This window comes from Schistosoma mansoni, chromosome 1, assembly GCF_000237925.1.
Source record: "Schistosoma mansoni strain Puerto Rico chromosome 1, complete genome".
NCBI lineage: Eukaryota > Metazoa > Platyhelminthes > Trematoda > Strigeidida > Schistosomatidae > Schistosoma > Schistosoma mansoni.
The window spans coordinates 44,257,651-44,323,094 of record NC_031495.1 but is presented as its reverse complement, the minus strand read 5'-3'; the positions used below and the strand labels follow the sequence as shown (position 1 = coordinate 44,323,094).

Here is a 65,444-nt window from a genome sequence, read left to right as displayed (position 1 = left end):
TCAACATAAATAGTCATGTATACAGTTTATGAGGTCGAAAGAAAATGAGATGTGTGCTCTAACATTAATTCACAATTATAATACGATAATAAACAGCGGGGTTGAGATCCAGTATTAAACTGTTTATAAAGCTTATAATTTAGAAAGTAATTTCTATATTATAAATCTTTGTATTCATGTGGTAGTATAATAATTAGAGTCGTTTTAGATTCATTAAGAAAAGTCGATTACAAATGATGGAGTATGTATGTGATATCTGTTATAATACAAATGTCATGTAGTGTATTTAATTCACTTAGTATTACTTGTTTGAATCTTCACTGTTGATGTGTAGGACTGCAACTGGTCAGTCAGTGAATTAAAACTTCACCCTATCGCACAAGCAAGTGGCTATCAGGACTCAGTAGCTGAGTGGATAAAGTGATGGCGTTTGAAGAGAAAGGTATTGGGTTCGAGTCCCAGAGTGAACATCAACTCTAAGATGCAGGTACACCCAGCTGACGAGTCCCAAATAGGATGAAACGCGCGTTCTGGATTCCACTGCTGGCCACTATCCATCTTCCATTACAAGTGATTGTATTTTTCCACATAAACTGTTATTTAATTGATCATAAACACTGCCCAGGAGATTGAATTGTGATTCATTGTTACTTACAACATTCTTTTACAAACTTCCCCCCTCTGATCTATAATCACATGCTCACTAAAGACTGACTTCAAGAGATATTTCCTTGAGTTCTAGTGGGAAACAGTGGCCAGTGGAGTTCTATCAGGTCTGTGTAGAGATATCATCTCACTGAAGACAATTGGTGAACGGTCGCTCTAAATCGTGGATTGGTTGAAGTTAGACATTAACACCGTTGGATGCCGGCCGGCTCAAGTGGTCTATTCGGTTAAGGGCTTCGGCTCGAGACTGGTAGGTCCTGGGTTTGAATCTCGCGAGTGCGGGATCGTGGATGCGCACTGCTGAGGAGTACCATAATAGGACGAAACGGCCGTCCAATGCTTCCGGGTTTTCGATGGTGGTCTAGCTTCAATTGACTCATGATTTCAACTGTGGAAACTTTCTTAATCATCCACAGCAATATAATAACAACTCAATACCTGTAGATTGAATTTACATTTTAGAGAATGAAACAGTCTATCAAAGTAGTATTCATTCATGAGTAAATAAAATTTATTGTTGAATCAGTCTATTTTAATGTATCCAACATTAGTTCGTAGTTGATTCTGTATAAATTTCGAAATTAAGTGAATTGAATCATACTCTTGTTAAAATTGTAACTTCATTAATGAAATTGTAGTATGCGGTATCCAAGTGGAGTAATTCTTTACCTAAAGTAAATACCTCACTAGTTGGAACTATATTTTAGTTTAAAAAAAATTCTCCTCCCAATAAAAAGAATGATCTAATAATAATAATATATATATTCTGAAAATAATATTTACAGAATTCACACCAGTTTACAGGCATGATCAGATTGATATAAAAAGCAACATATAATGTAGAGAACAAACATGAAATATAAGAAAGTTTTATGTTTTCTGGTTTAGTAATTGATAAGTAGTTTATATATGGCGTATATCACGGCAAGCCAATGCAACATCAGGGAACTTGTCATTAATTCGTAAGTGGATAGCCTGATGAATAATCAACGTTGTTCTGTAAGGTTATTTCCAGTGCCAGAGCGAGTTATTGATAATTATCTACAACTGGAGAAAGTAAGATAAAAGCAAAGAGCACGGAACAACAAAACAATGATAGCAAGTAAGAGGTTAAACATTTGAAGTTCCGATAATCTCACTTGTGGAGTAAGATACACTTGCAGGCGCTAGAGCATTTAATGCATTTTCAGAGGAGCAATAGGCATTAATTGAGCGAACAAACAATGGGAGAGAGTTTAACATACGGATAGTTTGAGGTAAATTATTCCAGAGCCTAGAAAACTTACAGGCAAAGTAATTCATATAGAGAGAAGATCTAGAATATGTTTGTTTGGCTAAAGACAAGGAGTTACGAATGTCGTAATGTGAAGCTTTAGCATATTGAATCGCCTGGCTGGATGTGAAGGAGAGTTTGTTAAGTATTTTAAAAAAGAAGATAAGGTTAAGTTTGAGTCTCCTCTTCCATAAAGGGTCAAGCCCTAGTTTACTACACCTAGAATTATATGTCAAGACACTATCAGTTCCAAGAGTACGAAGTGTAAATCGTCTCTGTACTGATTCCAGTCTAAATTTATCCTTTATGCGCGTGGTACTAAGGAGAAACGCGCAGTATTCGAGGAGTGGTCGAACACAGACTTTGTACATTAGAATACGAGATTCGCTGTTATGAAGGTTTCAAGTTATGTAACCCATTAGGCGTTGAGACTTGGACGTTTGTTTCATTATCTGTTCAGTAAACGACAAGTCGTCGGAGTACCTAAGTCCTAGATCTACTACTGTGTGTAACCTAGATAACACTTCACCATTTATGGTAAGATCGAGGTTGAGTGATGTATCACCGAAGCATAACCATCCACATTTAGCTGTATTAAGCTCCAGTTGCCATTTCGAGCACCACTGTGCTACATTGTTAATCTCCGTGCTGATACAATTTTGAATATTGCTCAGCTCATGTGGAGAAAATGAATACACCACCTTAAGATCGTCTGCATACAAAAAGGACTTACCCTCACTAAAACACTCACAAATATCATTGATGAAAACTAAAAAGAGCAAAGGACCTAAGACACTACCCTGAATTACCCCACTTCTAACAGGGATGACATTCGACAATGAAGAGTTGATTTTACCTATTTGATGTCAATTGCTGAAGAAGGAATCAAACCAGGCTAGTAACGGGTTTTGGACCCCATAAGATGCAAGTTTACCTATGAAAAGTTGGTGGTTGACCATGTCGAAGGCCTTAGAAATGTCCAGGTATAGCACTAATACTAGATATCCTTGGCTACGAAGAGAATAGACTAAATTAAAGAAGTCAAAATGACATGTCATACAAGATCGATTTTTAAGGAATCCATGTTGCAAATCATCAATAAATTGTTCAGTCAATAAATAGTTGGATAGTTCGTCACTAATAATTTTTTCCATAATCCTAGAGATAACTGGAGTAATATTTATTGGCCGATAGTTGTTCATGTCAGTCTTACCTCCGGATTTGTAACGTGGTATGATGTACGCGGTTTTCCAACGGTCAGGATAAGAGCCTGATTCCATAGAGAGAGTAAACAGCTTAAGGAGAAGAAGTGGAATATCTGGACCACCATATTTGTAGAGAAATGATGAAATCCCGTCTGCTCCGTGACTTTTCGAAACCTTGAGCTTATTTATAACCTTACTAATTTTCAGACATGTGAAGGAGATAGATTTAATTGAGTTACCAGTCATGCATATAACTCTAGAAACAGAGCCATTTATGGATTGTTTGCCATTTGCAAAATTACCACTGAAAAGGTCTGCTATAGTTTTTGGGTCATATATAAAACTATTATTATGCAGGATGCATGGTATATCAACCTTTTGAGTTGATTTAGCACGTTTATTGTAAAGGTGGATTAGGTTTTGCACTTTTGAGTTAGTACTTAGTCCTAATAGCTCTTCATTGATGGCTTTTAACCTATGTTTCTCTTTAATTTGGTTAAAAATTATTGTTATTTGTGTGACTGCCGTGAAGTCGTTAGATTTAAAATAACGTTTCTTTAGGCGTCTTAGTTTATTACGATATTTAGCTGGTATATATAATTCGTAATGTTTACTAATCCTGTAAGTCTTAATTGGGGCACAGGAGTCTAGACAAGAGTTAACAATCAAATGGAATATGTTGATGGCATCTGTCAGACTATTACATGAGAAAAATTCATCCCAGTCTGACAGTTTGATCAGTGAGCGCAAGAGGTCCCAGTCTGCATGCTTATAGTCTCTATAATTGCAGGTTCTTTGAATTGGTCGGTTGTAGGAGGGATGGATGGGGAGAGCACAATCTACTATCTTATGATCACTGCTTACGAACTCGTTGTATACTTGTACAGATAGGGGAACGATATCTCTACTAAATATTAGATCAAGTGTATTATCACCCCTTGTTGGGGTACGAACCCACTGTGACCAGCAGTACAGATTAAGGATTGATAAAAATTCATCATTGCTTGACTGACAACTACCGGTACTCCAGTTAATCCCAGGATAATTAAAATCGCCAGTGATAATCTTAGCACTGAAGTTTAGAGTAGATGCGTGTATAAATGCATTGATAATAAGATCATTCAAATTATCAGTACTATCAGGAGCTCTATATATACAACCTAGGAGTAGACTATGATTTAGGGTATTGATTGCTATCCAGATCGATTCTGGTAAACTATTCAAGATACTATCTTCAACTTTGTTAGTTGTTAAGGTATCCAAAGCAAATATAAGACAACCGCCTCCTCGCTTAGTTTCTCTGTCGCAGCGATAGAGTCGATAGTTTTGGATATTTAATTCGGAATCGGCCACTGCTGGATTACACCACGTTTCAGTGATAAGTATAAAAGAAGGCTTGGCTAGAAAGGCTAAGGTTCTCAAGGCTGAAATTTTGTTCAGAAGTGAACGTGCGTTAATAAGTAATAAGTTTAAAAAGGGAGTGTGTAGTGCAAAAAACCCGAGAGCATCCTTATCGATGGTACGAGTTCTAGCTATGCCTGGACTATGGTTTAATGTGTTTGCCGGATCGCATGGGATATAGCATGAGCGAATTGTAGTGCTAGTGGAACAAGGGATCGCTGGAGGCCAAAAAAATCCTTATTTTTGTAAGGTTGAATAATTGTTGTACTTGTTTTGGTGGACAATTAAGACAGGTGCCTGCATGTTGGGGTTGCGTTGATGGTGCATAACCCAGTATACCATCTTCCCCATTGCGAGAGTGATGATAAGAGTTACATCTTGCAGGTTTATTATTTATAACATTTGGGGGAAACCATGGGGCACGTTGGTTCACTGCCGTCTGTCTAATAGTAGGCCTGCTTACATGATGGTTGTAGTGGCCGTCTCGTGTGACGTTTGAACGAAATGTGTCCTTATAACCTCCCTTACGATGAGTAGGGTTAAGCGTGGTTTCAGAAATTATACTTTTGTTTGGTAAAGCCGTTGAAATATTTTTGGTATTCGGTCTAGAATCAGGTTTTTTATTTACTTTCTTCTTAATTGGTATATTCTTTTTAGGTTTAGCAGTGTTTTTATGAGCCTTCACAATAGAATCAGGTGTTTGATTGTGGGCTTCCGATATTACACTGGAAAGAATGACATTAGTGTCTCCATCAGATATGTCCTGGTTATCTAGGGCCACTAGGGGTATGAGAGGCAAACTAGCACACTGCATTGGTATATCAGTACACTGACTATCATGAGACAGATTAGCTGCACCAGTGGGTTCAGCTGCTGGCGCGATCACATTTGTTGTGACGTCAATAATGTTATTTTCGTAGTTCTTATGTAGTTTAAATCCATATAATTTATTGTATTATGTGTAAAGATAAGAATATTGATTTGTTAATTGTCAGTTTTCCTGTTAGAAGAAACTAATATTGTTATAGAACAGTTATGGACCAAATATATCTTTAATTCACATCATATGAGATGTATTATAATATGTTGGTAAATATAGTAATTGAGTCAAAGATTTACATGAAACCAATATCCAAATCATATCACTGTACATACACCAACGAGCTAAATATTCGATTTCTTTTGAATCTACCAGTACTTGAATATGTTGTGAATTTGCGCTTCATGAAATATTTTATGAAATACTTAGTAATTCCTATTTTGAGTTATAATACATAATCCTTATATGTTACTATTATTGCTTTCCATCATCACAAATCATAATGAATGACAGTTGAGTCATATTGTTAATTGACTGGATTTAGATAGGTCGATTGGAGCATTCGAATAGTATCCTAGCTGACACACAAATTGAATGATAACTACCTTTTTTTGTGGCGCATATATATATATATATATATATATATATATATATATATATATATTACTACCCGATTGTATCAATTTTTATGTATCTAAATAAACAAATATAAGACATGTAGGTCATTGAATTCGAAATCAGCAGTTCAGGACCAATGAACGTATTGAGGGATCTGGAAGACTTAAACTCGATCCGGGGTAAGGCTATGAGTAGACAACACCAAGGCAGTATGAACTGGGATCAAAATATGTCTACTGTTTCTTAGTTTCCAATCGCCACCCTGCTGAAATTAGCCTTTGGTGAAACTCTATCTGGATTTAAATGAGTGAACTAAAGGTGCTGATCACATTTATTGGTTATGAGCTGCTACAGAACTAAATATTTAGGTGTAATTATGTGAATACAAATGTCTTACAAATTTCTAGGGTAGTATTGCTTGCTAAGGGTTCTTTTTGATTTCAAAACCTCAGTTTGTTTCTGTCATTCGCACCAGTTCATATAACACACTTTTGGATGGTCAGGTAATTGTAAATCTCAAAAACATAGTATTATAAAGTTCCTTATACATTCCATATTATTAAATCTAATAAATGCTATATACCAACTACGTAAATATCACTATCGAAGTTTTGAGTCTAAAATGGTTAATCCTTTTGACATATTCAAATACTGTAACTATCAGTTTTGTTTTCTCATTTCATTATCTAAATTTTTATCTTTGGTTTACAACACTAGTAATTAAAGTTGCTTTATTTTCAAATCAAGTTGTTACAGTTAACTTAAATCAAAGTTATCATAATTTAATTTGAAAAGAATAATTCATAGTGTGAGATATCATTTTGACAACAACATCCTTGAAAGTGTAATTGAATAGGAATCGCTTTTAAGACGACTTACGTTTTCAAAATCCAAATGTTACAGAATGTGTCAAAAACATATTATTCATTCACTCATTCTTCATTGATGAAAAAACAATCTGATACTATCAAGTTTAACCTTGGTATTATATTTTTTTATTCACCCATATTAGTGAATACAAAATTTCCTACATAGTAAATCATTAACTCGTTAACGCATTTTTCTTTTATAAAATATTACAGAAAGAATTGATACGAAGAAAGATAGCTTATAAATAAATGCAAAAAATATATTTATATGTGACAACATAAGCTACTTTTAGTTATTATAAAAAATTACTTAAAAATACCATTGACTTATTTGACTGTGTATATGTATGTCATTAGGGAAAGTTATCAAATCAGGGTTTTAAGATGACTTAATTGAGCCATACTGGAACTCTCAATGAGAAAACACAATTATTTTTCTGGGGACGATTATTTAGACGTATATATATTGAAATGATCTAATATGCACGGAATGAATGCTTGAAATAGCATAAATAAACGTTCTATTATCTTTATTGGAACGTAGTCGTCATGTCAAAAACATTTTGTTGAGATCTATTGTGTATTAGTAAAGAATTCTACTTTTGATGTAGGTTTGCTCTCTGAGCTGGATGGTTTGGTTGTGGAGCTTTCATCGTCCTTCTGAATGACATCATCAGCACAAACTTCGGGTAGTTTGTAGTAGTTTTGATTGTTTGGTTTTTCATGGTTAACGAAATTTATTGTTGTAGTGAACGAGAATACAAGAAGGAACAATTTAATGTAACCGAATACAAAATTACAGTAAATACTTCATTTGCAAAATATTAATCAATAATCTCAGATTTAATTGTTCCTTTGTTTCCTTAATAATCATTCTCTGTTCTCGTTCACTTTTTTTCGATCTTAACCTTCTGCCTCCAAGTACTTCACTTTCGATTGATGATACATACTAGTTATATCTGTCGACATCGGTAACATACACAACATCATTATAAAATGGAATTTTAGTTCATTTATATATAATGTCGAAAAAATTTTGTATAAAATATAAACACAATAAATGGATTATTGAAAAGTTTTTTAATTTCACTTCTTTCAAAGAAATTACTGTTTTATTCTGTAGAAGATTGTAAATACGCTTTTGATTACTGAAATAAGATTGAAAATTTCCCCCAAAAAATATAGTTTGCAAATTTCGAATTATTAAAATGGACATTTAATAGGAAAACGTAACATTAGTGTTAATAATATTAGTAGTAATATTCAGTAAATATAAACAACAGTCATAGATAAACTACTTATTTTAAACTGGCATTAGTAGTACAAACATATTTAAAATTATACAGACATACATTTTGTTAACAGTGACTTTATAATTCTATCAGTTGTTGCATCAATTCTAAAATTTCTCTTAGTGGTTAATTGTATTTTTCTAAGGACAGGTACAAAATCTATATAACCCTATGGAAATGATGAGTGTTTATCACCTTTATTGTGTATAAGTACCTATGAACATAGTTGTTAAATTACATAAATATATAAGTCTACATATAGGTTTTTGTATAAGTGTACTTGTGCAGATTTATGTTTGTATATATATCAGTGTATCTATACTACTGTTGTTTGTCTACAATGGGAAAATATTGAGACAGAGCACGGTCATGATATTCATTGATTAGATTATTATAATTGTGAATAAATGAAACCAAATTGTATGGTTTTATCGTTCAGACAATCATTATAATAAATAGAAATTAACAGTTTAACCTTAAATTAGCACTAACAATAAATAGAATGAATACAATATTCGGTTAAGATAATGTTATGGTCTAATAACAACTTCAGTATGTATATTTTATCATTAGGCAACTACTTAAATTGTTATTAGTATTATACATTAAAAGTAGTATTACTTGTGTAATTTTTTTCCTACAAAAGAAGATACAATCATCAAATCTATTTTTATATTGATTAATTTGTTTTATTATGCTTATAAACAAACAAACAAACAATGAATTTAAACGAAATATCCCCATCTATTGAATAATGAATAAGGATAATAATAATTATTATTATTGTTATTGGAACTATTGAATAATTTGGAAAAAAAAAGAAAATTATTAGTGTTAATAAAACAAGGTGAGAAAGTGAGGCGGAACAATCATTATCTTCAGTAATCCAAGGAAGGAAGATATATCTAAATTAACTTATAAGAATTTGTAGTTGTTTACATTATCTTATTCCATGTCAAGCAATAATAATAACAATAATACAAGACGTGATCCTGTAAAAATGACCAATTTAAATAAATCTAATAATCAAGATGGTGATGCATTAGATACTGTTATTATCCCATTGAATTCTTCAACAACATCAACAAAAGTTCATCAAACTAAAAGTGGAATTTCTAAAATATTACTAATTCTATTAATTCTACTACTTATTTTAATGTTATTATTTTTAATTATTGCTTCAATTATTGCAGTTTATTATTCAAATGCTTATTATAAATGTCAAACAGTTAAAGGTTAGTGTATTGTTTTAAATAGTGATTAAATTCTATATAACTTATATCATTACATAGTTTCAATTATCAATATTTGGTGTGTTTTTTTACTTTAATTTCAGTCATTTTTTGATTAATCAACGTAAAACTGTTTAATATTGGTGAGTTCTTATTTAGATGGAGAGTTTTGAATCAATTGTTTAAAGATGTTGTGGTCTATTGATATCAGTAGGAAGTTGTGGTAATCAATTCATATACAAATGGCTTTTGATTTAAAGTATTAAATTGATTAAATGAATTGTTATTCAACCTTTCTGAAAAGTCATAGGGGACAGAAAATATTGTGATGGAAAATTACAATTGTGTTTGAAGAAAGATATTCTTATATTGTTCTTCAAAAAGTGATGGGATTAAATATACTTAACAGTAGTAAACTGTAAATTATCAAAGTCCTCTTTCATTAATAAAATCACTAAAATATACCTAGATGAAGGATTAAAAATGGAATGAATGGTGATATCAATATATGTTTCTTTCTTCAACTGGTGTTTGTTTTAAACTCTGTTGATAAGTTTCACTGATATATATTTTGCTTCAATCTTACCATTACTAGATGTCTGATGGTAAATTGTAGGTTTCCAAGTTTCGTGCCGTATATATATATTGTCGTATATAGAGTCTCTACTATATCAGCTAATTCATGCATACCTGTAAACTAAAATAAACACTAACATGATGATATTTATATAACGGTCATAAGGATAAAATGAAAGCTACACTAATTTCTTTCACTATATTCTAACGTCTACTACGTGAATAATTTGATGCTAATGATAGACCTTTAAGGTACAGCCAGTAGAAATATCCTCTAAGCTTGAACGTATAATGAGTTATATTCTTCAGTTCATGGTTTAAAACTGTAAGCATTCAACATTTTCCATAAATCCAATATACTGATGATGCTGACAATGTGTTTTCAAGATGTACTCCTCAAATTTCAGAGAGAAGCCATTACCAGTGGAGTTTGACTCGTGTCGCGTGTGCGATAATTATCCTCTACAGACGATAGATAGAATTCATTCATTATTAATAATTGTTTGAAGTTAGACATAAATATCTTTGGTTACCAACCCGTTGGTATATTCACGCGCATAAATGGGGGTCCCAGATTCGAATCCCGTGTACATGTTGTAGATGCGTACAGCTGAGCAAGCCTATACTGGGATAAAATGTCTGTTCAGTCCTTTCAGGTTTTTACTAATGGTCTAATTAAGATCAATTAGTGATTTAAAGATGAAAATCTCCAGAAATCCTATTTAATTAATATATAAATACATACTATAAAAAATAGTTTAAATGCCTTTTGCTATCCCTTTTTCAAATAATTTGAATGAATACTTTAAAAGAACATTGAACTCTAACGCCGAAAAACTGACGTTTGTTATTCATCCCATCTGCCGGCATCGTTAACGTTAGTATTTTAGATCTTAAAATCTAAGTAATATCACCGAACAACAATGGTGAGATTTTTTTCAGTTAATGAAGTTGAAATCGTTCCGACAGTTTCTAAATGTTCACCAATGAAAGATTTTGCCGTTTAGTTTCCCAAGGGGACATATATAGATTTAACAATGTAGTAGGAATTTATCAGGGTGATTCAACATGTCGAACATCCTTTTATACTAAACCTAAATACTACTGGGTTAAAAGCTTCACGTAACTTTCACAACACTGTATAATTGACGAGCGTATATTATTGTAATTACATAGTAAGCTTACTTACTCACTTAATAACGCCTGTTACCCCTTGTTGAGAAGCAAAGGCTGATCACTAACATTCTCCAGTCGTGGAAAATCCTTTCCGGTTCTTCTCACTTGCTATTCATCTTTTTCATGTCTGCTTCCAATTATCGACGCAATGTGTACGCTGGCCTTCCTTTTTCCGTTTCCATTCAGGATTCCAAGGTAGTGCTTGTCTCGTGACTCAGTTTGATGATTTCCTCAATGTATGTTTCATCCACTTCCAACGTCCTGTCCTAATTCCCTCTTCAAATGGTAGCTGATTTGTTCTCTTCCACAGTAGGTTATTGCTGATGGTATCCGGTCAACGGACATTGAGTATCTTGCATAGACAATTGTTTAGAAATGCTTGTACATAATAAGCTTTCTTTGAAGTATTTCATTAATTGCAATTGTAATCACTTTTAGTATTAATCTGCAGAACAATTTACTAATTTCTTGAATAGTGATGGTGAGAGAAAGTTTGTAGACATTTGATGGAATACCACTCATATAAGTGGGAAATATATGTGCATTATACAAAACTGAATGAATGAAGTATATACTCTGAAATCTGTTATAAGGAAAGCTTCGAACCAAATGGGTTAGCGTTCCTAAAGAACTATTGCTCTCTGCTTTTATTATTTTTCACACTTATGTAAAACAAGATACGAGCATTTGTTTTATTTGGTGCTTTTCAAAACAAAGCACCAGGAAACATTTCTGGAAATCAAACACAGTAATTTACCTTTAACCAGCTTTTTGAAATGTTTACTTACATATATAATAATATCTATATGAAATTTTAAATATTTTATCATTAGTAAATGAAAATAGCAAAATGTTTGTTTTAATCAACTGCGTTGGGAAAAATACTTTTAAAAAGCTACCTCTACTTATCAAACCAAGGAAATCTTACTAAACTGGCATATTATCTGATACAAAACACATCATTTTAACAGTAATAATAGTAAAATCGTTTAGTATTGTGGTGTGGGTTACTTATATCCACATAAGTAGCATATACTAATGGTTGGGCATTGAATGTATTTCATTAGAAGGTGGATAACGAAAGAACAGGAACGAAACGTAATTAGTATGCAAATCAATGTACAATAATAATCAATGACGATAGACTGATATTTACAGAATAAGCGGTCAAGATTGAGACAATTGATTGAAAGTTTGCAAATTAACTATTTACCATATGGTTCTCATATTCGACTGAGATATTCTGTAATTTGACGCCTACATACATTCGATTGTCCCCACTTGTGTTCTTGTTCACTACTGTGTTAGTCAAAATAATTATTTATATGCTGTATTCTTGTGAATATATTTCTCAACCTGTACCAGAAAAGTACCAAACTTATGAGACAGAAAAGTAGAAACCATCAGTGTTTTATTCATTGTTATTCCACATAAAATTCAGACCATCAATTAATTCATTTCAGATTTTATCATGGTTTTCAAGAGTGACCTTAGAGATAACAGATTTATATTCATGTATCATTTGTCGAAATGTATTTAAACACTTACTATACATAACAGGTCATTTTATTTTAATATTTCAAACAGTTTACAAAATATGTAGGCGTTCAAAAGTTTACTTTAGTAAACATTTACTAGTCATTCAGTTTCAGAATGATTAATGATTGGAGTAAATCGAATACTTTTGACAGATTAGTTAAATTTAATAATATCTCATCATTGTCAAACTAAATATACATAACTACTGTGGTGTGTTAACGTTATTTGTATAGTTACAGAAAGTTCAACATGAAATGACTTTTGATTATGGGAAGGAAATTTAATGAATATAATTGGTTCTTATTGATAACAACAAAATTTTGTTGAAAATTTTCTTTAAATCAAGATGAAATCAAACTTTAATGATATGAATAGACGTAAATTGTTTTAGGTTACTTCTTTTGAAGTATAAAGAGGAAAATGAAAGAAAAGAGGACAGGAATTTGAAGTAGACCAAGCAAATTACTTAAGGTTCTACTTATCAGGTGTTTTGTTGGACATTTATTTCTGATTGTGCATTAAATAAGTGAGTTGCATCTATTTTCAGCAGAAGTATACAAACCACTTCATTGGATGAGTTGTATAATTCATTTGTCTGGTTTGATTTTTCTAAAATGTGACCTGTTCAATATTTTCAAATACGAAGTTGGACTTACCTTCTAGCATTAGACTTTCATTACAATGAAATTGATTTTCATCAACTACTGTACGAATTGGTTGTTTGCAAGACTGTCAAAAGATGTTGAAACTGAAATTTGATGAGTGTATATGGGTTTTGCTCGTTTACTAATCTGAAGTATAACTGGTTCGAACCCGGGACCTTCGGACTCGCGCACAAATGGCTAACCTCTAGACCACTGAGACGACATTCAACGGTATTAGTGTCTAACTTCAACCAGTCCACGATATTGCGCGACCGTCCGCAATTGTTTCCAGTGAGTAATTCATTCACAACAGGCACAGTGGATACCGGCTCAGTGGTCTAGAGGTTAAGCGTTGGTGTGCGAGAGCGAAGGTCTTGGGTTCTAGTCCCGCGCACGGGATTGTGAATTCACACAGTTAAGGAGTCTCAAAATGTACATAATTCAACGTATTTAACGCTGTTAAAGCATATGAATTCATTACTGGTTGTCAAGAAAATTTCATGCTAACATGGTGGAGAAGATTTGTAGTTCCTATGAATGGTTTTGAGAATATTATAACTGTTGAAGTCAGTATCGGTACAGTTTCTCTTGGAACTTTATTTAAAGATGAGTAGAAAATTGAAATATGACTGCGAAATTCCTGACGAAAACTAGCGGCCAGATTGTTTTACTGTTAATAAGAAATATTTCAGAAATCATTCAAAATGATTAGAAAGCCCTTCAGAATCACTATCGACTATACACCTACTTACCGGCTTCATGTAATTATGTCCAAACAACAAGATACATCATGAAACCTAATATATAACCAAAGATGGACAGTGGCTGGCAGTGAAATCCAGGACGCGCGTTTCGTCCTATTTGGGACTTGTCAGCTGGATATACCTGCATCTCAGAGTTGATGTTCACCCTGGGACTCGAACCCAGTACCTTTCACTTCAAACGTCGTCGCGTTATTCACTCAGCTACTGAGTCCTGATAGACACTTATAATGCTTGTGAATTAAGGCTATATCGAGGCAATGCGCACAATATGCACATATGCCAATAAGAGACTAATCAATTACAGTCCTAAAAATCAATGGGAAGATTCAAACAAACAATACCAAGTGAATTCTAATATATAACCGTTTATAAAATAGGTTACTATAATCATTATGTCAGACAAAACATCCATTACAATTTTATAACCTTTCACATAACAATTGGTTTCATATCATAAAATTTCATATTCCCCTCTGAAATCAATCCATATGAAATATTTACTTTTTAGTAGTCAACTACTTATAGGTTTTTCCAATAAAGTAATATATTATCCTTTTTTTCTTTCTTAACTATAGTTTAACTGTGCTTGGAAAATATTCATTTATAATTTAACCTTTTTGTTTTCAATTCCATTGATGAATCATTAATTTAGGATTATCTAAATATAAAAGATTATTCAATGGAAATAGTTTATTTTATAATAATCGAAATATTTTCCTTGTATTATATAAAGTATTCTGACCAATCATTAATTTGTATTTTATAAAAATCAATATCGGCAACCTGATCTTATTATTAAGTTATAGTTAAAAGAAGAAAATAAGTATTCATATGATTGTATTCATAAAGAATGAAGAATCTATATTATCATTGATGTAAGACATTAAGGAAAAACTTGTTACAGAAATAAATTTAGACAATTGATCGAATTAATTTCAATCAAGATCGGTTGAAAGTAATAGAAATAATTGGTTGTAGATGATTTGTATCAAGGATGATCATCATTTGAGGAACTATCGAATCCTAGGTATCACCGGACAAGCATTTTGCTTCAATGTATATTATATGTGTAAGATAACATTCATTAAGTCAATGAAGAGGTAGTTATTTGTCAAAAGGAATAGATGACATTCCTGTCGTATCACGGATTGGATAGGGGTGGAAAACAGTGACTAATAAATTATTTGACTCAGTGGATGGATAGTATTATGCTCACAGTAAACATATCGGTTTTAAAGTGTGAAGGTTGTGAGTGAGGATTTATGTGGTATTGCAAAATAAGTTTTCATTGTTATTCTATCCTATGTCACATACAAAGCTCTTCAAACAAATATAAAGCCATGATTTAAATCAATTAGAAACTACACAAATAAGTCCAAAAATACATAGGAAGTCGTAATTATTTCATACTGATTATATATGTATACGGCACTATCTCTATAGTGGTTAAGACACTTGTACATAAAGTAAGAACGTACTTTATAAGTATTCCTTTAGAAGCCTTTTACAAAAGATTTACCCTAAATAGTTGTAATCACTGAGTTTTTACATTGGTCTAAATATGAGGTCATGTGTTCCCAGAACGTTTTATATGATCTTTACTTACTATTTTTATTAACTTTTGGTTAAATCGTGTATAATTCCTAGAAAAAAAAGGATTTAGCATTATATAATAATCAGTTTACATTTAACATCAAGCAGTATGTAAATTTATTTAATATCGAAATGGGATAATTTCTTTGTTTAGTAAAAAACTTTGTACACAGGTTGAAAATATTGTGTCATGATAGATTAATCTGTCGTTTTTAATAAACCATTATAAAGCTCTTAAAGTATGGCTTATGAAGATCTAAACAGTTAAGAGTAATTTTGGCGGCCTGCTTGAATATCTGGGTTACCTCTTCCTGACAATAACATATCTCAACAAGTGATCTGTCTTTTGTTTATTTTAACACATCATTATGTCTATTAATCGCATAACCTATTTAGATGCATTTATGAAAAGTTTGCGATCTTTCGCCGTATAACTTACAAAAAAGTACATTCAGAGACATTGTGTTGGTGTAGGTGATTAGCGCATTTTATTCATTTGTTTAAAACTGTTAAATGAAAAAATCATAGATTATGATCATACCGATTGTGTTTCGTTTGAGTTGTTTTAACACTTGATAATTGATAAACAAGTTATTTCTGGATAAATTAAAAAGCTCTCTAGAAAAATAGGAACAATATTCTGGATGTTAAGGGACGGATAGTAATCGGCCAATTATTCGAGACTTAAAATTTATTATTTTATCTTATCCCTATATGTATGAACTTTTCATTCTTATAATTATTTACATTAGAAATGGTGGTATTTGCAAAAAGAAACATTGAGAGACAAAACCAAGGAGACATTTTGTGGTAAATGTATTTATATTATAATTAAAATATTAGTAGATATTTATGTAAACAAACGACTATCATCTTCAAGACTGATACTTTATGATAGTCGTCTCATCGATAATTAATAAAAGTAGTTTTGAAGCTTGTAAATCAGAGGTACGAATTTATAAATCTGGAGAGGTCAGCGACCATTAAGTATCTTTGTATAGAGGTTAGCGTTTTCATCTTAATATTAATTACATCAGCGCAGAAGAAGTCTAAAATGTTAAAAATGGCTTAATGAGTTAATGTAAAAAAATAATGAATAATTGAGATTTAATAACAATAATAATAACAATAAATTCACCCATTAGGTTCTTAAATATGGGTCACACCAAGTGTGAGGGCTAGTGATATAACACTCCTGGTCATTTCAGGGTTTAAACCTGGGACTTAACGGCCACCTCTTCATTCAGTTTACTAATAAATGAATCACTTTCCGCCATGTCGATGACAAATATTAATTTTGTTTGTTTTAACAGGGTTTATTTTGATATATATGACGAATGATTGGGAGGGTGTTAGTTTTCTTTAAGAACTGGTATCTGCTGAGAAACTATTTCTAAAGCTAACGGACAACAGACATTCATTTCTTTCTGATCTAAAATTTCTAAACAGTATACAGTCACGACCCCAGCAAGGTTCAAAGTAAGAACAGACTTTGCCGTTAGTATGATAAGTGCAAATCAATGAGATAGTATTCGACAGTTCCTGTCACCATTTAATATTTTACTATATTGAGTCACCTCCATTCAATACAACTGCTGATATTTTATTCACCAGCAATATAGATATAAGGTACTTAGCTTGATTGTTTAGTCTTCAGGTTACATGATAATGTCCTACTATTAGGACAAATGGACACTGTATTGAAGTAGCACTAAAGAAATATATTTTGTCACACTAGTTTAGTCACAGGACAGCATTAAAAAGTAAACTACAGAAGATGAACCGTATATACTTGCCAGAGCTTTGAATTTTATCATCCCTGTTCAAAATGACGAATTTTCTTTTTTACGTTCATATTCACTATGGATAATCCATAGTGGACATTTGGATATATAAATAGGTTTCACTGTATGTGAACTAATAGTATTTTGTTCTTATTCGTCTGTTTCTGTGAATCTGTAACATATTCAAACTATCACAACAGAAGTTATACTTCTATGACAGTCGTGTTAATTCCCCTCTAAAGTTTATCACATAATATTACTATTTTATGTAGTTTTCTTGCACTTTCTTTTCTACTGGCAATATAGAATCTATTTATTTTGTTTCATCTTAAAAGCCTAACGAGTATTTTTTTCCAAAGAACAAAGTTTTCTTGTTTAAAGTTATCTAACATTATATGTCTTGTATCAGCAGCTGTATATCTTCACGTTATGTATTCCATGGATCTATAAAAAGGCTTATTTATTTCACTCGTGTCTTTTAAAGGATTAAATATTGTATTTGAATTACTATTAGATTGGTTGTGATGACTTTCGTTGATAGATTTCTGTTCTATCAATAATAATCATGAATAAAGTTACTGATAAATGCAAAGCTGCACTTGGTTTCAAACCAAGGAATTCGGTAAGTTATTAGTTCAACAATTTATTGGCTGAGCAGGATAAATGTTGCGTTGATTTAAATCTATCCGTATGACTGAGTGTTTATGCGTTAAAATCTCCATCTCAGACTAACTTATTTGCACATATATTATACTAAGTATATATTCGATTTCTTCTTTTGTAAAAAACTTACATAAATGCAATTTTTTTACAGTAAAATAGTAAGCTTAGTTTAAAAACTAGAAATTTATAGACTTATCTGATTATAATGCATGATTGAGTTGTTTATATCACAATGAATCATTTGAAACTAGTGAGTTGTTAACTGATTTGTATAGTTATATCATATACCCTTGTGGGCCAGGGTAATTTTGTACTGGTTTTCAGGAGAAGCAGACATCATCCAGACTTTTACTTGACAACCCAAACAGTACAGCTCAATCCGGCTTAACAGGAGAGCCAGACACTGCCCAGGCTTGACCCGAGCAGTACAGCTCAATCCCGCCCCATAGGAGAACCAAACACTATATGGGCTTCAACGCTACAATCCGAACAGTACAGCTCAATCCTGTGGCGCAACCACACAGGTACCAAGCACCCTGGTGGATCATGTTAACTGATTTACCTGTCTTGAACAAATTTATTGGAGAAACATTCATAGTCTTAATTTGATTTGTATGAAACCATACGTGTATAAATTTTCCAGTGTAGATTTATGTTAAGAGAGAACTTGTATTCATGAAAAATTATCATTTTGATTAATCTTGATGAATACAACGATTTGGATTGTGACAGTTTTGTTCTAATGTCTTCATTACATTAATTTTATACAAAAAAAAGTAAACACTTTATAAAATTTATTCAACCAACATAAGCTTTTTAATATCAAGACCCCTTTTTTGATGAAAATGGCAATGGAATCAACAGTTATTTGTTAGAGTTTTAACATTGAATTCTATTATTTAACAAGTACGAATAGTGGTAAATTGAATCGCAAATTGTTTGCACATTTGATCTTATTCAGCTAAAATGACTTAACAAGAAATTACTTTTATATTATATTCTGTGCTTCTTAGGATCTTTGACGTCATCCATGAGATAATAGCTTATAGATAATATTCCATTGCAAGTGGGATATATTACACAATGTGTTAATTTATAGCGTGAATCAAATTTATATACTATTCTAAATCGAGAAATGTTGAATAATCTGAAACAAGAACAAAATGGACGTTTTAATGTTCGTTGTATTGAATATTTCTTCAATTCAAGAAACAAGTTCTATTTGAGCATATAAACATTAAACAATATATTGAAAACTTATTTTTAACTAAAATTGGACTCAGATTGTATTTTATTAAAGTAAGAAGGTTTTGAGAAAATGTCTTTATTGATATTGCAAAATTTCAATTTTATTTTTTCGATGAAAACTCATTCAATTTTTGTAAAAAATAGTAGATCTACTTTGTAATTTCTTATGATGAGTTCAGCATGTGATTAAGTGTGATCTTTAAATTTAGTAGAATGCAAATGATAATCGATTAAAAGGGAAAACCTCAAATTTGAAGAAAATTATCGTTCTTTTAAAAGAACCTGGAAACACTGGATGGCTGTTTCGTCCCAGTATAAGAATCCTCAGCAATGCGCATCCATGGTATTGGTTTTCTTTAATAAAAATTCTAAAGTCTTTTAGAATTGATATAAGAGTCATTTTATTTACAAGCAAATTTAATATCACAACAAAAATTTTAAAACCTTAAAACAGAGCTATTTTCTCAAATTGAATTAGATCTCATCAGTTGTATTTTGTAGTCGAGTCCTATCATACAGTACAATATAACTGAGTTTTACAAAATTTTAATATTTTTAATATTAAAACAAAGTACAAATCAAATAGTAAGTCTTAGATAAATACTTTTGAACACTAAGCTGGCAAAAATTTAAAAAAAAATAAAAGACGAGAACACGACTGGGGACAAGCGAATGTATTTTAGCTCAACATTTTCGTACCAATTGCGTGCCGTTCCCGTTCTCTCCTTATCGATCTTCTACTGAAACACATTCAATGCCCGACCATCGTTATATGCTACTTATGTGGATATCAGTAACCCACACCACACTACTATAACCTTATTTCACAATCATATTATCACATTTAATTGTAATAATGATAATTGACGTATTCAGTAGTAAATCATTTTTATTAGTCAGTAGTTAACTCTTTTAATCTCTTAAAAAAATTGGTATTTTTTTTCTCAAAAAATTCCCATTTTAATAAAACAAAAAAATAAAATGAACTGAATGATGAACATAGGTTTCAACAAATCCCCCGCCCATGAGTATAAGCACTATCAATATAATAAAATGATTAATATTGAATTAATAATAATTATTATTATTACGTAATGTTAAATTTACATGTCAATCGAAGTTATAAGATTATTAAACGAATTAAATGTGAATAATATAAGATAAAAGTAAAATTTATGTAATTTACAGATCAGATTAAATGTTCAATTAAAAATTACATAATGAATAGATTTAATTTTTATTCAAAAAAAAATTTAGAAAATGGGAATGAAGGTTCGTTAGATCCCTTTCTTTCTTTTCTTTTTATTTTTTTGTTAGATCAATAAGAAAACTGACGGTAATAATAACAATGATTTTTTTCTAAAAAGAGATAATGTGCGTATTGTAATTGTATTTCAGAAATTTTAACTTTAGGTATCTGGGGAAAATTTTACTAAGAAGTGTGTTCTATATTCAATCGGTACAGTTTTAATTAAAAATGGTTATAAAATAATAATAATAATAACTCCGTCAGTGGTTTTATGAGGCATTTTATAGAATGTAATCACAGTTTTTAATACAACTATCAACTGATTGAAGTAGGCAGAATCAGAAAGCACTACGATAATGCCTTTTTGTACACATGTTCGCACTGAAAATCTCACACATTCTGTTTGCCATTTTCTCAAATGAAAAAAAAACATCGTGGAATACTATGAATTCATAGAATTTTGTTATTGTATATTGTACAACAAGCTAGAATGATGCATAATGCATAATAAAACTCAACTACAAAATACAACTGATGATATCTAATTCAATTTGAGATAATAGTTCCGTTTTAAAGTTACAAAACTTACTTGTAAATAAAATGACTCTTATAACAATTAGATCATTGGTTTATGTGGAATGGTTTGATGAAGAACTAAAAGGGAAGCTAATTATCATCTGAACATATTTGTCAAATGTATGTTGACAAGGTAACAAAATTCGATAAGATTAGTTCAAAAACTGTACTAATTTCCATTTTATTAAAAATTTCATTTAAAGTTTACTTTCTAGAAGACATGCTGAATGAAAACACTTTAGTATATGTATAAAAAATATGTTTGTTTCTGATAAAATGGATAATCTTCATGTTGATTAGACAAATCATTCATCTTTAATTAATTTAAATACATCTATTTACTTTATGGCTCTGAGTGAATTTAATTGAGTCAAATAGTAATTTAACTTTTTTACTAAAACTTGACATTCATAAGCGGGTATATATTTTACTTACAAAAGACATTCTTACATAATGAAAGGGATCCTCTTATAGAATTATATAATTTTAGGTTGTGTATATATTTGTTTGGGTAGGTTTGTCTATGATGTCTGATCAGAATTCTAGTCTCTTTTCAGTTCTTATTAATAAAAACAAAATCTGTAATGTAACCAGCAGTGCACATGAAAGATATTTAAACAAAATGAAACATATAGTATCATTCTCAAGGCGACAAGTGAAATCGTTAGTTCACTTTTTTTCGTAACAGGTTTGATTGAATTCTATTCTTTTCTTCCCCTTCATTTCTTCGAGTTTGATCATTTTTATACAAATAATTCAATTACTTGTGTTTTTATTTTGCATAATCTAATGAAATGAAGATTCGATTTTTTCCCTAAAGTTCCTCTACTTTGTACCTTGATATTATAGATGTATGTATTCATTTAGGGCTAGATTAATATTATGAAACAAAAACTATTTATGTATGAGAATAATTAGTTAACCAGGGAAAATCTAGTGAAACTATATAGTATTATGTGTGTTGATTTATCTGTTTTTGAAAGTAGATGTAAAGAGAATAATGCAATTTATTTCTTGAAGTTACATGAATAATCTGTTTCTAATAGCTCAAAGCTAGTAAATATACTGATGGAATTTAAATTAACATATCAAAACAATATAAATAGGAATAATATATTTTTGAAATCTCAGCGAATGAATTTGAAGTAAATCCAACATTTTGCCTGATAATCTGGTCCAAGCTTGGACCTATTTAACGTCTTACATCAACTCGGCGCCCAAATACTGTGAAACTATTCGCTCTAATTTAGACGAAAGTTCTTATATATCAAGATAATATAGTTATCAAAGTTATTTCTAAATTATATTTCATATAACTAAAATTGCTTGATTCAATTAACATCAATAACAATCATATTTGTCTTATCATTTAGTATACTTTGATCAACCATTTCAGTAATCAAAAATGAAACCGATTGGCTTTAAAATAGAACAAAGGTTTAATCCTTCTGGTTAGCGTTTTTTTAGCGAGTTGGTTTTCTACGGGTTGGGGTCGCTAACCCCATGCCCAACCCTCCTGCTTTATCCGGGCTTGGGACTGACAGTAGAAATTTTTATTAGCTCATAATATATACGCACAATTGATTTATTATAGAGTTGATCAGCTGTATCATTACGGTATCCACATATTTATCAGTTTCCATAAATAAAATATTTCATATTGATCATGTCAAAACAATCAAACAAAAATAATGGAACAAATTAGAATCGTTTATGAATATTTTACCAATATAATTCAGTAGAGGTTTCATAGATGTTGCAATTATTTATGGTAACTTGAAATGATTTGCAGACATATATATCAGACAACTACCATTCATATAGAATTGATCTACTAACAAAACTCTATCATTTAACTTTATTTGTCAGTAGTTTTTGATACTCCACTCTAAAAATAAACATAATTTACATCGAATTCACTTAATATTGTTTGTTTGAGTCTTCCCATTGATGTTTGGGACTGCAACTGGTCAGTCTCTAATTGGCATATGTGCATATTGTACGTATTGTCTCGATATTGCCTTAATTCACAAGCATTATAAATGGCTATCAGGATTCAGCAGCTGAGTGAATAATGCGATGGCGTATGAAGCGAAAGGTACTGGGTTCGAGCCCCAGAGTGAACATCAACTCTGAGATGCAGGTACATCCAGCTGACAAGTCCCAAATAGGACGAAACTTGCGTCCTGGATTCCACTGCTAGCCACTATTCATCTTTGCTTACAAAACTATTTAATCATTCAATACATCTCATTACGTTACATTAGTGAATAACTTGTTGAATTATTACACAATTAACAGAAAGATGTGATATAATGATATGATATTTATCATTAATAGGTAACTGAAAGTATTATAATAATTCAAATTCAACAATAATAGAAATTCTTTATGATTTCATCAAAAATATTTTAAACCTTATATGTAATCTTGATAGATAAGATTTAAAAAATTTCAGTCAATAAATGATTTAGTTACTTGTTAAAGTTCATATTTGATGACTAGGAAACTAGTTAAGTAATATATAAATTCATGCATAACCTAATGTAGAAAGAACAATTCTATATATATATTTATGTGTCAATGGTTATGTTTTGAAAACATGTCCTAATACATGTATATAGATGTTTAAAATTTGTTAAATATTAGTTCAACTAGTCTTAAAATCAAGAGATAATCATCATAGTAACAATATTTTATATAACATATATCTGTCAAAATTTGTATACATTTTGTCATATTCATATTTATTCCACTTAATGATTCAATAAGTAACTTATATCCATATATAACGTAACTTTTACTATTTGCAACACTTATAAGTTGACAATTGGATTATTTTCTTGTTTATACTACTATTATTATTATTACTAGTAATATGTAATGAGAAAATATTTGAATAATTTTCATATATATATATATATATATTTGGACATGTTCACTGATAAGTTGACCTATATTTTTAAGTAAAACTATGCTTATTTTTGAAATTATTTCGTTTATTTTTTTCGAAAAAAAAATAGGTCAGTTTAAAAATTTTTAAATGACACCATTTTCTGTAATGATAAAGAAATTGTAACTGTGATTTTTTGTTTTTAATTCAATAAATTAGTATCCAATGAACATGTTGACAACAGTCTACGTTTTAGAGATGGTGGAGAAGATTTATAGCTCAGGTGGATGATTTTGATGAAGTTTTGTTCTATGAGCTGGATGGTTTGGTCTTGGAGCTTTCATCGTCCTTCTGGACGACATCATCTGCACAAACTTTAAACACTTCACTTCTACCAAACCATCTAGCTCAGAGAATAAAACTCCATCAAAATCTACGTTTTAAATTTCATATATATTTGTTATATATACAGTTAAGAAATGTTATCAGTACTAAGATAATTCTTTTGTATTTTTAATTTATGTTAAGGTAAAATAATTGTATATTAACATGAAGTAATATTTTTTTTAAATTAAATTGAGATGTAAATTATCTTTACATTTAAAAGGGATTGAGTAGGAGTCACGAACCAATAAGCTAGTGGGTTGCAAATATTGATAACGTGGAACTGAAACCAACAGATCTTCATGGAAGCAGGCTACCTTTTTTTCCCATCCTTGTATATCTTTGTATTACTTTGGTTTATATTAGATTGTATTTCAGAAAATGTGTACTAACAAAATATTATCGACACAAATACGTGAAATTCGTGAACTCTTACAGGAACTGATCACCTTTGAAGTAATTAATCCAGAGTGTATGATTCATGTATTGTAGACCTTTTAGGCCATGAATATATATACATCATAATTGATTATTTAGTGTTTATGCGATAATCATTCATCATGTAGTTCAAGGATTTATTATTATTTTTAATTTATTGGAAATTTAAAATCATAAAAGCTCTTTTGTTGCATCCCAAAACTTTTCACTAGACGTTTATTGTCAGTTGAAATTAGTATGTTTGGAATTACTAGCCGTGTAACTAATATTTATAGTTAATTCTGAGGTTTGTAAAGCATTGGATGACCATTATAAAACTCTACCTAGAATATGAATGAGTATGTATAGGACAGCGTCTTAATGGTATTGTGTTAATTATGTTTCAATGATGATTGTTAGTTCTCATTTTGAAAATCATTTTTTCCCTCAGTCTATTGTTACAAATAAATCCATTTCGAGGAATTTTTGTCAACCCCGGTAAAATGAAAAGGGATAAACTGTCGCTCTTTATGTAAGTCTTATCATGAATTAAAGTCAGTTGAACAAGTCAAACATGTTTTGACATTCAGTATGTATATATTATCGGTACTAGATATAGATTGGGATAAAAAATACCCAACAAACATCCTTGTCATTTGGGAAAGATATTTCGACGCAGTTATTGAAGTTAATGTCTGAATAAATGTCGTTTACATTTATTAGAATTTTAAAGAACTAATGCTTTACAAAGAGTAGCATTTGAAAATAGAATTAAAAATGAACTGAAAATTTACAACTATATATTAAATCTATTCCAACGTGTATGTAATTTTAGATAAAATTACACTTAAAACTTATATTCTAATGAACCATCATCCATCTTTCTTTCAGAAAAAAGTGATGGGTATAGCGTATAGTGAATAATGTTATTTAATAATGAAGATATTAGTCAACTACTGTGCATCAGATAAGATTAAACAACTTTTTAATATTTCACGGGTTTCTATGATTGTATGACTGAAGCCTACTTTTACATTATATGCCTAACTCTCTACAAATCCACATTATATAATAGACAAATGTGATTTTCTGACACTTTGGTCACCGAAACTTTCATTACATTTGACAATTCCTTTATTATCTTTATTGTCGTCAGCATAATTATTGCTGTCATAAGCAATAGGTATTTTCTTATGTTTCGGTGCTTTTTACCAGTTTATTTACATTATTGATAATAGTTGACATAAATCCTTTCTGATAGATTAAGTCACAAATTTTTCTGTTTATTCTATCATTACATATATCTGGCCTATATAACTCTGAAGTGTAGTTATGGTGTTTTTCAATTCTGAACTGAAATACTTTACATTTGTTTCTCATGAATTACGCTTGTAGAACTACATGGTAACGTGTATAAGGAAGATTTATTGCATCGACAATGGAATGCATTCCCTGTGAGTCAAAATACTTGTTATTACTGTCTAATATAAGATCATCAATAGAAATGACTGTGTGAAATAAAAACTAATTTCACATATGACATAAACTAATGCAAACAATTACATAATTTATTTGATAGAAAAAATTAAGAATATGTGACATACTACTAAGTATATTTTATGGATATTATTGTCAAACAGTTTTAAATAATCAAAAAGAACAGTTTTAAAAATGAGTTAAAGTTACGTATTAGCAAGTTGAATTTTTGAATGATATACCATTAAAAATAGGTAGTATGAAAATTAGGATTTCCAACTGTTGTATTCACTAGAAAAAACTGAAATTTCAAGGAGAGTAAAATGTTTAAATAACAACTGGTCAAAGTGTGTATGATGCATTCTCGTCATTATTGTGTCGACCGAAAGAATATACAACGACAAACTTGCGTATCCGATATTTGCTTTATAGTATGATTTGTTTATAGTGTTTCAGTGACCCTATATTTGACTCAAGTTAGATTGCATTCTGGTTTTGTTTTTCTCCTTCCACTTCGTTTCTGTGAATGTCTGTCTGAAACAACAAGTGTAGGAAATATACGTATTCAGAACTCATTCTCATATTTGGTTTATTTTATTCTGTCATTCCCTAACGCGAATTATGTCGGTAATTATATACGAGAGTTGGCGGCATGTATATTTCTATGACGACCAGCATAAGATAAACACAGATCAGATAAACACAATCTAAGCAGTAATTAGTAAAGTTGTACTAAACACTCAGTGCAAGAATGATATATCATATGTTTACGACTCTCGCGTTAAAGACATGTGTTGCAGGGCTAATCATAATTTTACTCAGAAACTAAAGTAAAATTGGAAGATTTGAGAAGATATTTAACCGAAGGATAATTTGAAAAATTACGAAATAAGTAATTAAACGATTTAGATTTGAGTTTTGGTTAGGAATGGTGGATTATTTAGTGATTTTCTAAACTTTCACAGATTTAACATCGATGGTATATTTGCCTAACTATAGCCTCCTTTGCCGTGTAATGGAATCTACGAATAGGTAAACGAAGACTCAAAACTATCTTTTAAGGATAATGACTGTTAGACTAAGCATAACAGGAAGATGTAGACTTCCTAATTGTGGTTTGTGCGACACTTTAATACATGACTGGAAAAGTTACTGGATATGATGCAGCATACATTGCACTGGGAAGAGCTGTATTTGTCCTTCATCTTACTCGAAATCCTGAGTTTTATTTCGTCAATATTTTCACTCTCCTCACTAATACTTTCTATTCTTTCCCCCATGCTTTGCTTCTTATCAATTTCATCTTCCCTTCTGTCGATGTAACGTTTAATAGCTTACCCGAATGGATCCGTTTGGGGTTCGACATTATCAATGATAATCCGATCATTTGCTAATCAACTATTTAAATCCAAAAGAAGAAGGTAATTGATTCTATTGGGCCTATCAGCACCTTTAAGAATTGGCCACCATTTTGTGCAAATGGTCGAAGGACAAAGTGAGGGTTACAAATTCTCTCATTATCTCCTTAAACACTATTAAAAGTCACAATCTGATAAAATTAGCTTTATTATTACGTTTTGTTTCAACTGCCTATTCAATATGAAAGAAAAAGCCATAATCATCATTTGTGGAACCCATAATTTTCTGAGAAATAGAAACTCAGTGATTCAAAATATCCATTGATCTTTTAGTGGATTTTATTAGGATAAGTCCAATTGGATCACGTTTTCCAGTTACATATCATATCGATTTCTGATCAACTTTACAGTTTATCGGATAAATGAAATGAACATGACACGAAAACACCTTTCAATAATATTTTCTATGTAGTCCGTTTACATTTCAGCAGTCTAAATCCATGATCTCATCTAATTCCTTGACGCAACAGCTATTCATTATTCTCTTGCCTTCAGTTTTACCCGAAAATTAATCTGTCACAAATATAACCTACAAATCAAATCAACCTCCACAAAACTTCGTCATCAATATTGTGAATATGGCAAAAATATCTACTTAGAAATACAATTATGTAACAACAATCATCAATCATATGGGACGGCTAACGGGGCAAAATCAGAAAAAAATTATCGCAGGGAAAGAAAATATTATAATTTTTCATCACTTAAAATTGTAAGAATTGCTTTGAAACATCCGAATTGTTCCACGTCTTGTATAGATCCCTTACGAGATATCGCTAAATGCAATAAGTTGTATAATACACTGAAAGATCGATAAGACCTAATTGAACATGTTACTCTTTCTGGAAGTTGTAAAAATAATATTCACGATTTAACATATCACGTTGAGTGAGATCATTGGTAATAAATTTGAATATGTTGGCTCATGTTCGATTCATTCCTCAGCATAGGGAGCAATCATTGCGTCATCCAGATGAAATGCTACATTGCTTGCTTATTTATGGTATTTTAATTTTGTCACAATTCCCTCAGTTATAATATTCTAAGTCTAACAAAGATAAGATATGATAAGATTATGTGATACTTGTTTTACTAATTCAAAAGTAATGATATTAGTTAAGTACCTGTTATCAAAGTACCGAGTCCTTAGTTATGTAAATGTTACGTAACTATCTCTGCATACATTTTTGGAGGTCGTTAAATGACATAATTATCTAGGTACATGAGGCTTTATTTCTATGTGTTTACCATTGCTTTCAGTTTTTTATTAAGCTAGATAAATAAGTAATACGACCAGACTTTTCTTTTACTTATTATCTGAGAAAATATATTGAGATATATTTGTAAGGGATTGAGTTTGGCTGTATTTATACTTAGTACTACACATATTCAATATACACTAAAATGCATGGACCCTGAGCAGAGCTTGTATTATATTTGAATTTCGGCAAGAGAAGAAATTCAGAGCTGACGTTTCGTCCTGTTTGTAACTCATCTGAAGGATGTTTACCCATCATAATGTTTATATTCACTCTAATACTTAAACTAAGTACATAAAACTATAAACAACAAGAACGAAATAAGACGAAATGAAAGCCACAGATTCCATTACTTGTTAAGATTTAAATGTATTACTGCTTTTTAGACTAAAAATAGTGGTCGTTCAGTTTAACAAACTGATAGTCTTGATTTCATATTTTCAGTACAGTTTGTGAAAAGATTTATTGGTTATCGTAACACAAATTATATTAATCTCCTTTCACTTTATTATTCAGAATCTCATTTGAAACATTTGTTCAAACGTGGTAAGAATACTGTTTGCGAAACATAAATACATACCCATCCACATTTTTGTATTGGTTAAAAAAGCTAACTATGTTTGTGATTTCAAATGGTGTTTCTGTGTGTGCATTTGTTTGCTAACATTATCTTATTTGTTTCTACATAAAATAATACAAATTTTTGGAAGTGAAAATTTTTTGGTCACAATATTTTTTCACGAGGATTTATGTGATAAATATATGAAGGTACTTAAATAAACAATATGGCTAAATTAATACTATTTAGGATGGATATTTGCCAGCATAGGCTAATCAGTTTCAGTTTTTAACATAAAGAAGATGAAAATTCAAACCCTTATAAAATAAACTTCCACTATTTATTGTAGGATTCGATTAGTGATAAAGTATTTGTATCGCTTAAACTTAACAGTAAACACACTTGGTGTTGTTTGTTTGTATTTTCTCATCGTTATTTAGGACTGCAATTGATCAGAGTGAACATTGACTCTGAGATGCAGGTACATTCAGCTGACGAATTCCAAATATGACTAAATGCGCGTCTCATATTCTAGTGACAGTCACTATCCATCTTGACAGTTAACAGTTATCTGAGTAGTTTTAACTGGATAATTATGAAAGATCTTTAATAATTGTGAGCCTAATGCATATTTTTCTTTGAACAATAAGTTTATTAGTGAAACTGTTTCTGAAGAATCATCATTTCAGAGAGAGAACGTTAATACAGATGACATTCCAAAAGACAGCCACTTCTTCGATGAAAGATATTCTAGATGAAATGGTTATATTCCATTATTATTCCATAGTTCAGGTTGTATGTGTATAATCATTTGAAAATACATTTCTTTGTGTAATCTTCGGATTGATTTAGTTTGAATATCAGAAGTTGTATGAGAATATGGAAGAAGTCGCTCATGCTAGAATGAGAACAACACAACATCATATCATTTTGAATAAGTCTGATAAGATAAACAATCAACAGTAATTGATTAATCCGAAATGGAGAAATTTTAACTGGTTAAAATATTCACCACAAACTCATTTAATTCAAATTAAAAATCATTCAGTGTTGCAATAAGTTTTAACCTACCTTCTTTAAATGAACATCTTTCCCAATAGATGTTATGTTTCTATTGATGGATTAAAAAAGACAGAGTTAAAAAAAGAACTTAAATCGAATCAGTTATTTAGGCTCACAAGTTAATAAATTCACTCAGTATTGTTTGTTTGAATCTCTCCATTGATGTTTAGAACTGCAACTGGTCAGTCTCTTACTGGCATATGTGCCTACTGTGCGTATTGCCTCGGTGTAGCCTTAATTCGAGTCCCAAATAGGACGAAACTCGCGTCCTGAATTCCACTGCTAGCCACTATCCATCTTTGCCCACAAGTTAATATTATGTTAAAAGTGCTTTTATTTTATGTTTCAATGCCTATCTGCCTTCCACAAATATGAGAATTTCATTTGTTAACAATTTTCGTCTGTAAAACAAAGTAGATCACATAACCAGCTGTAAGAGTATTATAAGAAACAAATTCATTATAACATTAATTATTTATATTTGGTTAGTTGAATTGAGGAGGTTATTTCAGGATGAAGAAAGATTTTAGCATGGACTGACAGCAGGTAGGAATACCATATCTTGCTGTTTTAAAACTACAATAAGAAACAAATACAAGCTTTTCAAGTTATAAAATGAGGGTGATATTTCGAAACCACATGGGTGGAAAATAATAATCTTTATTTTTTGCTTCAGTTGGTTTATGATATTCTATAATCACCGACCAATGAGATCATTGATGAATGTTTAGGTCCAGACATTGTCGCACAATAATGTTTCGAACTTCAGAATAAAACTTTGGTTGCTTGTCTTAAAATTAACCAATATTAAGGACGTTATGAGTGTTTGGTTAAACAGAGATAGAATTACATTGTGAAGCAAGACCCAATCGGCTTTTGTTCTCTAGCTGGCATCACTCTGTGAAGGAAACTCTTCTTGTAATTCATAATATATAAAAGTTCATCACTTGATTAATACTAATGTTTCAAGTGGCGGTAAGCTATCCATCTTCTAAGTACACCATATAAATACCTTTTTTATTTTGTATAATTAGCGGCACTCGAAAGGACATCAATAAAATGTCATTTGAGACATAAAACCAAGGTGTCCTTGTAAACTTGAATAGACGGGTGTCTTCCTTAGGGTTTGAATCCACGTCACTCAGATTTACAGTTCAAGAATTTACAAATAAGCTATCCAGGAAGCGTTTGACATCTTGATACTGATTGGTCACTAAGCAATAACCGAAGTCATGTTTATCTAGTCCTGATTGCTATTCAGATTCTATCATTCATGTTTAAGTGTGGCTAATAACGAGTACCGAATAACTCGAAACATAGGTACAATGTTTCCTATTCACAACTGTTAGCCACCTAACATCAACGTATAATGCATGTTTTGTCGAATCATTTAAACTAATGATCACAGTTCAACAGGATAAATAAAATTCAATTAGCACTGAAGATTAGATAAATATGACATTGGTTATTACTCATTGAATAGTTAATCTACAAGTAATTACACACAAAGATTTGCTAACATCTTTATCAGCAGTTCAAAAAACATATCAATGCATTTTGTAAATGAATTAGGTTTTGTTCATTTGAACATTCCAGTCAATTTTGAGCTGTACAGATAAAAATATAAAAATGACGAGAATCAAAGGATATATCCAACGAAAAGTAACTGGGAAGAAATAAATCTGTTTGGTATTTTTAATCAATTTTGTTTCATACCTCAAATATCAGTTCCCATTTCCATTATGTAATGAATTTCTATTGCGAGTTTCCTAAAAATATGTGCGATCGTCTGAGGAACAATTACTCACGAGTCAAATTTGCTACTTATAGCGTCTAAGTAAAGTTTAGTAAAAAGTTGAGAAACAGTCATTTTGTATAGCAAATTGAGATTTTTTTATAAGATATTTAATACAAACTGAACGTAATTAAAAATAATTCGGAACCTAAATGATTATGAGTTATGGACCTTGTAAGTTATGCATCAGCTTATTGAACTTAGTATATGTATCATCCTATACATTGGTTATCTAAATTATTGTCATGTTGACATTTTTTCTTTTACATACCATAATGTTGCATTAAAAACATAATTGTCAAATGTATTTTACATTTTTGCATGGGAACTAGAGATTTAAATTTTCTTAATAAAAAAGATTTTGTAGAAAGTAAATTTACTTATACCCTACAATACATCAAGTTAAGAAAATTTTTTTTGGATAAATGACATGTAGAATACTTCGATTATTTCTATTCTTGAAATGAAACCAGTAGTTATTACGTCATGTCACCTATAAATCATTAGAATAACATTACTTTATTAAAAAGATGATACTCCAAAGTGTAGTGGTATCTATTTTAAAAAGTACTACTAACAAACAATTGATTTTTTAAAACTTACGTCCGACATTGTGACATTTAAATGGTATCAGTGTATAGTTGTGTCTTGACTTTAAGAAGTTTCTTTCAAAGCAGCTGACGAGATCAATATGTAATAGCGACGGAGAAAAAAACATTACTACAGTAAAGAAAAAGGGAGTATCCCAGCAGAATAGTGTGTTTGTTTTATGAATGTAATTTATAAATAAGTAATACAAAGTAAACATTTCTGACTGTTCATACAGATATTTCATAGAAAGAGATGTTCATTAAATACAGAAACAATATAACTATCTTTTGTTGTTTAACATATGAAACATTCAGTTGTTGATTCATTTATAAGGTACACAAATTTGGGTTTTATTTTTACTGAAACTAAATTGGTTTACTGATTAACAATGTTTTTGAGTTTAATGTTATGATCTGCACAGTCTCAATCTGGATGTATTTTAAAACTATATTAACGATATTGAAGTTATTGTCTACTAACAATTATTATGTTGAAAACAAAGGAATGAAGAGAATTTTCTTTCAGACAGTTTCGTTTATCCAAGCTAAATAATAGCATTTATAGTAATTTAACATATAATGTAGTCTGATAAAAAGGTGGAAAGAGTATTACATAACAATGTGCTTAGAAACTTCACTCATCTAAAAAGATTTGTGTGATGAACGTGAAGTGAAAAAACTGTGTAAGATGAAGTCACATGTGTGAAAGGTGACTATTCATTTAATGATTTTGAAAAAAGCCGAGGAAATAATCTAAAATGTGATAATAATCAATAATTAAAAAAATCTATTAAACATCAAAAGATAGTGTGGTGTGTGCTACTCATACCGTAATAAGTACATATAGTGAGTCAGGAATAGAATTTCTGGCAGCAGAAGGTCAAGAAAATCGAGAAGGAAGGAACGGGAACAAAAAGCGATTGGTATGGAAATTAAGGGACAGTCAAGTTTGAAATAACTGATTGATATTTTGCAAATAAGGCATTTACTGTTTGGTTCTCAGATTTGACTAAGACATCCTGTAATCTTGTGGTTAAAGTATTTCAGTTGTCCCCACTGGTGTTCTTGTACACTACGATAGTATTAACAGTAAATTTACAGAGTTTGATTAGTGAAACATCTTTAATTCTGCATTGATATATACTCGTTTGATCTGACTATTTTCTTTATCATTGAGTTCGTTATTTTGTTTCGAGACAAAAAATTGTAAGCTAAACAATATTGTTTTTATTTTCAAATATATACAACTTGACACATTTCGTAAGTTTACTAAGGGAAAATGAGAAAAAGTCCGTGTTTTTTGATGAGACTGCTATCTTACATGTAATTATTATTTTTGTTTGTTTCGTTTGTACTTCAAATAAGCAGACAACTATGAATGTGGACATTTTTTAGCTTGATGTTAATGTGAAATCTAAACTTCCAAACAAAAAAATATCCACTTTGCAAAATATTACTATTTAAAGGACATAGTGTTCATGTGTGCTTACATAAAAATGCATATTATATTACATAAGTAGTGCAATAGACTTGGATAAGCGAAATTTCTACTAAGTTTATACATTCAACAATTATTGTGTTTACAAGTGTTAAAAAAAACAAATAACATTTCAACATTTTTCCATTCTTTATTGATTTTCATATCTACGAATTCTCATCAATTATTCAAGTAGATGACTTTTTACAATTTAGTTTTACAATCAAATCTCATTCTTTTCAGAAGGGGGTTTTGTGGAGATTTTTGGTAATTTAATCGTTGAAACCATTAGTCAAAAAAAGCTAGACCATTGTGGAAAATCTCGAAGCACTGGATGACCATTTCGTCCTAGTATGGAACTTCTCAATAATGCACATCCATGATCTCGCTCGTGGGATTTGAACCCAGGCCACATTGGTCTCGCACTCATATGCTTAACCTACAGGATACTGAGCCGGCATCCAGCGGTGTTAGTGTCGCGCGTTCGTACGCAAGACCAACAGGTCCTTCGTTCAAATCCCGCGAGGTAAAGATCGTGATTGCGCACTGCTAAGAAGTCACATACTAGGCCATCCAGTGCTTACAGGTTTTCCAAGATGGTTTGCATTTTATTGACTTATGATTTCCCGACCATTGCTGTGGTGGTCTGGCTTGTCTATCGTGATGAACTAATCGAGCTATACTGGCTGGAACAATCGTTCCCTAAGATCCTATCATGTCAGGCAGGTCGGTTGAAGAGCGGTAGGGCTAAAAGCAGCAAACCCAAGGTCCGAAGGCAAAATCGTAGTGCTGACTGTACAGAGGTGTGGCGGCAGTGAGGTGTTTCCTTCAGACAACTAGCATAACAGCGATGCTACCTTCCCACAAGGAGGGGTGGGGTTAAAAAAGGTCGACCCTAAAAATGCACACCTCCCCATATTCCACGGATATCCGTCTCCGGCGGTAAAATCCCAACAAGTTCGGAGCTAACACAAAAACTACCCAGAAAAAGGTCGTGTGTGACCGGCCTCAAGCAGTTGTCCCTTGGGCACTGCGGTCACGCTCTCAGGTCATTAAGACCACTTCTAATCCAATTTTCTTTTCAGGTACCTCTAGAAGAACCCTTCCACGGTGTAGTCAACCGGGTAGTGATAACCGCCCTCATACCTCTAACAGCACTCAAGATCACTGTATTCATAATCAATCTCCTTCTTCAATTCCTATTATTCCTCCCACCTCGACTTTCAACACTAAACTTCCTCTTTCCGATTCCTCCTCAAGTGTCGCCATAACCATTTAAGAAATCTGAGTCTACTTGTATAAGGAAACAATTAACTTATTATTGTGCATTCAATTATTGATTAAAGAGAATCTTGTAAAAAAAAGTAAATAATAATTTTTTAAGGTAAAAGGATTTTGATAAGTTAACTTTAGTCTTAAAAAATAAAATAGAAAAAACCATCTAAATTTAAACTAAGTGAAAAAGAGTAGTACAAAGTTATCATGGAAGATAATGGAATGTAGGGGGGGGATTCGTAATTTAATTATTTATCTAATTGTCATAGGTTGACTTTAATTTTTTCATTATCGAATATTGATTTTCTCGAAAAAATATTTGCTGAACGAATTTCTAAAGATTTATGAAATTTGGAAATTATTCATGATTTTCATCTATTTTAGTTGTTACTTTTTTTGGAAAAATTAAAAAGAAGAAACGGGGAATAAACAAATGATGATTAACAAACAATCTGGCACAAAATGTCATTTAATGTAATGCAATTGGCTGTTTGTATGACCTTTTTCTCAAGAGAAACATTGTTGAAGAAAAAAGTATACATTATCCGGAGACCCATCACAAACCAGAAAACACTAGGAAACTGTTTTGTTCTTGTATGAAACTTCTCGGTATCGTTCGTCAAAGACTCTACAACGGATCAAACAAAGGACTGTAAAGTTATATTTATTAGGATGATCCATTAAGACTATCAAGTTAGAATCCCCTAACCCACCTTTCTCGTTTCAGCTTATTTAAGATATTGTGCGATTATTATAAGATTTCGTTAGTGATATCTACGTGACTCTTATTGCATACATTTTCGTCACTATTTTCGGATTCTCACTGAAATTTCAGGACATTTTCCCGAAGTTATTCTCTAAGATGCAAAAATGAGATCGAAGGAAATCACTTAGTTTTTAAAGTTAATATTCATTTTTATCTAACATCAGTTGAGGAATAAATTCAAGAATTGTTTCATTATTAAAGCTGATAGCTATATAGACGCAGTAGCTACGTGGATAATGTGATGACGTCTGAAGCGAACGGTAATAGGTTTGAGTCCTGGAATAAATATCGACTCTGGGATGCAGGCACACCCGGTTGACGCGTCCCAAGTAGGACGAAACGCGCTTACTGGATTCCACTGCTAGACATCATTCATCTTTTTCATTTTCCAATCAGCTTTTACAACCTCTCTAATTGATTTTTTGATTTCCTCACAATTTTACTTCTCTTAAATAAGTGTTTTTTGAAGAAACATTATAAGTAGTTCTTTTCATATTTTATACAATAGAAGGTTTCTTCCAGTTTTAACTTTAAAGTATAAATGAACTGTATAAAGTTATTACCCTGAATGATACATCAATTTCATTGTATATGCTTGAAACTGTATGCGTTTTTATTATAACAATCCACGTAATTATTTTCTCTTGATTAAGGTAAATCAAAAGTTTTATATAGATTAAAGAACTTTGTCACAATCTACAGTTTTCATCATATTCCCATTTATTTTACTCTTTATTTTGTTTAGATGCTGAGATCAATCATTTAAAATGTAATGAGCTTGATGAAATTTGTACTTCAGGTAAGCAAATAAGTTTTTCTGTACTATTTCTCGAATTATTGATCAGATTTAATAAATCACATTTAGGATGATTGTAAAACAGAATTGTATATATATATATATATATATATATATATATATATATATCATCAAGTATATTCCTGTTAACTAAATCCTTTTTATTTCGTTAAATCTTAGAATATTTACTAGTTTACCATTACAATGAATTCAACTGATTATGTAAGTTAACGAAAGTTAGGCAGCAAGATTTAATTAGTTGTACAGTCTTGTCCGAGATCGAATAGTACAAACTCCACAATGATGGAAGTCATTGTGAATTTCACAGTCAACTGAAAAGGTACGCTTATCTATAGTGTTTTCAGCGCTAAAACGCAGTGTGTCTCATTCAGACTTTGCATGAAAAGTGAATTTGAATGAGTTCATCATAAAGTGTACCTCTGATCGACTATATTACTTAATTTATCATCTCAGAATAAACTTACATTGAGCATTATAAAAATAAACTAACTGGTGTTTAGTTCATCAATTCTATCACGCAAGTGAAAATTAAGAAATAGGTGTATTACTAGTAATCTATCAAAATATATTGTAACTTCAAAATGGGTGTGATTACGTGCAAACTGCATGAATGATTACCATAAAAAATTGCAATAAAACTGAATAAGCCTAAACAAACAGCTGATTTTAGGTTCCACCTTTTGCTTGTACTTGATGTTCGTAAAATGTCTAGTTCTTCTGGAGAAAATATGACTTATTTTAATACCTTTTATTTAGCAGTACATTGCATACAGATTATATTTTTGAGTATAATGATACTACCGATGTCCTAATCCAATGTATTAAAAAATTGCTAGACGTTCTGTCAGTAGCTGTAATTAAAAAGAAATATATTTCACGAAACATGGCTTATAAAATTTAATTAGTCATCTATTTTCAAAAACTGGGTTAGCTGTTGGAAATCACAACATTATAGGACGTGTTTTATTCCGGCATTATACAGCATAGTTAGAAACAGAATTAGTAAATTGTCTATTATTGATAATTTTTTGGGTTACGGAATTTCCAAAGCAACATATATTACTGATAACAAAATCTTTATCAGTATAATAACTTACTTAACACACTTCAGCTTTTGAAGACGACAAGTGAAGTATAATGCGTACGGAAATGGACCTCGTGTCGATTATTTGAAACAAGAGTACCATTTTTTTCAACAAAACTAACATCTATTAAAGTAATAGTCGGACAATATTTTTCAAGGAATTTTAGTTTGCCTCTAAATTCATATGCTCCTTATTTCAACTCTACGAGGTTAAAAAATGAAATTATTATAATTTCATTTATTAAACATTTAATATTGGATTCATTTAAAGGTTGATGTAGGTGAATTGTCGTATCTTGAATCTGTCGTTTACATTACATCTTTACAAGTAAACTGAAGGACGTTTACATTATTTTAAATCCTAGGTCCATTTCTATCCTTAAATAATGGATATTTTAGCTAGTTTAACAATCTGCTCAGAATGTATTCAGGGCTACAAACTAAAGGTTTAATTTTATTATTATTAATTTTATTCTATTTAATCTTTTTTCTCCAAAGAGGTTTATTTTTTAAATAAGATCGTTTCAACTATCTGCCAATAATTTCAATTTCAGATAAATATTTTGCTTAAAGATTGTGTGTTTCTGACTATATACTGTTGGTCGGATAAGTTGACAGTTAGTATGGTCAAATAAAAAGTTCATAACACTGAGAAGATTTCAAATACCTTGCGTTACTTTCAGAAACCTATAATTTTTATATTGCTTCAGTCAAGTTATAACCTTACCGTAGTTGGTGTGGGATATTTTGTTAATTTTTATTCATATTTAATAAATAAGAACTTTTCGAGTTAAGATTTGTTCTTGTTTAAATGAATTGACAATGTTTGTGTAAATGGATGACTATATTGTATTTACAATGTATTAGTATAGTAGGAAAACTGTATATTGTTTGCCGTAAGAAATCCTGGAATGACAATCTCTAACAAGTTGTGAGTTATCTAATTCAAAAATCAGGAAAGTATTCATGAGAAACAGAAGGGCAGTTAAATACTTTCTACACTCTTACAGAAGATTGTGCAATTATTGTGTTACCTAGTTCCAACAGGTGAAAAATTAATATTACTGCTTTAAAAACGTCAATACTTTACAAATTCTAGCTGGTTGTAAAGTGTAATAATCATATTTAGCTTTAAAAAGATCAAACCTTATTATATCATGACTCACTTTCATATGATAGTTCAATGATAGTTCTCTATTAACAGAATATATTATTAGTTTGAGTTGACGTATCAAGCCTATCCAAATCTTTCATTTTATATTTTCATATGAGACTGTTACTGAAACATACTTAGATATTACTTGGATAAAATTGTCATTTAAACAGAGATAACATGTACAATTAGTTTGTTTAGTTGTGCAAATAATTATTCGCTTCTATATGTCATAAAAAACAAAAGAGAATACATGTGAATTGTTTCAGAAGAAATGAAAATAATCTATCCGTTTATTTTGCAAGATATTTTCAACTGAAAACAATTATAATAATTTTAATAGTTGGATTCATGAGTCGATTAAAGCTAGACCACCATGGAAAACCTCGAAGCACTGGACAGTCGTTTCATCTCAGTATAGGACTTCTCAGCAGTGGTTTGGAGTTTAAGCTAGATAAAAAGTCATGGGTTCGAATGACGTATGCGAGATCGTGGATGCGCGCTGCTAAGAAGTTCCATACTAGGACAAAAGAGCCGTTCAGTGCTTCCAGGTTTTCTATGATAGTCTAGCTTTAAATGATTCATGAATTCAACTTTAAAATTACTACAATCTCTAAAAAACTCTATTTTTCATAGTAATTTCCTTTAGGAAAATTAAAACCACTACATAATAATTAAAATAAATTGTAATGAAAGATGATGTTTTCATTATTTTTATATTTTTTTTTTATTATTTTAAAAAATTGTCACAATTTTCTACATTTTGACTTAGTTTCTATTTGCCTAAAGAATTAATTTTATTCTTATAAATTTTAATTATATACGCTTATCTATATTTTAGTTTTTTACTTAAAGTTACTTGACCTCAAATATAAATAATAAAAAAAATAGTAACCATCGTTATAATAATTATCATGGTTATATAACTATACTATCTTTAATTTTATCGGTTAACCTGTGAACTTTTTTCTATCATTTTTTTTTGCTTTTTTATTAATTAACTATGATTAATAAAAAAAAAGTTTTTTTGGGGGGGATATAAAACTTAATTAAGGGTTTAGTTATGCATGAAAATTAATTATAATTTGTATGACCTTGATAGTTAAGTGAAGCTGTAATTTTGAAATCTTTTTTGTTAAATATAAAAGAAAAAAATTTCCCTTTTAAAATTAAATTTCTACAAATAATCATTGATAAATTGTAAAACTGAATTAATTGTTATATGGATCATATTGGTCATCTTGATACATTGTAAATTTTATGAATCAAAACGTCGTAATTCATGATGACCATCTCTGAAACTCAAAACAATTGTCAATCAACACTAAGATCAAGATTTTCAATACAAATGTCAAAACAGTTCTACTGTATGGGGCGGAAACCTAGAGAACTACGAAAGCCATCATCCAGAAGATATAGGTGTTTATTAACAGTTGTCTAAGCAAGATATTTTGGATCCGTTGGCCAGACACTATCAGCAACAAGCTACTGTGGGAGAGAACAAACGAGATTCCATCCAGTGGAGGAAGAAATCGGGGAGAAGCGTTGCAAGTGGATAGGATACAAATTGAGGAAAACACCCAACAACGTCACAAGACAAGCCCTCACATGGGATCGTGAAGGCCAAAGGAGAAGAGAAAGACTAAAGAACACATAACACCGAGAAATGGAGATAGACATGAGAATAATGAACAACAACTGGACAGAACTAGAAAGGAAGGCGCAGTCAGAACAGAATGGGTTGTAGAATTATGGTCGGTGGCCTATGCTCCATCGGGAGTAGGGAACGTAAGTATGTATTATGGCCATCAACTTAGTCTATGAAGAATTTAAGTGATAATCAGAATATTTTAAAAGAATATTATTGAACATTGAATATTTTTTTATCATCGAGCAATTCAATAAAATTGTATGATACATTGAGGAAAATATCCGGTATCGGTTTCGTATGAAACATCTATGTTACCTTTGACGAATATGACACAGTAAATGATACTTCAAAGTTGATAGAAGGAGTTGATTTTTATTTCAGATGCACTAACTTGTATGAATAAACTAATAAAATGTTTATGAATTCATTTGTATAAGTGAATAAAATAATCCAGCGAAACAGTAATGACCAATGCTTTCTATATTCATACCAGCTCAAATCTTGACAGACTTCTCTCAATGGGAATAATATCATTTTCAATTACATGTTTGTTGAATCTCTCATTTTGAGATTACATTGTTGAATAAAGATAACGTTTTTCTGACTACATATATGTTATAAGATATGGCTTCTTACAGAAGTTTCATTATTTAAAAATATTTTAGTATTAGGAGGACTAAATTCATCGAATTTGTGAAAACCATCCATTTTAAGATGGTAGAGAGTATTTATACCTATGACGATGGTGTTGGAGTTTCTGTGGTGTTCCTCAGAAGGAATATGAAAGCTTCATAACTGACCCATCCAGATTAGAGATCGCAGCAACTTCAATGTGCTAATCACAATATTTAAATCAGAATTTAACTTGTCACTATGTTGGAATAAACCACTATCAGGAAAAAAAGTTACTGAACGTTGTTGTAAAAACTACTGTAGAATGTGCATCGAAACTAAGTATCATTTATTCTCATGTTTCTTCGCTTGTAATGTAAATTATACTTTATTTTTTTTTCTCAGTCTAAAGATACCACCAGTATTGTAGTTTGGCAACTCTTTACCAGCAACACCTTCTATAATCGAATCGCGCCCACACAGTTAAACCAAAAGTCAGAAGCGAGGAGGTAGGAAGATATTTTTGATCGGTTATCAATATATCGAGAAGTGACTGAACTAATCTGGCTAATGATCGTGGGAGACGTTTCCCACGCCGTTCGCTAGCGTGATCTGGTACGGATGCATGACCGAACGCCTTCAGCTAAACGAGTCCACTAAAACTAATGTGGTCAGCATCCAATGTCGAACACTTACAGAGCTATTGATTTTGGGGAATTATTTACAGCTACAAGTCTATTACAAGTAACATTGTTTGTCAATACAAATACTAACCAATTTATCATGCTTCTCTTCTTTCCCAGTTAATTTTTGCTTCTCTATCAACATGTTTGTGTATTTGTTTGACAAATATAAACATATTTACTTCCTACCCTGACCTTAGTAATTACAGTAATAAGTAGGCAAGTTGTATATATGAATAAGAAAATCGGTAAAATAAAAAACAAAAAAATTGAAACCACATGATTGATGTTTATTTCAGGTTAGATTGTATTTAACCGATATTAGTAAATAATAATAGTCAATCATTGTAACGATTAACAAAATTATGATGATAATTCTTTCTAATACAATAGAATTCTGAAAATAAGCAACAACAATACTACAGTGTATGACTAAAATAAAATGGTTCACCCACTTTAAAGTGAAAGCATAAACCTAACTAGATGTATTGCCTTCAACAGTATCATAATCGAGGTCTGATTGATAATTTCAAATAGATTGAACATTAAATATAGTTTCCTTTGAATGTATTTTATAATATGAAAGTAAACAATATGTTGTTTAACAAGATAGTAAGTTTATTTAACAATAGAGACAATGATAATTATTTGACTTTATTAAACATTATTAAACTGTAATCATTATATTTTCATATTCTAATCTGATCAGGGTTGTAAAGATGAACATATTTGATGTTAGACTATACGATCCTTAAGAGTAATTAAAACAGTAAAAAGTGTGTTTTTGTTTTCTTCAAATATTTCAAATGTCATTTTATTTATTTATTTAAACATATAAATATTGATACAAAGGGGCACCAGATATATATGCGCCACAAAAATCTCATTTGATTTGTGTGAGGGTTGTGATACTGTCCAGATGCCCAAACTGAACCAGGTGGTTTTCTTAGGTGCCACATCTGGAGCTTTTGACCGAAAGGTGTGATCCACAAGGCAATGGAGCATCGTGAGGAGATGCAATCCCCTGGTAGCTGGTGACCAACGATTGATTCATACGCCATTTGTTCCCTCAGGATCCTGGAGCACATGTACATCACTGGTTTGGGATCAGGATTTTTCCAACTCCCCTAGGTGAACTTTCGGTGTCCACCAAGCCGGTTAGAGCGCCGGACATTCGCTTTTCGTCCTCTCAATTTGGTAGACAACAGTCCCACCGTGAGAAGGCAGTGAGTAGGATTTCCCTGTCGGTGGCTGTATACGCATGGCCATGTAAGAGCATTTCGAGAGGAAGAACGGACTCTTTCCACTTGAGGCCGTACCAAGGCATTTGGGGGCTTCAAATTTCAAAATGTTAGAAAAGCTGATGCCAACCAACTAGTGATAAAAATTTTGTAAAAACATATTTAATAAAATTACCCTCATTGCAGAATAAGATATGGAACTGTATTTTTTTTTAAAAGTGGAAATAAAACACAATCACAAAACATTAAAGACTATAAATTATTTTGTTTTGTATAATGAATGATAAATTTTATAAGTGAGCATTAAACTTTAAATAGTACGTCAATAGTTTTGGTTTATTTTGCATAGGTAGAGAATTTATCTTTACATTTTTAAAACATAGGTATATATGCAAAGATGGATAGTGGCTAGCAGTGGAATCCAGGACGCGAGGTTCGTCCTATTCGGGAGTCGTCAGCTGGATGTACCTACATCTCAGAGTTGATGTTCACCCTAACCACTATCCATCTTTGCTTATAATGCTTGTGAAGTAAGGCTATATCGAGGCAATAAGCACAGTATGCGCACATGCCAATAAGAGACTGACCAGTTGCAGTCCTAAGAATCAATGGAAAGATTCAAACAAAATACTTATAGGTGTATATTTTTTAGTACAATTCAAACATTTATGAACGATATTTCATTGTAATTGTTAATTAGTTAATGAATTTATAAACTATCTTAGTTTGAATACAACCTTTATCTTCTGACTACAATTATATTCATCTACTGAAGAGTATCACATATTGAAGCATATTATTTGTAGTTGATCTCAAAGACCAAAAATTCTAACCGATTATAAGAGGTTGGGAAGAAAACATCTGAAGCCTGTTACTTGGATAACTTCAGTAGGTACACACTATACATGTAAATCTATTTATACTACTTTTTAATCCTTTAAATAGTTACTGTAAATTTGAAGAATTGTAGTAGGATAATAATTTCAGAGTACATACTAAATTTGAGAAACTGTCAATCAATTCAGTTTTCAAAGTATAATAATCTTCAATTTTTTTCAAAAACTCTTTTCAATAATAACTTCTTAGGGAAATTTTATACTGTAAACTGTATTGTACATGATAGAAATAGATAGTTAAAAGTCTTATATAAGATTCAGTAATATTGAACTTTGTATAGTACCTTGGTATAGTAACTGTCAAGTTTCAATACGTTAAACTGAAGTATTTACAGTAAAAGAAAATTGCAAAAGTTTTTTTAAGTCTTGTTGAATTTATTTTATGCTTATTTAGAAAATGCAACAGATGACCTATTACAACGAGCACTTGAATCATTATCAAATCGATCAATGAAAGATGTACGATTACCATACACAGTAATTCCAAGTTTCTATGATTTAAAACTTCAAGTTCATTTACATCAAGGAAAACCAGAAACATTCTTTTTTAATGGATCTGTTACTATCAAAATTTATTGCTCAGTATCTACCAAACACTTCTTTGTACATGCTCATAGTCGTTTAAATATTAGCTTAGATGAAATCAGTGTAAGTTATGCATTTGATTATCAATTTACTTACGTTTTAAAATTATTTATTTAAGTATTTACCAATTTGAAAAATAATAATCCAGAATGAATCTGTCATACTTATACTACTAAATTTTATAAAAGTTCATCAATAACTCCGATTCAAATGAATTTGAATACATTATTAATGAGATTATCATATTGTGGTGTGTGCTACTGATGTTGACAGATATAAGTAATATGTATCACCATTCGGAAGTGAAATACCTGGAGGCAGAAGGTTAAGAAGATCGGAGAGAAGGAGAACAAGAACAGAAAGTGATGGGTGTGGGAACGAAGAAACAATCAAGTTTGATACGATTGACTGATATTCTGCAAATGAAGATTTTACTGTATGGTCCTCAGGTTTTATTAGGAGAATCTATAATTTTGAGTTCAAACACATTTTTGTTGTCTCCTACTGGTGTTCTCGTTCACTACAATTCTACTGACTAAACCTCAGTAATGATATATATTTAATCTTGAAGATAAAGAAACAAAGTCAATGAATATAAATTAATGACATTATAGCATTACTATTTAAGGATCAGGGTAGATAGAATATGTATATTGCACTGACATGTTATTGTTCAATCATGTCACCATCTTCAACACTATTGACATGCTTATTACATCAAATGTTGACAAAACCGACAGAATCCCTGTTGTATAATTTCGTAAATAACACTTCGAAATTCCTTTCATGTTTTCACCTACAATATTTATCCTCAGATAAAAAACAATCATGCTTAAATTATCAATAGGAAACTTACTAATGTAAAGAATCTCTTCATTCCCTTGAATCATGTATTTATTATTATAATGTATTATGCTAATCAGTTGATGTTTCACAAACATCAATTAGAAACAGAACTGTATTGGTTGGAACTATAAAACGTTTCATGCTTAGTTAACAACGGAAATATTTCAATGAAATATAATGTGAAGTGTAAATGTTTACTAAGTGGAATGGTTGAAGTTAGACAGTGACAGCGTTGAATGCCGGCTCAGTGTTCTAGAAGTTTAGCTTTCACGTGCTAGATCAAACGTCGTGGGTTCGAGTCACGCATGTGAGATCGTGAATGTGCACTGCTGAAGTGTCCCATACTAGGAGGAAACGGCCGTCCAGTGCTTCTAGGTTTTCTATGATGGTCTAGCTTTAATTGATTCATGAATTCAACAAATAAATTTGTTATAACTTTCAAAATGTATGACAAAAAAGCTAAACATTAAATTTTTAATCGCAAACATCAATATAATTTTATCTATTTGTTAAAATAGAAAAACTTGTACTTGTATTGATTTACAAATGAAAAATCTGTTTTTCTTGACTACATTTAAACATCTGTTTTATTGAGTTGTTTTTTCAATGTATTGGGAAAAGAAATAAAAAGTTTGTGTGTACAATATAAATATACATGTATCTGTATTTAAATGTAAATCAATTATTGTTTTATCATTTATGCCTGATAAAGATTTTGGATGTCGCCAATGTTTAATGAATTCATTAGATTTTCTTTTTTACTACAATGTTACAATGATACAGTTATGAAGAAGAAGAAGAAGAAGGAAAAAATATAAGATAAGCAACAATCCCATATGGTTTTGAAAATGAAGATGAAATTGAATTGAGTTAAAACGAATTTTTTCATCGATTCCCATTTTCACTTTACCAGTTAATAAGAAGAGTTTTTCAGTTGATGAAAATAACGAATTTTTACTTAGTTGTTATCTTGTCAGTAATCTGTGTACTGTAAAATGTCTTTACTCTAACTGACGTTATTTTAACTATTTATAACTAAATAGTCTAACTAATTTATAACGTTTATATGGGCGTTTGTCTCAATGAAATATGATTTTTATCAGAAGGGGTTTTGTGAAGATTTAGTATTTTCATAGTTGAAAGCGTGAGCCAATTGAAGCTAGATCACCAAGGAAAACCTGGAAGCACTGAACGGTCCTTTCGTCCTACTGTGGGATTCCTCAGCAGTGCGCATTCACGATCTCACATGCGTGACTCGAACCCACGACGTTTGATCTAGCACGTGAAAGCTAAACTTCTAGAACACTGAGCCGGCATTCAACGCTGTCACTGTCTAACTTCAACCATTCCACTTAGTAAACATTTACACTTCACATTATATTTCATTGAAATATTTCCGTTGTTAACTAAGCATGAAACGTTTTATAGTTCCAACCAATACAGTTCTGTTTCTAATTGATGTTTGTGAAACATCAACTGATTAGCATAATACATTATAATAATAAATATATGATTCAAGGGAATGAAGAGATTCTTTACATTAGTAAGTTTCCTATTGATAATTTAAGCATGATTGTTTTTTATCTGAGGATAAATATTGTAGGTGAAAACATGAAAGGAATTTCGAAGTGTTATTTACGAAATTATACAACAGGGATTCTATCGGTTTTGTCAACATTTGATGTAATAAGCATGTCAATGGTGTTGAAAATGGTAACAGGATTTAACAATAACGGCTGTCCAGTGCTTCCAGGTTTTCTTTGGTGGTCTAGCTTCAATTCACTAATGCTTTCGACTATGAAATATGATTTGTTTATTCATAGGTGAGTATTTCATTTAGACTAATTGTTCAGTAACAACCAATGATTTTTCAACTCATTCCTTTATCAAAGATTTTCTATATGTTCGGTTTAAAATTCAGCAAAACTGTTTAATAATGGTGATAGTCTATAACTACATTTCGGATTTCAAATAGTAGCAAAATATAGTGAATATATTAACAAACTTACTCTAATCCTTTGATTAGTGTCTACCCCACTACCTTTATAAAGGTATTTTCATGGGTCACAGAAATGAATAAGTTCAAAGAGTATTTTACTTATAGATCTAAAGAAAGTTACTTACTTTCCTGGTTTCAATTCTGTCATTATTTGCGCAGAATTTACATGAATAATACAAAAAATCACAATGGAAATAAAATTAGAACGGATCTTTTTTTTGAAGTCTTTTCAGTCACCAACTAATAATTAACCATCCCTTTACGTACATTTGTCTGAGTAAAACAGTTTTAAACTTACTAATTTTGTGTAATTCTTTAACTTATAAGTAAAAAAGAATTAACCAACAACTGACAAGTTACAAGGATATACATATTTCATAATAAATGTTTAGATAAAACAGTTTGAAAGTAATTTATGTAAATACCTAAGACATGTAAACATTTCTTTAAAAAATATTATTTATTATTTAGATATCTATTCTAAATGATGATGGTGATTCACACGGTAATATTGATCTTAGAAATATTTCATATGAAGAAGACTTAGAATGGTATAAAATAGAACTAGTACAATCACTTCAACCTTTTACTTATTATAAATTAGCGTTTGGACAATTTCGTTCGGCTTTAAATGATGAACTGAAAGGTTGGTATTTGAGCAAGTATATAGAAAATGGAACGTATAAGTAAGTTTTGATCAGAAATAATAACAGAATAATATCATTTAATTTGTTTCATTTCGTTAGAAATATACTTACTTACTTGCTTACGCCTGTTACTCCCAATGGAGCATTGGCCGCCGACCAGCATTCTCCAACCAACTCTGTCCTAGGCCTTCCTTTCTACTTCTATCTAACGTCTGTTCATTCTTCTCATGTCTGTCTCCATTTCTCGACGTAATGTGTTCTTTGGTCTTCCTCTTCTCTTTTGGCCTTCAGAATTCCATGTGAGAGCTTGCGTTGTGATGCAGTTGGGTGATTTCCTAAATGTGTGTCCTGTTCACTTCCAGCGCTTCTTCCCGACGGAGTCTAGTTTGTTCTCTCTCACAGTAGCTTGTTGCTGATAGTGTCTGGCCAACGGATCCGAAGTATCTTGCGTAGATAATTGTTAATAAACACCTATATCTTCTGGATGATGGCTTTTGTAGTTCTTCACGTCTCCGCCCCATACAGTAGAACTGTTTTGACATTTGTATTGAAAACTCTGATCTTGGTATTGGTTGACAATTGTTTTGAGTTCCAGATGTTCTTCAGTTATATAAATGCTGCTCTTGCTTTGCTGATCCACGCCCTCACATCTGCATCTGATCACCCGTGCTCATCAATGATGCTGCTCAGATATGTAAAGGTTTCCACATCTTCCAAAGCTTCTCCATCAAGTGTAATTCGATTGGTGCCTGCTGTGTTGTACCGGAGAATCTTGCTTTTCCCTTTGTGTATGTTGAGACCTACTGCTGCTGAGGCTGCTGCTACACTGGTCGTTTTCTCCTGCATTTGTTGTTACGTGTGTGATAGAAGAGACAGATCATCTGAGAAGTCTAGATCGTCCAGCTGCATCCTAGCTGTCTACTGTATCCCGTTCTTCCCTACAGATGTTGACGTCTTCATAATCCAGTCGATTACCAGGAGAAAGAGAAAGGGTGAGAGTAAGCAACCTTGCCTAACACCGGTCTTTACCTCGAACGAGTGGGTGAGTTGTCCTCCATGAACGACTTGGCAGTTTAATCCATGATCGGAATTCCGTATGATATTGACTAACTTCTCATGCAGGTACTCCGTAGTGTCAAAGAAGCCTCCATAGTGTTGTCCTGTCCACGCTATCAAATGCTTTATCATAGTCAATGAGTCGTTAGAAATATATTTATGAAAAAAGAACGGACCACTATTTTGAAAGCAATAATTTTTGTTTGATTCTTATGTATGGTTTTTTGTGGCTGATTACTTTAAATCAATCTTTGTGGCAAACACATTACTTTCATCTTTTTAGCACAGTACAACATTGTTGTAGTTTGCTGATAATAATAGGTGTTTTCTATAAATTCATGAGATTTATGATGTTTTGTATAAGTCTTATACTCTATTGAACGATTTTAAAACCAAAACATTGCAAAAAATAAGTCTTGGTTATGGTTGACAGGTTTTTTAAAGATTAACTTTGATTTGCAAGGGTTTTCCATTACTGATTGGGATCAGTTAATATATTATTGAAAGAAATACATGATATGTATAAATGACAATAGTATATCAGAAATATACGTCTGTTATTACTGTATTAACAGATATATCGTCCCTATTTAACTAAAATTTCAGTAGTATCTATTTGGTGAAACTACCCTAAAGAGGATCACTTGTCTATCGTACCGTATAATTTCCCTTTTTCATCTTTGTTTCTCAGAATTTCAATTGATAAGTGTATCATACTCTAGATAAGATCATCGTGCTATGACATTCATTATCTATCAGATAATGAAAGTAAACAATATTCTATTAATTTTTTTTAAGGTTAAGTAGATTTACCATAAAAATATAATTATTAGTTTACTACAATTAGTCGAAAAAATGTCCTAAATCCACTTTCGAACTGGTTAACACTTGTATGTGATATATATCATTTACTTTAACGGATCTCATTAGCTCCAGTTTACAACCTGTCCACTAGAAATACTATCAGTGTACTACATATGAAAATCATTCCTTACAAAGTTAAACCAACAAGTGGAAAGTAAATTAAAAATTCATTTCGATGTATTAAACTACTGCTTTTCATATTCACGATTCTTTCAGCCTGTAATGATATAGCCTATGACTAAATGAACCGAGTGTCATTTCTCTACTTATATATTTACAGCTGCAATTCATTTAATTCCGTTCTTTCTTATATATATATTCAATTTCCGTTTATTCTACAGATATCTTGCAACCAGTCAACTTCAACCAACTGATGCTCGACGTGTATTTCCTTGCTGGGATGAACCTGGATTTAAAGCACAATTTCAGGTGTGAAATTTCTTAACATCCAGTACGCCCTAATTTCAGTCATGTTTATTTAAACTTGCCCTGTTCAAAAACCAAAACTAACCCAGCAATATTAATATAAAATAATGATAAACAGTTTGTTGGTAAACAGCATAACTAATAATCAAAAGTTTGTTTTATCCCTACTAGTCGAATTTTAGAAAGCTAAGACAAATAAATATATTTCAATTTCCAGATGACTAAGTTGTTTGGTAACATACTGATAAAATATAGATCAGCTTAGAGTTTATTTAAATCAAAGTTATGCAATAAATTCAGTTCGAATCCCTCTTTAGATATAGAAAAGTCAAATGAAAAAAAGAACCAGTCAATCGGTTCATTACACAGATAGTTGAAATGACTCTGTATTTCATATATAACGTTCATCAGTTGGCTTTATAATTTTCTATAAACAGATGACAATTTTCTTTTATTGTGGAGCGGATATAAAAATTTAGAAAACTTATGACTGAATTCGTGATTAGTTATTATTAGGCTTACAAAACCATGGGATCGGTTCAAAATAAGAATATTCAAACTTCAATTTAGTCATTTCACGTCTGTTGATTAAAGAAAGTTTTGTTGCAATAAGAATTTAATAGTTGGGTTAGTCTGTTTGGGATCAAAATATGATAACATTATTACTTCGTAACTTTGCCGAACACACGTATATTATGTTTCAGTCTCAAATACCTAAAGTAATCTTAAGTTCATCCATAAACTATAAAACAGTAGATGGTAGGTCTATGTATTTGATAATCAGCTACATTTAACTTGTTTAAACCTCACAATTATTGTAAAACACTAATTGCATACGTAAGGTGTCAATAAAAGAAGTTTATTTTCCGCCTAAGAATCATATAAGCTTCCTACGAATACATATTTTTTCATTGTCTCGTTCTTCTCTATGTTCAGAGTCTTTTATATACATTCCAAGAAATAAGTCAAGATTGCTTAAGTGGTATTGTAAATTTGAATAAGACACAAATTAGACAGTTTTATGTAAGTCTTTCGGGAGTCCTAATACCATCGTAAATGAAATTGAAATATCGGGAATTCAGGTCCACCCTGACAGTGACTGCCTGACTTCATAAAAATTTAATTTTTACCTCAATATTTTTGTCTATAAAACAAATTAATCGCAATTCTGAATTAGATGTGATAAACAAGATTTATTCTTCTCTCTTCCCTCTTACACACTTACTTGAGTGAGAATTTCACGTTGTTTAGAAGGTTTTCTTGATAGAGACCCTAGAAGAAATAATGGACAATCAAGTTGATTCAACTATGCATCAAATATTCAATGTCTAAAAATTACAAAATATTATGAAACTGAGTAATTAAGTTGAAAACTTAAGAAGTCTTGTAGTCATTGAGCTGGATGTTTTGATTGGGAAGCTTTCAATGTTTATTTACAAAATCGTCAGTATTCACTTCAAAGACAATTGAACTATTAGTATTTTTCCACGGAGTTTAATAAATTCTATCCTTAATAAGCGAAGATGGATGGTGGGTAGCAGTGGAATCTCGTCCTGTTTGAAACTCGTCAGCTGGATGTACCTGCATCCCAGAGTTGGTGTTCACTCAAGGACTCGAACCCACTACTGTTCGCTTCAAAGAGATAAGCGAACAATACTAAGTGAATTTAGTTCTATTCTTTGTTTTAGTTAAATGTTTCCAATGATGAATACAAACTGTCTGTAAACAAGTTCAATGGCGATTGAATACGTCAATCTTTATTGCTTTATGCATTCCTTTTTTCTTCACAAACGGTTCGTTCTGTAGAAAAAAAACATATTTTTCTTAAAGCAGATTGTGATTTTTGATTACTACATTTTTATTTATACAGGTTAGCCTGATACGTCAGAAAGATTATCATTCACTATCAAATATGGCTTTAGAAAGTACTGAAGAACTTCACGATAACTGGTACCTTGATAAATATGAACCAAGTGTTAATATGTCAACATATTTGTTAGCATTTGTAGTTTCACAGTTTGCATCAATTCGTGGTATTGATTCCAAAGGAAGAAATGTATGTTTAAGTTGAATGTAATTTATTAATAGAACTCATTTATAAATCATAATAATTTTCATTGAAGTTTGATACCTTTTTTAAATTTTCTTTTATTCATAAAATTAAAAGAATTTTGGGAAGAATGTTAATAACCTAAAACAAATGAAATAATATATAGATGAATGTTAAGGTTTTGTATGAAGAAGATTAAGTATCCAACATGTAATCTTACGTCTCTAGTTGACTTGGTTGAAGATGTAAAATAACAAAGTTTAGTTTAGCAAAGGGTTCTGTTTTGTATCATCACTATTATTGTCATTAGTGTGATTTTGAATAATACATATATATTTACGATTGTATAGCTTTGAAAATGAATTCGCCAAATACGAAATTATCGACAATTTTGATGTTTGATTATAATTCCTTGAAAAAGCTTGGACCAGATTGCCAGGCAAAACGTTGGATTTACTTGAAATTCATTCGCTGAGATTTTACAAATACATTATTCCTATTTAATGTCTTACATCAATTCGGCGCTCAAATACTGTGAAACTATTCGCTCTAATTTAGACGAAAGTTCTTATATACTTCACATTACTTTATCGGGTATATAATTTCTATGGTAATATGAAATGAATAACTAGGTTAAAGACCTGTATCTGCTGTTCATTATTCATAGCCTGATCAATATGTCTCAAAAGATTTTTTCGCAGAAAATTGTTTTATACCCATAACCTTGTTAGGAAATCGTTGTATAACAAACCCAGACAATTAATATTATTATAATCATCGATATAATAGTAATTTAGTGGCAGGCACTAGAGATTAGCTGTCAACATTTCATGTATACCCTATTTTTAAATGAATTAATTAACTATACCAAAATTTTGATTCTGTTCATCGTACTAACTTCGTACTCATAAGGGATCGAAGGTAAAGATTTCAATAGAATAACACGACTTCATTAAGTTTTTCACTAGGAGTTTAGAATCTGTTTTAATTTAATATCCGAAGTTGCAACTTGAGTTTGATACATTTATAGGTATGAAGTTAATCAAACGGTAAGGTGAGAACAAACAGCATACTTTAGCTCTACATATATATGCATGTATAATTTTAAAAGATAAATTTTATTATGGAATATAGACGACGCATAAGGTTTTAAAACTAAGTCATATAAGATGCGTAAAATCAAGAAAGATTACTGATGGTCAATTAAACATGGATACTTAGAGAACAAATGTAAAACTAATAGATTGACATTGCAGTTACGTAAACAAGGAAACTGAATTCTAAAGGATTTTGTCTAGTGAATAGGAAATCAAAGCAGTAAACAGTTAAGATAGAAAAATTTTGGAAACATTATTAGGAATGAACAATTTCGAATATACAAAATCGATTTAATAATCGGGGGGGGGGTAATAAGAAAGAGAAAAACAAACAAAAATTCGACAGTGACATAATAAATTAAAGGGGTTGACAAATTATTTGTTATTTTGAGGGACTGACAATGAATACATTTTATTGTTTTATGATAAACTTTATAAATTATCCAGAAATTAGTATAGGACAGTCAATTAAATGTTTAGTAATGTAAACGTTAACCATTCTCCCCTCATTATTTTTAAAATTATCATGTAACAAATCTTTCCACACATACAGAAAGCAAATGTGCTTAAATTTTCACTGAAGTAAGTGGATTGATAAGTATGTGTATAGTTTGTTATATGTATGCATACAGAAAATAATTTAGAGTTTGTAGCACATTTGAACTTAACCATTCAAATCAGAAGGTATCGTGGTGTATGCTACTCATGTCTGTCGATATAAGTAGTGTGTCACACCAGTCGAAAGTAGAAAACCTAATTACAGAAGGTTGGGTTGATGGATTGGAAAAGAATGATAACGGAGACTAATTGTTATGGCAATTAAGGAACAACAAATTTTGAGATAATTGAAGGAGGATTTTCAAATGAAGTACTGAAAGTACAATTTTCACATCCAATGAAAGAACTCTGTAAACTTGTATTAAAATACATTAAGCTTTCCCCATCTATGTTTTCGTTCAATTTTATAAATGAATTCACAAATTTTCATAGTTAATACATAGAATACTATCAGCTAGTAGTTTGTTTTATTCTCCAATTAGATATAATGTATTTATAATATATTTTTGTAAACATTAGACAGGTTCACTTACGTTCACTTAGATTGTTTACTTTTCTCAAGTATTCATAGAAAAATAATAAATAAACAAAGTTTGTTTCTTTAAATTATAAAGCTTAATCTAACTCAATATACATGTAACGATACAGATTGTAGTAAATAAACATTGTGATTTTGTAAATAAATAAAGATTTATTTATTTATTATTAATATTTATTGTGTTTATAAGCAAAGATAGATAATGGCTAGCAGTGGAATCCAGTGCTTGTGAATTAAGGCTTACATCGATACAATACGCACAGTATGCACATATGCCAATAAGAGACTGATCAATTTCAGTCCTAAACATCAATGGGAAGATTCAAACAAACAATACTAAGTGAATTTAAACAAGCAAGTGGCTATCAGGACTCAGTAGCTGAGTGGATAACGCGATGGCGTTTTAAGAGAAAGGTACTGGGTTCGAGTCCCAGAGTGAACATCAACTCAGGGATGCAGGTACATTCAGTTGACGAATCACAAATAGGACGAAACGCGCGTCGTGGATTCCACTGCTAACCATTATCCATCTTTGCTTATAATGCTTGTGAATTTAGGCTATATCGAAGCAATACGCACAGTATGCACATATACCAATAAGAGACTGACCAGTTACAGTCTTAATCAATGGGAAGATTCAAACAAACAATACTAAGTGAATTTATTGTGTTTGTTCTTGTTTATCTAATTACTTTTTTCTCCTTTCAATAAACAAAATTGTTGTTAATTACACATTTGTTTATTTTTTTTTCAAAATATAAATCAATAAGTTTACTGTATGGACAAGATCAGATAAAATTAATTCAGCTAAGTATGCTCTTGAAACAGGGAAGAAAATCATTGGATTTTTTGAAGAATATTTTGAACTTCCTTATCCACTTAGAAAAACAGGTCAGTGTTTCATAATTTTATTCGGAATAGATCAAGCATTTTTATAAGTTATATATATATATTGTGTTTCTGCTCTATAATTCTAATGTATTTGAATATTTATTGCATATGATATTCTGATCATACAGGAAATGGAGTATTATTAATCAGAAGGGGGATTTGTGGAGATTTTAGTAATTTTAATCAGAAAAAAATAATTTAAACTATGTAAACATTTTAGTATTAAATATTTTAGTATTGAACATTTAGTTTTTACCACAGTGTGAGTGTGATTTATAGAAGTGATTGTTGTTGTATATGAGCATTCCAAAGAATAAACCAGGTTTACTAATAACAATAAACGCCAGAATAAGCGAAATTTCAGCTAATACTCTATTTTATTTAGTTGAGATCATGAGTCAATTGAAGCTAGACTACCATGGAAAACCTAGAAGGACTGGACGGACTTTTCGTTCTATTGTGGGACTCCTCAGCAGTGCGCATCCACGACCACGCTTCGCGAGATTCGAACCCAGGACCTACCAGTCTCACGCCAGAGCACTTAGCCGATAGACCATTGAGCCAGCATCCAACGGTGTTAATGTCTCACTTCAACCAATCCACGAAATCGAGCAACCGTTCACCAATGTCTTCAGTGAGTTGATATCTCCCAACAGAGGAGTCCCACAATAGAACGAAAAGTCCGTCCAGTCCTTCTAGGTTTTCCATGGTAGTCTAGCTTCAATTGACTCATGATCTCAACTATATAAAATAGAGTATTAGCTGAAATTTCGCTTATTCTGGCGTTTATTGTTATTAGTAAACCTGGTTTATTCTTTGGAATGCTCATATACAACAACAATCACTTCTATAAATCACACTCACACTGTGGTAAAAACTAAATGTTCAATACGAAAATGTTTAATCTAAGAGTATCGGTTTTGTATATTTAAAAAGATTTGTTATTTTTATGAAGTAAAATGACTTTAAGTTTACATAGTTTAAATTATTTTTTTCTGATTGGCGTTATTTCAGCTAAGTCCTTTATAAAGGAATGGAATTACGAAACTGATGCTCAACAACTCGACCTGTCTTTAAACTAGCAATAAACCTAGCACTGCTCCAGGTGGAGTTCTAACATAAGATAGTTTAATCTAAATTCATTACTTTTAAATCCCACACTTCTAGTACACTTCAGTGGCTAGAGTTTCAATGTGCTAGTTCATCCATCTGCATATGAAGCTTTTGTTTTTGTGAATGCAATCATAGTGTATGGTAGTTTAGCTTCCCTGAAGTAGATAAATTTATTGCATTATTTTGAAGTGAAACATTTTTCAACCTACTAATTCTACACTTTCGTATTATCTCTACCTAATTTATAAACTGAACGAAATTTCTTTCTGTAGACGTTCGTTGAGCAATGTCAGCGAAAACTAATTAAACAGTATAGTGGAAAAGTAAGAGTGCTATTAAAGGAAGTCAAGAATAAAAGAACCTATTTTTCACTTGCTAAACGTCTACATAAATCATAATAGTAAATTTATTTTTTTCATCTTTAAATATCAGATATGGTAGCGGTGCCTGATTTTGCTGCTGGAGCAATGGAGAATTGGGGTCTTATGATATATAGAGAAGCAACAATGTTATGGGATCCTGAATTTGGTACAGCAGCTACCCAACAAAAAGTGGCAACGGTTATTTCGCATGAAGTCGCTCATCAGGTAATGTATGACCAATAAACAGAAATTTGAGTGTACCATTAGAATAATTAATTTTAAAGAGAGTGTAAGGAACTAAATGAAATATTGTATCTAGACAATTACTTTTATAGAAAAAATATACTGATAACTAATCAATGCTAATCCACGTTTTGTTAGAAAGATGCCCGTAAATTAGCTGAGTATTATATTTGATAAACATATGCTTCTGTTTACTACTACTACTGCAAAATACTTTTTACCTTATACTCTTACTTACTTACGTACTTACACCTGTTACTCCCAATGGAGCATAGGCCGCCAACCAGCATTCTACAACCCACTCAATCTGTCCTGGGCCTTCTTTTCTAGTTCTATCCAGTTTTTGTTCATTCTTCTCACATCTGTCTTCATTTCTCGGCGTAATATGTTCTTTGGTCTTCCTCTTCTCCTTTGGCCTTCAGGATTCCATGTGAGGGCTTGTCTTGTGACACCGTTGGGTGATTTTCTCAATGTGTGTTCTATACACTTCCAGCGCTTCTTCCTGATTCCTTCCTCCACTGGAATCTGGTTTGTTGTCTCCCACAGTAGCCTGTTGTTACCTTATACTCAGATGATGAATATACTTAATAGATAATCTGTGTTTTATGCAGTCCGTTTGTAGATGAGTAGTACCTTTGAACTAGCACATGTTTAATCTTAGGTAAAAGCTTTGATATTTACAGATATATTTAACTAAAATATTTTTACCAGTTGATTCACTTATATAAATAATGTGTTATTCTGATGTAGGTCGTTTTGACAGCATTATACCGACCTTTAGTTTATATCTTTATAACATGAAGAGTAATACTGGTTATTTTAAGTAACTTTACAAAATGTACTTATCATCACTTTGATGTTTTACCTGAGACGGACAAGATCAACAGTTCAGAAGAATAACAAATTTCCTTGTTTCAGTATGCAAAGTAGACCAACGTCGTATTTATCAGTAAAATAATCATATCTACAGAAATTTTTATTAATAGAATGATTAATTAGATATTTCGAAACAGCTGTCAAATTTTAGGATACAGATATATTTTTACATCTACATTTTTAGTGGTTTGGAAATTTAGTTACTTTGAATTGGTGGGATGACCTATGGTTAAATGAAGGTTTCGCTAGTTTTGCTGAATATATTGGAGTGGATCATGTTCATCCGGAGTGGGGAATGGTATGTTGTATTTATTTTATACGGATTGATTATTGTCCAATGACCGTTTTCTTGTTCCTTAAGTCTTTGGTAAAAAAAAGGAAATTATTGATCACGAAATAAAATTAAGAAAGATCAACCAGTGTAGTTGATAAACAATTGACATCATCAGTTGATTTCATATCCTAACCGATCTGTAACCTTATTCTTCAAAAAAATGTTATGTTCATTGAAATGTGGCAAACCGTTTTTCTATCGAATTTAATTTTTTTGCTATATACTGCATTTTCATTTTAGCGCACAATCATTTATGATTCATTACTATTTACTTACTGAGATATCAGTTTCAAAATTGTCATAAAGGGAAAATGAAGTGGCTTGCTGACATTTTTATTAGCAATTTGTTGTATTACTCCAACTAAAATGATGAGACCTTATATCGTACACATCAAATCGTTATCATTTCTAGAGTAAGAAGCTAACTGAAGTAATATTAAGTTGGAAAAATGCTCCGTTAGGTAATCAAAGATTCTGTCACCTAATAAGCTGAAACTAATATCAGCTTTCTAAGACATTAAGAGGTAAAGGATTACTTATCTATCTATCAAATAGAAGTGATCATAAGTAAAGTGAAAATCCATAGAGATAATCCTAAGTATTCATTGTTTCTCTAGGTGATACACAATAATCGAATTTCCTTATTTAATTAGTTCCATGAATTCTAATGCATATATGTAAAATAGATGAATACTAGTAGACACATATATTTTTGCTGAAAAGTTATGCAACCTAGTTAGTTAGAATATTCAAAAACTTATCTTAAAAGAAGGAAAAATACCTAAATAAGTATCTTTCAGTTTATTTAATAATATATTCAAAAAGTAATTCTGATTTACTTTGTTTTAAACATAAAGGATGAACAATTTCTTCTGGATGATATACAGAAAGTGCTGATTAGTGATTCGTTAGCAACTTCTCGGCCAGTCATACAACCTGTTTATTATCCAAATGAAATTAATGAAATTTTCGATCCGATTTCTTATAATAAGGCAAGTTTTTCTATATTTTTTTAGAAATAAAATAAAACTTATAAAGTTTCGGTGATATCCATACCTTATTCGTACTCATAAAATAATCCAGTGGGTGTTTCGTTATCTATGTATGTTAAAATCTACAATTTTTGTTACGGTCCCCTTGAAGTAAGATTTATTCTAGCTTCAGAACAGACCAATTTATTTATTAGTCAGTCACACGTTGACCTTCCCAGTTATTCGTTTACTAAATTTGACTTTTTTGAATACGAACGTTTATGTGTGTATCACTTACTCTATTCATCATATCTTTAACTAATTCTTATCTGACTATAAATATTGAGTCACGCTTGATCAAGTCGAGTTGGAAAGTTTGCCTTCTCCGGCCTGCTTCTTCACTTCATTCCTTTGGTTGTCTGTCTAAGTCAACAAGTGTATGAAATGTACGTACCCAGAATTCGTCACCTATTTTACTTATTTTATTCCGTAGTTCACTAGGGCGAAATAAGTCGGTAACTACATACGAGGGTAACAGAGATATATATTTTGTTGACATCATTGTTCGATGAAATTGGAGTCAGATCACAGGACCACTAAAACTTTGTATATTTCTAAAGCATTTGAATGAATCGATATTCAGAGAACGTCCATTTAACCCGTTTTAATAAAAGCCACTGTAAACTTTTCAGACTTGACCTCTGTGTACATAAAAAAGCGCAGAAAACCTCTCTTTGTAGTGGTTAATAGAATTTTAATGGGATAATTTTTTCTGTTGAACAATATTACTGATGTTCACGTATTAGTTTGATTTTTAATTTGACTATGACAATTCATAGTGTATTCATTTCATTATTTCCAACTTCACTATGTTATGCTCTATTGTTTTATCATAATCAATGATAAATACGTCTACTTTACATGAATAGCTGTTTTGTTTTATTTCAATGTATAAAGACATTTCACTAAAATTAATTTATCACCATATCTTTAGGCTGGTGGCACCTCACCAATCGATATGATTCAATCTGCATGTAGTTGCCTTTAAGGACTTTGGAAAAGTAAAAAAACAAAAACATTTCTAAGAAGCGTTTCTTTAAAGAAGTATGTAGATGTTAAGATACGGCATTTCAGTGATGCATAGAAAATGATAAAGATAATTTACATTGTTGCTTTTTCTCTTTCAAATGAGATAGTATATATATATATATATATATCAAATTCTATCTTATCCTATAACAACTGTAAAACCGTTGTTAGTCCGTATACAATTGGTAATTAGTGGTTATCTTTCACGTGGTATACTATTTTTCAGGGTGCGTCCGTTTTGAGAATGATGGAGTCATTTATGGGTCGAAACACATTTCGTGCAGGTGTAAAGGTACGTTGAAGTTAATCTTCATTTAGTTTTCTTTCAAAAGTTCATTTTATTATGGCATTATATGATAATTTAATGGTTGTATTTAAACAAACAGTAGTTCATCTGTTTTAAAGAATTGAGAGCGATCGTGTAAATATTTGTTCTCTATATTGTTAATAACCTCTCAACTACAAATATTCTTGTGATATTGTGAACGTATTGTATTTGGAATTCGAAATCAGGCGGGCACCAAGTACAAAGGAATCATTCGTTCATACAAACACCACAATTCTCTAAAGTGTTACAGTAAATTACCTATACTTTCTCATTTCATTTGTAAACGTCATTCATGAACACTGGTTTAAATAGACTAATATTTATCTTTAGTAAGTGAGTGATTCATGTTGGAAGTAAAGTTAGTCATTATTTTGGAAAGTCTAAGCTATCTACTCGTACAGACAAACTTACTAAAATTATAAAATATCTAAATCAAAGATAATAAGTTTCTTCATTGTCCTTAGCTTCTATTAATTTATACCCGAAGAGGTATCAAGATGAAAAATTGTTCTTATTTCAGTTTCAATGAAACATTGTAGTAACTGCCAATAAGTGTCATCATTTTCAGACTGAAAAGAACACAAGAAAACAAATTAATATGGTTAGTAAAGATATACCAATAATAAGCTTTATCTTAATCAGATATTTAGACACTGTTGCAGAGCACTTTTACAGGTATTTGGCTATTTAGTGACAGCTCATAAAACCCTAATAATTGAAGTAAAGCTACAAAATGATATTTAAAAAATATCCCAGTCGAGGAACAAACTCAGATTAATAATACTCTGTGAAGTGACACTTGATTACAAAACATATGGAACCTAGATGAACATAATTTGAATTGAGTAACAGTTTACAATTTCCACATACAATTACATATGAAGATTACTGCATATCAATTAAATTTCGTTTCTTAGATACTAACTATCTCCGTATGCGTTATGATACACTACAAACAAATCAGCTAACAAGACCCGATGTAGTAAAGTAACCGATCTTCTGGAAAGATCATTTACTTCAGTAAATAATCAGTGTTTTTATTATAACCATCAATATTTTTTGGTAATAGTTGAAAATTTCAAGGAAAGATTTTTAAGCAAAATATGTACTGTATTTGGAAAATTATTATTACTTTTTTTGTGGTAAAATAAGATTTATCTGCAGGTGCTACTTATCCTTTTATCAGTAAATGAAAAAACATTAGCAATAATAGCCAGTTATTATTAAATCACCCACTTAATACATGGTTTATTTTAACAATATGTAACAGTTATGTGATTAGAATAATAAGATCCTAAGTTTAATAGCATAAGAGGTTTGTGGACGTCGTTCATTTTTGTGGATTCTCATCACTCTCTGACTATAGCTAGATAATAATTGTAAACCTTGAAACATTGAACACCTGTTTTATTTGAATATAAAAACCACTCAAACGCTCATCTTGACCATAGATGATCAGATATCGGACCTTGAGGCTTTTCGATAGGCTATTAACATTCAGACCATGAAGTTTTCACCCAATGGTTTAGATTTTTAACTTCAATACTGATCGAACATTTCCCAGTATCATTGCCTGGAAACTTCCACATTCTCAATCAGGTTGAATTCCAGTGATCACAGTTTCTTAGTAGAACTCAGGAAATGAACTCTTGAATTTTGTAAGTGGTAAACATAAGTTTATTCTTAGAATAGAGGCTTTTACACTATTGTGGAGTCACATACTACTAAGAAATAGCTATCAGATTCTGCAGTCATTCCGCGATTGGAATTAAGAAGTGATATTCTCATTATATCTTAATCAGTAGTAGATTGAGTTTTAAATGCTTCACCACTTAGATAAAATCACTTCATCAGAGGTGAACCAAATCAAATGAACTAACTTTAAATAGGATAAAGAAATAAATTATGTAATTAGCAAGAACAGGTTTTAGTTGAACAATAATGAAAAAAATTAAGTTGTTTAGTTTACGCTTAAGTCTCACGAACGCTTATTTACTTACTAGAGTATTGAATAACAAATAAATGTTCAACAAAGATTCTGTCAAACCATCCTAAACACTACAAAGATCACCAGTTTCACATCCAAATATTCAATACAACTGAAAATCTGTATAAAGAATAGCCATAGTGAAATGTTTTTATTCAGGCAAATATAAACTTATAAAAGGTTAACATTCGTATTCTCAATTGAATCATTTAAAACTGGTAAAATAAGAAATTTCAAAGTGGACAACAACAATATAAAAGACTGGTCACAGAAATGGAAATAATTGTATGGACGTAAATAGAATTAAAACAAGAAGTTCAGCGAAGGGATGTCTTTTCAACGAATTTATTATCAAGCTGTACAATCGTATATATATGAAAATGTTTTGTTAAAGTACTAATTCCGTGAGGAAATGTGAACACTAATAACCAAGATTATAATATTAGATTACGTAATAGGAGTAATAACAATAGATCTAGTGAATATAATAAGATGATTAAAATGAATAGAATAAATAGGATTTACTGTAAAATCAGTCAATTTTTGTGTTACACTTTTAAGAAAAAACACTGAAATATGATTTACATATTCTTTGGAAGTCATTGATTTTGTCGATGACTTCTAAATTCTGTTTTCAAGGATAAATGAAATACATAATTGAAAAACACAAATCCTACGAAATATATCTGACAACCAAATATGTACAAAGACAAAACATTCAGTGTTCTGATAATTGAATTAGATTGCCATAACAAAACTGTTACGAATGAATTTTCAGACTATACAGTAGTTTAGAATACGTTTTGATCTATTTCATTATTTTATAATAGATCATAAACTGTTTTAAAAATTATCCTTTCATTGAAATAGTTCCAATTTATCATGTTGTTTAGATTGATAAAATTCTGTATAATAATTGAACATCAAAACTGAAAAGTTCTTATCAGATTTTTGATTATTTCATTTTGATAATAAAAAAATATCTACAGAAATTCCATTCAGTTTTTCATGTATTTCTCATCTAAATATAGAATCAACAAATTCCATCTTAATCTCTTGTTATTTCACAATTTCATACAAACTATAAAATAAAATAGAAGGTTATTGCTTATCAGAAATATTTTTGATAGAAATCTTCAAAACCAATAACTAGATATATGTGATTCATTCACTGTGAATTTAAAATTTATGCTGCTGTTGCTGCTTCTGCTGCTGCTACTGATGTGGATGATGATTAACTTTCTAGCTTGTTATATCGATCGCTTGCGTGCGTGTCCTGTTTGATATATGAAGTGATGATCCCCGCCAATGAGAGAGGAGTGAATTATCGATCAGAGTAATGATACACAAAAACCGGTTGAGCAGTCTTGAGTACATGTCAGTCCTGCTATCTGCCTAGCCCAGTCAGTTAAGTCCACAACACCAATAACAGGCTCTGTAATATGAATCATCATTCACAAACATACTGGGTTTATATATCAATCAAGCTGACCACATCGTACCATAAAATAGAAAATAACATTTGTACAAGATTTGGCCAAATGTGGCTGTGAATAGGGGGAACAGTAATTAATAGACTAGGGATAACTCAAGAATGGTAAATCGTATAATAATAATCTATAGGTCAAAATAAAACTTATGATAAGAGAAACATGCATATGAATAGTTTAGTTACTTCACAATTATACAATAGGAAATATACATATCATATTGGTCCATAAATAGTCCTCAAGGTTACCATTCATAATTCTCCACGGGATATAACATAATTATTACTTAGATATTTGAATAAATTTCTCTTAAAGGTTAGCACGTGTGATAACAATAATAATGACTGGTAAGATGTGTAGATAAAATAAGTTTAGGATATAAAAATGAACATTAATCT

At 31.0% G+C, this 65,444-nt stretch overlaps 2 protein-coding genes and 1 non-coding gene across 3 annotated transcripts; all 3 read left to right on the top strand.

Annotated features, from left to right (window-relative positions):
• Positions 1-18,017: 18,017 nt before the first annotated feature.
• Positions 18,018-30,352, top strand: Smp_173040 (hypothetical protein; the record flags this gene model as incomplete). The annotated part of the gene is made up of 3 exons (XM_018794543.1): positions 18,018-18,074; positions 19,215-19,292; positions 30,245-30,352. 3 exons carry the CDS (start codon positions 18,018-18,020, stop codon positions 30,350-30,352), a joined length of 243 nt encoding a protein of 80 aa, XP_018648945.1.
• Positions 30,353-32,772: 2,420 nt separating this feature from the next.
• Smp_173030 (aminopeptidase A (M01 family)) lies at positions 32,773-61,542 on the top strand (the record flags this gene model as incomplete). Its single annotated transcript, XM_018794541.1, has 12 exons — positions 32,773-32,821; positions 37,305-37,358; positions 45,091-45,344; positions 48,598-48,812; positions 51,035-51,122; positions 52,990-53,175; positions 56,133-56,252; positions 56,503-56,515; positions 57,799-57,953; positions 59,032-59,145; positions 60,039-60,173; positions 61,468-61,542. The coding sequence occupies 12 exons, from the start codon at positions 32,773-32,775 to the stop codon at positions 61,540-61,542; spliced, it is 1,458 nt and encodes a 485-aa protein (XP_018648944.1).
• Smp_tRNA_01154_Lys_TTT.1.1 lies at positions 55,735-55,801 on the top strand. Its single transcript has one exon. It is a non-coding gene (tRNA).
• Positions 61,543-65,444: the final 3,902 nt, after the last annotated feature.